The following is a 72,089-nucleotide window of genomic DNA, read 5'->3' as shown; positions in this document are numbered from 1 at the left end:
TATTAACTGAATTTTTTGAACACTGTTAACTAAATTTTAACACTGTTAACTGAATTTCTGTTGCCACCAATGAGACCTCTTAACAATAATTTTAATGTTGTTAAATGAATTACTTAACAGCAAAATTAAATGCATTTTATCTGAATTTGTAGCTTGGATGATGAAGAATGGGAAGTGAGGTTCCATTTCCTAGATAGAGATAACTTGGAAAGAACAATCTGTTTATCAGACATAACCTTCTGGAATCTCATTGCCCTAATAGAGGTAGAAGGCTATAGTTCAAGGGATTTTATGTGTTATGTTAGAGATCCAGGAGTTGGGGTGTTAGGAATGGAAGAATTAACTGATGATGACAAGGTGGAAGAAATGTTGGATCACATAGCTAGTAAAGGAAAGAATGTTGTTAACATTACAGTTATGAGAAGTGATGCACCTAGACCAGTTGATTTGAACATTGGTCATTCTTATGAAGAGCAGGTTCCTTTGTCAGAAATAGGTATACCAGTTGTCTATGAGGTAGACAATTCAAGAGTTCTTTTCCCTAGTCCAGTGAAACCCCAACCATAGCCAGTCCAAGTAATGAACACACAGGAGAGCTCTTGTTTGTTGAAGCAAAAGGGACCAAGTGAACCTGAGTTTGCTTTGGACAGTGGTAATGAGAGGCATGAGTATTTCATGGAGACAGACCAAGAGCAAGAGCACATTGAGCAGATGATGGAGCAGAAAAGAAATGAAGAAATTCAGAGGTACAGGAGTAATAAGATACAAAGAGAGAGTGCAAGGCAGCAAAAATAAAACTCCCACAGCTGCCTGCTAAGGAATTCACTGATAGTGAAAGTGAGGATGAAGATCTAGAGGATGAGGACATATTGGCTAGGTCATAGGCAATGAAGAGGCATAGGGATGAACCACTACATCACTTTGAAGGAGACACTGATGTAGAAGAGCTATATGGACCAGATGAGGAGGAGGAGGAGGAGAATGAAGGAAGAGATGACACTACTAGAAATACCACTACTAATGGTGCACCTAATATGGCCATTAATGGCGCATCACTGGTGCGCCATTGATAGCACGCCATTAGTAATTTTTACTAATGGCGCACCACCTGGTGCGGCATTAGTATCTGGTATACTAATGGCGCACCACCTGGTGCGCCATTAGTATATGCGAGGGTGCGCCATTAGTATGCCTCCCAGGGGGCATGTATACCCAGGTGCTTTGGCATACTAATGGCGCACCACCTCTGGATGCGCCATTAGTAACCGCAGCATACTAATGGCGCACTACCCAGTGATGCGCCATTAGTATGCACTGTCATACTAATGGCGCACTGTCATGTGATGCGCCATTAGTATGAATATTAGGTTTTTTTTATTTTTTTATTTTCTGTTTTTTGCACAGGTTACAAAATGTATAATTTGACAAAATATAGACAGCACACATCAACAATAGATTCATCAAATACAATAGAAGATTAGTCTTTGAATACAATTCATCATATTAGTCTCTGAATACAATTCATCATATTAGTCTCCGAATTGAAAAGACCAAACAAAGATAGAACATTATATTACAAGTCTCGAGACCGCGAGTAGCGAGTTTATCTTCGCATTACAAGTCGATATCGATCATCTAAACTACCATCACATAGAAGAGAGCTGCGGTCATCACGATGAGCATCATCACGATGAAACTCGTCTTCATCCGGTTCCTCCAACGCTCCCTCCCCTCTCCCGCTAGATAGCGGGCGTATCTAGATTCGGCCTCGGCCCTAGTGGTGTACCCTTTGTAACTGTTACCGCTGAATTGGTGAACCTGTCTCCGACACTCCTCCCAGTCATCGTAGACTCCGGGAACCTTACCCTTGTACACGACATACGTCGGCATCGCTATGCACTAGCCAAACGAAACGTTAGTACCAATTCACAGACAATACATAAGCAATATATAAGTATGCAACAGAACGATCGGAAGAGAAAAGCAAGACATTAATAGCATCGATTACATCTAAGTTGAACGACTCTCGAAACCAAAGAGACATACTACAAGTTCATTAAAGTTTAATTACAACATGAGCCAATCGATGTTTCAGAACTAGACAACTCGACTCAAGGGACCGGAGCGTGGATGAAGCCGCCGTCTATCGTGGGAGTCATGAAAGAATGGGCGTTGTCATCCTGCATTTGTAGCATTGTGTCGATGTCACTGTTGGACGGTTGATTTCTGAGGTAGAACTGCCCCGAGGTACGAAGGACATCTTGATGGATAATTTCCGCAAACTCCGACTGGATGCGAAAGAATTCTTGTCGGAGGTCCGCGTCCTGGATTGCCGACACGCTCGCGGCCCAATCTTGGAGTTTACTCGGTAGCAGAAGTTGATGATGGTCCCGTACGATCGCCCACATGTGATGGATGGCGTAGTAGGCACCCTTCTGACCGCCAGGCGGCTGCTTGACGCAGCAGAATGTCGTATTGTGTGAGAACACGTCCTTGCCGTACTTACGAATAGGCCTGGTGAAGGTGCCTCCAGATTTGGCGTAGCCGGGGAGAACATCATCAAGAACCTTCTTGACATTTGTGTAGTCTACGTTCGACTGACGGTCCGGGTCGAAATACGTGGCCATGGAATATTTGGGGCTTAGGAGGATGAGCGTGCAACGTGTGTCACTGCAGAAAACACGGAATGTTAAAAGAAAAACGATCGAAATGTAAGAATTCATATGTTACGGGCCGGTTGAGGGGAGGACTTACTCGGGAAAGTAAGGCACGAGGAAGTTATCCTTATCTTGGTTTGCCAGAATGACGCCTTCGAGGTAAGAACTCGCGACTTGCCGGTCCCCAGCGCTGCCCAAGATCTTGGCACGCATGTAGAAGGGGTCGACTATCACGATGTCCGGGGTCTTGTCGCGAATGATCCGCATCTCCATACTCAGCGAAAATAGCCGAACGAAGGTGTAGTGCAGCGGATGAAGGTTAAACATAGCAAAGATGTCATCAAACCGCAGGACGATCGTACCCCCGATGTCGCCATCCACAAAGCCCTTGCCCTGTGGCACCTTGGCCACGAAAACCGGGTATGCCACATCCTTCTCTCTGAGACGCCGCTTCTCCAAAGAAAGAACACTGTCGTGCAGACTCCGCATAGCACCGGTTGCAGCATTGAGCATATTTGGTGGTAGCATCACCCTACCCGCCACATGCACCCTCCTCGAGATATCCTTAGGTGAAGGTGGCCCGTCCTGAGCACGGATCGTACTCGGTGCCGGCTGGCTCGCACCCTTCTTAGTCTTTCTTTTGCGTGCCTTCTTCTTCTCCTGTAATGGGACCGAGTTTTGCTCACAGACCGCCTTCTTGAGTGTGTTGGGGCTGATAATATTTCGCACCTCGCCTATCTGAGGCTCGGTGAAGTCGGCAGCTGGAGGCGTCTCCTGAGAGCTGAACGCCAGACGGCGCCTGTTGCAACTTGGCTTCTCCGCGGTACGAGCTAGATCGCACACGTCTTTTGTTGGGTTTGGTTCTTGAGAAGGAGGCCCCATGAAGTCGCCATCGTACCCATGCTCGGCAAAGTACTGATCGACGTTGCCAAATGTATCATAGTCGTCGTCCTCGTCATTCTGATCCTGTGCCATATGCATGTTTGGATCCAGTGGCATAGGGATGTCCGGCACCGTTACGGTGGTCTTGCCATGGGGCCGACTTGGCGCCGGCACAACTGGCAGTGTTGTCTTTGGGGTGGTGTCCCCCGCCCCCAAACGAATCTGGCTCTTCGGCCAAAGCAGGGGCCAGCTCAGGCAGGCGCTGAGGGTCATCACGTCATCATCGTCGGCCCCGACGGGTCGATTCGGAGGTAACAAGTCGTCGCAGCCTGGCAGCACCCGAACCAGTTGAACCCTAAACAAGTTGGGTGGCATCTGGGTACCGTGGAACAAGGGGTTGCCCGGTTGAACGATTTTGCCCTTGGCGACATCGACCAACTCGTTGTTCACGAAGTGCAGGAGAGTGCACGGAACGTCGGCGGCGCCCTGCGAAAACATGTAGGGCGTCAGGGATGCCCAGTCAAAGGCAAGGAGATGAAGTCCTCGGCCGAGAGAGGCTTAATTAGTTACCGTGATGATGGCGTCGAGCTCGGCTAATGTAGAGGCACCGCCAACGGCGGGCGTGCAGTTGACGGAGGGGCCACTTGCTGCAGAGGTGCCGGCCGGCGTACACCCGGGTGCATTAAGCTCCCGTGCCGGCGTCGGAGACACCAATGCCGCCTCCGCCGGAGGCACCAATGGCCCCGCCATCGCATTATGTGAGTTGCTGGCCGTGAAGCTAGGAATCGGGGGCGGCCCCTGTTGGCCGCCCGCAATCCACGCACTCAACCCCGAGATCAAGGTAGGCACAAGGGCGGTGATCGTCGCTCCGAGTCGTTGTTCCACTTGCTCTTGGACAATCTCCGGAATCCGCGCCACCTGTGCCTTGAGTTCTTGAACCTCTCGCGCCTGGCTTTCCGAGCTGGTCTTTTTCTCCTTCCGCACACCAGCGGTATAGTATGACCCCCATTTTGTCGACAAGCCTTTGCCGGCCACACGACCAGCTGACGTCGGCTTACTGAGCTTATCCTTGTTCTTCATTATATTCAACCCCCTATTTAGAGTGGTGTCCCAAGGGTTGCTCTGAGTCGACCCCGCGCTACTGCTTTCAGTCGCCTGCGGAAGGAATGTGAACCATTTAGAAATTCGGCTTCATTAATTAGAATGCAACCATATGGAGCTAATTACGCGGGGGTGTATTCCTTACCAGAACAAGCTCAAGCCGCCTGGTCTTCGGATCCGTGGTAAGCTCCTTTGTTTTCGGGTCCTTCTTGTACCGGGCCCTGACAAAGTTCCTGGTCTGCTTGTCACCGTATTTATCGAAGAGGGGCGGTAGGCCTTGCTCGGCACGGTCCGCCTCCTCCTTGTCCCATATAGGCTCCGCCACTCTGTAACCGCCGGGACCGAGTGTGTGTTCCCCTATGTTCAGCTCCCGCATTTGTTTCCCCCACTCACTTGATTGGGAGCTTGCGGTGCTCGAGCAATTGATCTTGAAGTCGTTGTAGTCATCTTCGGTGATCGAAGGATTTTTCTCCTTGATCTTCTCATAACTCTCACCTTTCTCGATCATTCTCTTCACATTGCTTTTCCAAGTAGACAGGGCCTTGCTCATCTTCGTGAGGGCAGCATTGTTCACTTTATTCCCTTTGAGGCTTGTGTTTTCGAATTCAGCGGGGAACTTGTATCGTTCGTGCAGCTTCGTGAAGAGGAGGTGGCGCAAATTCCCTCGGTCAGGATGCCTCAGGTTCTCGGTGTGGATCGAGATGGTGCTCCGGACAATGCACCCGAGCTGAAGCGAGTACCCCTTGACTATTCGTTCGGGCGCCGTTGGATTCCCGTTGGAGTCCACTTCAGTAACTTCCTCCTTGAGGGTGCGGAGCACGATCGGGCGCCGGTCCTTCCGTTGCCTCTTCGGCTGGCTGCTATCTGTGCGTGCGCCGCCATCATCAGTGGTGGCATCCTCGGCGGCACCATCAGTGGTGGCATCAGTGTGGTCATCCTCGGCGGCACCATCCGTGGTCTCAAGATCGGTGGGGAAGGCGGCGGCCTCATACAAGTGAGGTTGTTCCTCCATCTCCTGGGACAGCTCCCAGAATGCCTTGCCGCCCGAACCCCCGGCCTCATCGTTGTGGGCCATGTTTCTCTCTAAATAGAAACAAAGTTTGGTCAAAAAGTTGGTTATTGTCAAGGAACAAGATCATGGTCTCATCATTTAGGGTTTGTCGACACCGAGGCATCCTAAAATCTAAGCTTTTATCATTGAGGGTTTTTCGACGCCAAGGCACCCTAAAAGCCTAACTTTTCATCATTTCGGTTTTTATCGACACCGAGGCACCCTAAAAGCCATGCATTAGTCACAAGTACGCCGGGGCACTTGATCCTACTTAATTAACTACTAAGATACCCCGGCCTATGCATTAGTCACAAGTACCCCATATGTCCTATTTTTAGCAAAGTCATGCTAAAATTCACGGAAAATTTCAGCATGACCTTTGCTGAAAATAGGACATATGGAGTACCCGAATTTGCTGGAACGGAAGTTAATCGACATTCCAGCAAACTCAAGGGCCTCTCGGGTGGACAAGGCAAAAAAGGCCTCCATCACAACATCAAACTAAGCATGGCAGCAAGACGCTGATGCATCTTCTGTGTCGCCAACTTTCAAAACAGAACCGGAATTCTGTTGATAAATGGAAGCATTTTTATAGTCCCTTGAAACAAAATAATCACAATACAGAAGCACCTAGGTAAGAAGCTGGAAAATAATCACATATCACAGTGCCTATCAATAGTCAGTCCTACTGACAGCATTTGCAATCCTATCTGTATATCCAAATATCAATCCCGAATTCCAAGAAAACTAAAACCCCATATCACAGCAGCCACCCAACTGAAGCTCCAATAGTACAAAAGCATGATGAACAAATAAAATCAGTTCAGAGGCAGGTTTGCAAAGATCCCCAAATCACCCACTACGCCATTAGAACAACTATTGTGTCGATAGGCATAACTTAGGAAACAACCTACACCATTTCCTAAGGATATGACTAAAATGGCAATATTCTGTTTCACACCATTTCCTAAGGATATGAGTTCAATTCCCATGTATGGCATTGTGTGCCTGTCCAGTATGCTCATGTTACTAATTTTACCTTGCATGTGTGGTGCTGTTTTCGACTCTAGTTCTCTTTCCAGATATGAACATGTGCCACTAGGCATGTGGTAGATAGGCGCCTTTAGGATACGTTGATTACTACTGTTCATGTCATGATATAAACTAATGTAGATTCTAGAAGCTGTGCGCAACCAATTCTGCTATACAACTACGGTACCATTCAAAATAGGCATGCACCCCATGGCAATGAAACTCTACTAGACATAGTAAATCTATCTGAATCTTCAGCCCAATTTAAGCAAAGCAGAACACATTGACATGATCCAAATCATCACTATGAGAAATAACAGCGAATTGACAACTAGGCAGTAGCCTAGTGCCAAGGTTCACAGTGGTGCACCCTGCGTCCAGAGTCCGAATCCCGTCCAGAACGAATTTCTGACGCCTCACTCGGGTGGGCTTCTTCTATAAAAATATGTCCAGGGTGCTAGTGCCCATGGATCTCTTTTTTTGGAAATAACAGCCATCAAGAAACTCATTACTGTATGGTAATGCTATCCCTTTTTTTGGAAATAACATCCATCAAGAAACTCATCAAGAAAATATGTCCAGGGTGCTAGCATTACTGTATGGTAATGCTAGTGCCCATGGATCTCTTTTTTTTGGATATGTTGTGTTTCTGACTTCCGTTGAGGATCATGGAAATTGGATATGTGAGTGGTCGGTGGACCAACTTTTCACTAAAAATAACAGAAGAGTCCTTTGTTTTCCACTAAAATTATCAGTGTCATCTGGTTTCAAAATTGGAGGTTAAGATAGCTTGAATTTTTCGCTGGGATTAGACTTACGTTTTATTCAAAAATTCCAGCTAACTCTCTCTCAAACAAAAGAAAAATGACCAATAAAAGCTTGCTGATGGGATGCAAAGACTAAGGTAAAGAATTGTCAACTGTTTAAGTGAGGTAGAAGGTTATGCCTACTGTACTGCCAGCTTAAATATAATGCCTATTTCATCAAAAAGAAAAATGTAATGCCTAAGATCCACTATCCTGAACCATCTTAGAACAATTACTGCTGTCGATATTTTTTAGTTTCAAACTTCAAAATGATAGCTATACTGTTCTGAATTTTTAGGATATCAGCAGTTGTTCAAGAGATTTTTCCAAAAATTCAAGCAATTGTACCAAATTTTGAAAGAGATTTTTCCAATTTATATTTAAATAGAATTGGGGTATATACCTTGGAATCCTCCTAATGGAAACAGCACTAACTGGCGTCTCTATTTCAGCTGTGGCCCCGGGCAAGAATTGTACCAATTGTTTCCCTGTAAATACAAGTAAAGAAGGTTCACTATAAATAACAGTATGTGATGAGCATGTCAAAGGTTGCATAGTGGAGTCCTCTCGATATATACTATTCACAACAATGTGCGTGCTAGAACACCATTACCGCACGGTTCATGGCAAGCTGCTTACGTGAGTCTGAACCCCGTTCCCCTGAATCTGTCGGGATTTGTGGGGTTAATGGAACCAATGTTTGTCATTATAAGTTATGAAAGGCTATTATTGTACCCAACTTGTTTAATGCAGAAATGTGCGATGCTAGAACACCATTATCATCAGTGGTGAGATGTTATTCTCTACCAGTTGGTAGAAGATCGAACTCATAGGCAGAAACGTTGATGACCAAGAGAGCAATAAGACGGAATTGTTTCGATCAAGCGGTGTAAATACTGATCATGCACTCAATCAAACCTACTCAGTTCATCTTAAACTGGGAAATAAAGATAATCTTTTCATGCACCACATTTTACCCAAGGCCTTCAGATAATCAAAACATGAGAACAATGATTGGAGACTCAAGCTAATACTGTCACAGTGGCCACCACCACCCTGAATTTTCACAGGAACTCGTGTGTAAATTGCAGCTGGATGATCGTCAGTGGCGAGATATTATTCTGTAATCCTTCTCTCTACCAATTGATAGAACATCTAACTGACAGGCTGAAAAATTAATGACCAAGAGAGCAATAAGAGGGCATTGCTTCGATTAAGCATGTACATATTGATCATGCGCTCACCCTACCAGGCTCATTTAAGTTTTAACTGGTAAAGATATATATCATGTTCATGCACAGCACTTTACCCAAGCCTTGAAGACTGTCACATTGGCCACTACGCCTAATTTTCACTGGAATTCATGTGTGAATTGCAGCTGAATAATCCTAGTTAACTAAGCAGTGATACAAGACATACAATGCCACATTATCTTCTACACTAAAATACATTCTCGAAGGAATCCGCGTGTGAATTGCAGTGAGGAGATGATCGAATCCGTTGGAGAAGAGGAAATGAGATAACATAAACAGTCTGTTGTGGGGCGGCGCGGGTGGGGTTAGGGTTACCTCCTCGTAGAGAGGCAGGGGTCGAGGCGGCGTCGGGGCGGCGGGGCAGCGTCTGGGCGGCGGGGTCGGGGCGGCGTCCGGGGCGGCGTCCGGGCGGCGGGGTCGGGGCGGCGTCCGGGCGGCGGGGTCGGGGCGGCGTCCGGGCGGCGGGGTCGGGGTGGGGTCGAGGCGGCGTCGGCGCGGCGTCCGGGCGGCGTCCGGGCGGCGAGGAGAGGGCGAGGGAGGGAGAGGGCAAGGGCAAGGGCGAGGGCAGCGGCGGCGGCGGCCGGTGGACTTGGGGGTGCTCGGCGGCGAGGGGGGCCGGATCTGGCGAGGTGGGATAGCGATCGAGATGGAGGGGGATCGAGATCGAGCGTCCATGAAATTTAAAAATATTCATGATAGTTCAAAAAGTACCCATGAAATACAATCGAGAAATGAAGGCTACGATTTAAATACAATCGATCTTAGCTAGCTATCTGTTCACAATCTTCTTGCCCTTCTTTTTCGCAAATGGAGTTCTTCTGTGGAACGGACGTCCTTTAGGTAGAGTGGTCCTGCTTCTTCTTGTGGTGTATGCTGCTACTTCATCATCGTCGTCATGTTCGATCCTCGGGTCGCCGTACTTGTCGAAGTCTTGCTCATTGGCTACTCCATCCATTCCGATGATCTTCCTTTTGCCTCTCCTCACGACAACACGACTGGGCTTTGGCGGGTCGGTAATGAAGAAGCATTGGTCCACTTGGGAAGCCAGTACCCATGGCTCATTTTTCGCGGTGACGTTTGCGCCCGCGGTCTTGGATTTGGCTTCGGATATAACCATGGTGGTGAAATACCGGTCTTCTTTTATGACGTTCTTGGCCCATCTGACACGGAACATCGGGACCTTCTCTCCAGCGTAGCTCAGCTCCCAGATCTCCTCGATCCTTCCGTAGTATCTGTCCTTGTCGTTGCCGGTGTAGGATTCCATCGTTACCCCGGAGTTCTGATAACCATCGCTCTTCATGTCCTTGGCCTCGGTGTAGAATGTGTAGCCGTTGATATTGTACGCCTCATAGGTCATCAGGTTGTGCTCGGCGCCCTGTGACAAGGCGAATATGAGTTGTTCTTCCGCGGAAGAATCCTCATGTAAAGGGTACGACAGAAGCTTATGCTTGAACCAACGCGTGAAACATGAGTTGTGCTCTTTGAGTGTATCTCCATCCGTCATCTGTTGGCCTCGGTCATTGTACGTCTTTTTAATAAAGGTTTTGTGCTCTACCACCCAAGGATCGACCACGTCTATGTGTTGTAGCGCGACTAGGTTTGCTCTTTCAAAGTCGGCGAGTCGACCCTCGAAGTCGACATGCATTTCACGGCGACCCTCAAGGTGACCCCATCCAGCGAGCCTGCCGAGGTGCCTGTTGACGGGCAGACCAACGGGGTTCTCGATGCCTAGATAATTCGTGCAGTAGGAGATGCACTCTTCGGTCAGAAAGCCCCTGGCTATGCTTCCTTCTGGACGTGACATGTTGCGAACGTATCCTTTGATGACACCATTCATCCTTTCGAACGGCATCATGCTGTGCAGGAACGTCGGCCTGAGTTGGATGATATCCTCCACTATATGGACCAGCAGATGCACCATAACGTCGAAGAATGCGGGCGGGAAGTACATCTCAAGCTCGCATAGTATCACCACGATCTCTTCCTGTAGCCTTCTGAGTTGCCTCACGCCAATCGACTTCCGAGAGATGACGTCGAAGAAGTTGCATAGGCCAAATAGCATTTCACAGACGTGCGCGTCCATGATCCCACGGATTGCAACTGGAAGTATCTGCGTCATCAGCACGTGACAGTCGTGAGACTTCATCCCGCTGAACTTCTGCTTCGCTGGGTCTAGGTATCTGCTTATCTTCCCCGCGTAACCGTAAGGAAGTTTTACTCCTAGGAGGCAGGTGAAAAACTGCTCGATCTCCTCCTGACTTAGAGTGAAGCACGCGGGAGGGTAGTCATTTCCGGTCTTCTTGGCCTTTTTGCCTTTGCGACGACTTTCTGTGTCCTGCTTCGCCTCATCATCATCATCATCATCATCATCATCACCATCATCATCATATATAGCGTGAAGCTCCTGCCTGATGCCCATTGATTTCAAGTCTGCCCTTGCTTTCGGCCCATCTTTGGTCCTCTCTAGCATGTTGAGCAGGGTACCAAGCAGACTCTCACACACGTTCTTCGTGATATGCATGACATCAAGGCTGTGAGGCACACGGTGGATCTTCCAGTACGGCAAGTCCCAGAAAACAGACCTCGTTTTCCATACCTTCAGCAGCGGCTCTGGCGCCTTTCGCTTCTTTCCCGGCTCTGGCGCCTTTTGCTTCTTTCCCGGCAGTGGGCAGTCTTTCCAATTTTTCAACAGCTTGTCTATTTCCTCGCCGCTCCTCGTACACGGGCGTTTTCGGGGTTCGGTTTCACCATCGAACAGATCCTTGCGTTTCCTCCACGGGTCATCGTCGCGAAGCCACCTTCGATGTCCCATGAACACGGTTTTCGAAGACCCGGGATCTCTATCTAGCTGGCGATACGTTGTGTCATCCATGCACCTTACGCATCCAGAAAATCCATGGACTACCTGCCCCGCGACATATCCGTAACGGAGATAGTCGTGCACCGTCGTGAGCAGTGCGGCTCTCATAGGGAAATATTCTTTCTCTGCGGCGTCCCACGTATTGGCTGGCGTTTTCCACAGCGTGTCAAGCTCCTCTTTCAGCAGCCCCAGATACAGATTGATGTCGTTCCCTGGTTGTTTCGGCCCTTCAATTAGCATACTCATGTGAATGTACTTCCTCTTCATGCACAACCAGGGGGGAAGGTTGTACATCCACACAAACACAGGCCAGGTGCTATGTGTGCTTCTCTGGCTGCCAAACGGATTGACTCCATCGGTGCTCGCACCCAGCACGATGTTCCTTGGATCGTTCCCAAATTCCGAGTCTTCGAAGTTCAACGCTTGCCACTGGCTCGCATCCTTAGGGTGACTCAGCATCTTGTCTTTTTTATCTATCTCCGGATCATTTGCGTCATCTTCCCGCTTCTTCTCCTCCCTATCCGCGTGCCAACGCAAGAGCTTTGCTACCTTAGGGTCCGCGAAATAGCGCTGCAGACGAGGAGTTATCGGAAAGTACCACACCACTTTTCGAGGAGCTTTCTTCCTCTTCTTGTATCGAGTGACGCCGCACACCGGACATATGGTAGACTCCGCGTGCTTGTCCCGATAAATGATGCAATTGTTCATGCACACATGGTATTTCACGTGCGGTAAATCCAGAGGACACACGATTTTCTTCGCCTCCTCCAAACTGGTCGGGCACTTGTTCCCCTTGGGAAGACGTTCGTGCCAGAATGACATGTTCTCGTCGAAGCATGCGTCGGTCATTTTGTGTTTTACCTTCATCTCCAGGGCCATGAGCGTTACTTTCAGGCGGGTATCCTCGGGCCTGCATCCTTCATACAATGGAGTAACCGCGTCTAACTCAAGTTGATCCATCTTGACTTTCTCTCGGGCGGCAGCTCTTGCGTTATCCGTCTGCTTGAGAAGCAGCTCTTGAATATGAGGGTCCTGCACCCAGCCCACCGATGGTCCAGCGTCGTCTGCTCCGCCGGCATCATCATCTTCATGATCATGCCCGTCGCCTGCTCCGGCATCTTCCTCATCATCATGTCCTGCATCTTCTACATGATGACTGTGTACAGCATCACAGTCGTGATCATCTCCTGGGGATTCTTCGTCTTCTCGCCCGCCCGAGCCGCAGTGGTTGTCTTGCTGCCCTTCCTCATTTCTTGCCCGGCCCGCATGGACGACTTCGTAGTCATCTTCATCACCTTGCCACCGATAGCCATCCATGAAACCACGCAACAGCAGGTGGTCCCGCACCTGCCCGGAATCCGGGTCCGCAATAAGGCTCTTTAGCTTGCATCTTCGACACGGACATCTTATCTCCGTCTCGTTCTTTTGAAGCATCTCGGCCTTCGCGGACCTCAAAAACCTATTCACGATGCCTTCGGTCATCGTGCGTACCATGGTCGCCTGCGGGGTAGAGCAAAACGATATTTTAGAACCAAACAAAAATTTGGCATGACTTTCCCTAAAAATAGGACCAAAAAGAATGCTTAATGCCAAAATTCTCACCGAAACGGAAATGAATCAACATTCCGGCAAAATATTGGCAACTATCGCATATCAAATACCGGTACACCTCCAAACACAAACACATATGCAACACCACAAACATATGCAACACCACGAACATACATAGATCTAGCTAGGCCGTAAAAAGTGCATGTGCACATTGTTGTAAGGAGAACAACCTAAATATAGCTTCCCCCCTTACTTACCTATTAAAACAAGGTAATTTAACCACTTAATTTGAATGAATCTATGGTGGAAATGAGGTGAAAAAGAGGAGGCACCCGAGACAAAGAGGAGGTGGAGAGAATGAAGTGGGGAGAAAGTGAGTGTGTGGGTAGGAGAGGCTGTCCCAAATATCTTGTTGCTGCCCACTTACTAATGGCGCACCTCTTGCATGGTGCGCCATTAGTAGTTACAACTACTAATGGCGCACTTAAGCAGGATGCGCCATTAGTATGTTTGGATAGGCGCACTAGTTCAAAAAAAATTCTATACTAATGGCGCACCCACTGCCTGGTGCGCCATTAGTAGTTACAACTACTAATGGCGCACTTTGCCCGGATGCGCCATTAGTATGTTTGGACAGGCGCACTAGTTAAAAAAAATTGATACTAATGGCGCACCCTTAGCATGGTGCGCCATTAGTAGTTTAAACTCTAATGGCGCATCAGATTGTGGTGCGCCATTAGTATATACTAATGGCGCACCATCCTTCTGGTGCGCCATTAGTATCAATCCCATCTATAGCCCTTTTCCTAGTAGTGTGAAGAGGAAGGACAGGAGGAGCCACTAGATGAGGGCTTGAGAGGAGGAAGCAGTGTAGGAGGAAGTAGTGCAGGAGGTAGTTCTATGTCTTGAGCTTGCGTTGGTTTTCCTTGAAGAGGAAAGGGTGATGCAGCAATAGTAGCATAAGTATTTCCCTCAGTTTTTGAGAACCAAGGTATCAATCCAGTACGAGGCTCCTCAAAAGTCCCATGCACCTACACAAACAAACAAAGAACTCGCAACCAACGCAATAAAGGGGTTGTCAATCCCTTCACGCCCACTTGCGAAAGTGAGATCTGATAGCGATAATATGATAAGATAAATATATTTTTGGTATTTTAAGATATAGATTGGAAAAGTAAAGATGCAAATAAAAGTAGATTGAAAGCTTATATGATAAAAGATAGACCCAGAGCCATAGGTTTCACTAGTGGCTTCTCTCAAGATAGCATAAGTATTACGGTGGGTGAACAAATTACTATTGAGCAATTGATAGAAAAGCGAGCAATTATGAGATTATCTAGGCATGATCATGTATATAGGCATCACGTCCGTGACAAGCAGACCGACTCCTGCCTGCATCTAATACTATTACTCCACACATTGACCGCTATCCAGCATGCATCTAGAGTATTAAGTTCATAAAGAACGGAGTAACGCATTAAGAAAGATGACATGATGTAGAGGGATAAACTCATGCAATATGATATAACCCCATCTTTTTATCCTCGATGGCAACAATACAATACGTGCCTTGCTGCCCCTGTTGTCACTGGGAAAGGACGCCGCAAGATTGAACCCAAAGCTAAGCACTTCTCCCATTGCAAGAAAGATCAATCTAGTAGGCCAAACCAAACTGATAATTCGACGAGACTTGCAAAGATAACTTAATCACACATAAAAGAATTCAGAGGAGATTCAAATATTTCTCATAGATAAACTTGATCATAAACCCACAATTCATCGGATCTCGACAAACACACCGCAAAAAGAGTTACATCGAATAGATCTCCAAGAAGATCGAGGAGAACATGGTAATGAGATCCAAAAAGAGAGAAGAAGCCATCTAGCTAATAACTCATCGAAGGTCTGTGGTAAACATCTCACAACTCATCGGAGGGGCTATGGTGTTGATGTAGAAGCCCTCCGTGGTCGATTCCCTCTCCGGCGGAGCGCCGGCGAAGGCTCCAAGATGGGATCTCGTGGATACAGAAGGTTATGGTGGTGAAAATAGTTTTTCGTGGTTGCCTTTGATGTTCTCGGGGTACGTGGGTATATATAGGAGGAAGAAGTAAGTCGGTGGCCGCCCAGGGGCCCACGAGATAGGGGGCGCGCCCTCCACCCTCGTGGCCGCCTCGGCTGCTTCTTGACTTGCACTCCAAGTCCTCTGGGTCACGTTCGTTCCAATAATCACGCTCCCGAAGGTTTCATTTCGTTTGGACTCCGTTTGATATTCCTTTTCTTCGAAACACTGAAATAGGCAAAAAATAGCAATACGGGCTGGGCCTCCGGTTAGTAGGTTAGTCCCAAAAATGATACAAATGTGTAAAGTAAAGCCCATGAACATCCAAAACGGGTAATATAATAGCATGGAGCAATAAAAAATTATAGATACGTTGGAGACGTATCAAGCATCCCCAAGCTTAATTCCTGCTCGTCCTCGAGTAGGTAAACGATAAAAAGAGAATTTTTGATGTGGAATGCTACCTAGCATAATTCTCAATGTAATTTTCTTTATTGTGGCATGAATGTTCAGATCCAAATGATTCAAAATAAAAGTTCATATTGACATAAGAAATAGTAATACTTGAAGCATACTAATCAAAGCAATCATGTCTTCTCAAAATAACATGGCTAAAGAAAGTTATCCCTACAAAATCATATAGTCTGGCTGTTGCTCTATCTTCATCACACAAAGTATTTAATCATGCACAACCCCGATGACAAGCCAAGCAATTGTTTCATACTTTAGCAATCTCAAACTTTTTCAACTTTCAAGCAATACATGAGCGTGAGCCATGGACATAGCACTATATGTGGAATAGAATGGTGGTTGTGGAGAAGACAAAAAGGAGAAGATAGTCTCACATCAACTAGATGTATCAACGGGCTATCGAGATATCCATTAATAGATTCAATGTGAGTGAGTAGGGATTGCCATGCAACGATGCACTAGAGCTATAAATGTATGAAAGCTCTACAAAAGAAACTAAGTGGGTGTGCATCCAACTCGCTTGCTCACGAAGACCTAGGGCATTTTGAGGAAGCCCGTCATTGGAATATACAAGACAAGTTCTATAATGTAAAATTCCCACTAGTATATGAAAGTGACAACATAGGAGACTCTCTATCATGAAGATCATGGTGCTACTTTGAAGCACAAGTGTGGTAAAAAGGATAGTAGCATTGTCCCTTCTCTCATTTTTATTTTTTTTATTTTTCTCTTTTTTTTCTCTTTTTTCTTCTTTTTCTGGGCCTTTTTTTTCTTTTGGCCTTTTTTTCATAAAGTCCGAAGTCTCATCCCGACTTGTGGGGGAATCATAGTCTCCATCATCCTTTCCTCATTGGGACAATGCTCTAATAATGAAGATCATCACACTTTTATTTACTTACAACTCAACACTTAGAACAAGATATGACTCTATATGAATGCCTCCGGCGGTGTACCAGGATATGCGATGAATCAAGAGTGACATGTATGAAAATTATGAAGGTGTCCTTGCCACAAATACGATGTCAACTACATGATCATGCAAAGAGCAATATGACAATGATGATGTGTGTCATATAAACGGAATGGTGTAAAGTTCCATGGCAATATATCTCGGAATGGCTATGAAAATGCCATAATAGGTAGGTATGGTGGCTGTTTTGAGGAAGGTATATGGCGGGTGTATGGTACCAGCGAAAGTTGCGTGGCACAAGAGAGGCTAGCAATGGTGGAAGGGTGAGAGCGCGTATAATCCATGGACTCAACATTAGTCATAAGAACTCATGTACTTATTGCAAAAATCTACAAGTCATCAAAAATAAAGTACTATGTGCATGCTCCTAGGGGGATAGATTTTTAGGAAAAGACCATCGCTCGTCCCCGACCGCCACTCATAAGGAAGATAATCAATAAATGAAATTGTGCTCCTACTTCATCACAAAGCGGTTCACCATACGTGCATGCTACGGGAATCACAAGATTCGACACAAGTATTCTTTAAATTAATAATCACCCAACTAGCATGACTCTAATATTACCACCTCTAATATCTCAATACAATTATCAAGTATCAAATTGATCATAGCATCCAATTCACTTTCTATTTATACCCAACTTGGATGCCTACCATTCTAGGACCAATTTTATAACCATAGAAAATACCATGTTGTTCTAAAAGACTCTCAAAATAAAATAAGTGAAGCATGAGAGACTAGCAATTTCTACAAAATTAAGCTACCGTCGTGCTCTAAAAGATATAAGTGAAGCACTAGAGCAAAAACTATCAAGCTCAAAAGATATAAGTGAAGCACATAGAGTATTCTAATAAATTCCAATCAAGTGGGCTTCTACCAAAAGGTGTGTACAGCAAGGATGATTGTGGTAAACTAAAAAGCAAATACTAATATCATACAAGATGCTCCAAGAAAAACACATATCATGAGGCAAACAAAAATATAGCTCCAAGTAAGGTTACCAATGAACGAAGACGAAAGAGGGGATGCCTTCCGGGGGTATCCTCAAGCTTAGGATTTTTGCTATTCTTGAATATTTTGGGGTGCCATGGGCATCCCCAAGCTTAGGATCTTGCCATTCCTTATTCCATAGTCCATCAAATCTTTACGCAAAACTTGAAAACTGTACAACACAAAACTCAACAGGAAATCTCATAAGCTCCGTTACTAAAAGAAAGAAAAACCACCACATAATGTATTGTAATGAACTCATTATTTATTTATATTGGTGTTAAACCTACTTTATTTCAAGTTCTCTATGGTTCATAGCACTTAGTACTAGCCATAGATGCATCAAAATAAGCAAACAATACACGAAAAACAGAATCTGTCAAAAACAGAACAGTCTGTAGCAATCTGTAACCCTCGCATACTTCTGGAACTCTAAATATCCTACAAAACTAGGAAGTCCTGGGAAATTTGTCTATTGATCTACAGAAAAAATAATCAATGCAAAAGCATGTTTCTGTGAATTAATAAAACTAATTCCGTGCATGCAAAGTTTCTGTTTTTCAGCACAATCAAATTAACTATCACCATAGGTTATCCTATAGGTTCTACTTGGCACAAACACTAATTAAAACATAAAAACACATCTAAACAGAAGGTAGATGCAAAATTTATTACTAAACAGAAACAAAAACAAAAAACACAAATAAAATTGGATTGCCTCCCAACTAGCGCTATCGTTTAACGCCCCTAGCTAGGCATAAAAGCGAGGATAGATCTAAGTAGTGCCATCTTTGGAACTCAACTCCTCAATAGAGCACTTATAATCTTTAGGGGTTTCTCCCTTTTTAGCAATGATTAAACCCTTAGGCAAGAATTCATGAAATTCATTTGTAGCAAAAGGTTCCTTAATGATAGAGAGACAATTGGGATGAACACTTATTGATTTGAGATCCACATTTCCCTTACTAGAAGATTCACCCTTATTTTTAGGAACATAGATAAATTTGGCAGTTTTGGTAGTAGAGTTTGGAGTGTTTTTCGCGAAAGAAAATGCCGACCCTAAGTTGGTAATGATATCCTCAAGTTTTCCAATTCTCATGGAATCTAGATCTATTCTTTCATTAACTATAGGTTCTTTCTCTTTAAAAAATTTCAAAGTAACTCCAACCCTAGATCCATATTGGGTAATTTGATTATGAATATTTTTATCCAAATTTTCAATCAACTCAACAGTGGCAACTTTATTTTCAATAATTTCAAGCCTTTGCATAACATGTTCGAAAGTTAAAACAGTTCCATTAAGCAAAAGAGGTGGTGAGCCAAACAAATCTAACATAGCATTATAAGCATCAAACGTATGGCTACTCAAGAAATCCCCTCCGGTAATGGTATCAAGAATGCATCTATTCCAAGGAGTAATGCCTACATAAAAATTGCGAAGAAGAACGGAAGTAGAAAGCTTCCTAGTAGATTTATTTTGAGCATTGCAAATTCTATGCCAAGCATCTTTTAAAATTTCTCCCTCCCTTTGCTTAAAGTTAAGAATTTCATGTTCGAGAGTTATAACGAGGATAGGAGGACTAGCCATGACAACGAGCAAACAAAAGACAAGCAAAAGAGAGAGGAGATTGGGAAAGAGAGGGTGAATAAAACGACAAGAGTGAAGTGGGGGAGAGGAAAACGAGAGGCAAATGGAAAATAATGTAAATGCGAGGGAGATGAGTTGGTGATGGGTACTTGATATGTCTTGACTTGAGCGAAGACCTCCCCGACAACGGCGCCATAAATCCTTCTTGCTACGTCTTGAGCTTGCGTTGGTTTTCCTTGAAGAGGAAAGGGTGATGCAGCAATAGTAGCGTAAGTATTGCCCTTGGTTTTTTAGAACCAAGGTATCAATCTAGTAGGAGGCTCCTCAAAAGTCCCACGCACCTACACAAATAAACAAAGAACTCACAACCAACGCAATAAAGGGGTTGTCAATCCCTTCACGGCCACTTGCAAAAGTGAGATCTGATAGAGAGTATGATAAGATAAATATATTTTTGGTATTTTATGACATAGATTGGAAAAGTAAAGATGCAAAAAAAAGTAGATTGAAAGCTTATATTATAAAGGAAAAACCCAGGGGCCATAGGTTTCACTAGTGGCTTCTCTCAAGATAACATAAGTATTATGATGGTTGAACAAATTACTGTTGAGCAATTGATAGAAAAGCGAATAATTATGAGATTATCTAGGCATGATCATGTATATAGGCATCACGTCTGTGACAGGTAGACCGACTCCTGCCTGCATCTACTACTATTACTCCACACATCAACCGCTATCCAGCATGCATCTAGAGTATTAAGTTCATAAAGAATGGAGTAACGCATTAAGAAAGATGACATGATTTAGAGGGATAAACTCATGCAATATGATATAAACCCCATCTTTTTATCCTCGATGGCAACAATACAATACGTGCCTTGTTGCCCCTGCTGTCACTGGGAAAGGACACCGCAAGATTGAACCCAAAGCTAAGCACTTCTCCCATTGCAAGAAAGATCAATCTCGTAGGCCAAACCAAACTGATAATCCGAAGAGACTTGCAAAGATAACTTAATCACACATAAAAGAATTCAGAGGAGATTCAAATATTTCTCATAGATAAACTTGATCATAAACCCACAATTTATCGGATCTCGACAAGCACACCGTAAAAAGAGTTACATCGAATAGATCTCCAAGAAGATCGAGGAGAACATGGTATTGAGATCCAAAAAGAGAGAAGAAGCCATCTAGCTAATAACTATGGACCTGAAGGTCTGTGGTAAACTACTCACAACTCGAGGAGGGGCAATGGTGTTGATGTAGAAGCCCTCCATGGTTGATTCCTGCTCCGGCGGAGCACCGACGAAGGCTCCAAGATGGGATCTCACGGATACAGAAGGTTATGGTGGTGGAAATAGTTTTTCGTGGTCGCCTTTGATGTTCTCTGGGTAGGTGGGTATATATAGGAGGAAGAAGTAGGTCGGTGGCCGCCCGAGGGGCCCACGAGATAGGGGGCGCGCCCAGTAGGGGTGGGCGCGCCCTCTACCTTCATGGCAGCCTTGGGTGCTTCTTGACTTGCACTCCAAGTCCTCTAGATAACGTTTGTTCCAAAAATCACGCTCCTGAAGGTTTCATTCCGTTTGGACTTCGTTTGATATTCCTTTTCTTCGAAATACTGAAATAGGCAAAAAAACAGGAATACGGGCTGGGCCTCCGGTTAGTAGGTTTGTCCCAAAAATGATATAAATGTGTAAAGAAAGCCCATAAAGATCCAAAACGGGTAATATAATAGCATGGAACAATCAAAAATTATAGATACGTTGGAGACGTATTAGGTAGCAGTAGCACAGGAGGAAGTAAGAGGAGGGGGAAGGTGCCAACAACAAGATCCCATGCTAGATTGGATCAAATCATAGAGCAAGACTGGGAACCTTCATCTCACTAGTGCAGAACCGGCCTTTAGTGCCGGTTCGTGACGGCCTTTAGTGTCGGTTCGCCAACCGGCACTAAAGAGTGGGGACTAAAGGCCCCCCCCTTTAGTACCGGTTCGTCACGAACCGGTGCTAAAGTGCCACCACGTGGCACGAGCCAGGCCTGGGTGCGCGTAGGGCTTTAGTACTGGTTGGTAACACCAACCGGTACTAAATGTTTGGTTTTTTTTAAAAAAAATGCCTTTAATTTTGTGTTTTCAATTTAATTTAGTGATTGTTTTACATTATAATGAGTTGTTAAATCATTAGGTGAAAGTACCGTGGATTAGTTTCGACTGGATGCATTGGATCTAGCTACTAGCTAAGTGATCAAGTATATGCCATATCCATATTATACTTGATCACCTAATTAGGTGATCAAGTATAATATATATGGATATGGCATATATATACTTGATCACTTAGGTAGGATCCATCTAGCTGAAACTAATCTACGGTTTCTTTCATTAAATGATATAATAACTCATCATCATCATCATATTAATATAAAAAATCTTGCATCATATCATCAACATGTGTATATATATACTCTAGCTAAAAATCATCATAGTTGTCATTATCACTATTTAATCATCATAGTCATTACCGCTATCTAATCACCACCAACACTAGCTTAAAGAAGAAACATTCACTTGTACCAGAAGCAAAAATATCATCGAGTTCAACATGATTGTCATGATATTATAAGCTTTCATATATAACACCACAAAAGCAAATCACTCTTTGAGATTAAGTTCAGATCGAAGAACACGGACATGAAAGGACAAGTACTAAGAGCATGAACTAGCTAAATCACTCCTACTGCTCTCTCTCAGGTAAAATAGCATAGAACATGTATAGCCCTCTTGATTCATCATACTGGAGCATGCAGATGAACCTGTCTCCTAATCGTGGGTTGCGCTTCTCATTGCTGCCCCCTAGTACTTCTCTGCGATCGTTAACAATTTCCTCCAATCTTTCACTATTAAGCATTCATCGCTTCTAGAAATCCTGAATGCACTCATGTGCAATGCAGGATATCTTGACCGTAAGCTAACAATTGACATGCAACCTTTAGTCTCGATCCCCTGAGGCACAACTATCATCGGGAGTCCCTGTTGAAGAACATCGTATAGTAGTTAATTAATATACTTAGCAATGAAAGTTTAGCGAAAAAATTATGTATGCAAAAGATGAACTGAGGACAAATAGTAAAAATCTTACCATCATTCCTAAATAGATGTGACCGTAGTTCAATACGATCACTATTGGTCGCACGTTTTGAGTACTAACATTTCTAAGTGCAGGAAGAAAATTTGTCTTGACAGTATGAAGATCCTCAAGCCATGAAACATAATGACTTATCTCCTTGCAGTTTAGTGCAGCTCCGGGTCAGTAGTAGGTCCTGTCTACCAAGCGCCGGACATGTTTGCTTGAATGGAAATAAGATATCAATAGAAATTAGTTGTCAATTATTTTTGAATAAGCAATATCAAAGACAAAAATATAGTTGAGAAGAACTCACATAATGGTAGAACTGGAGGCGTCTGCACATCGACCCATATGTCTCTATTACCTTCAATATCATCTTCTGGACGAATATCAAAGGTGATAACCATATTAGCTCAAATGCATAAGTCTTGCATAGTGCTTGCCAAGTTTTGCAGTCAAAATAGGTGTACGTGTTTGCATTGTATACTTTGATGTTGAAAGTATAACCATGCTTAGTTTTCTGGTAAACTCTCTTTACCTCCATAGTTTCCATAGCATTGAAACCTATCTTATCCAAGACAAAAATTCTTGCATGGCAGGGGATGAGCTAGTAGAATAGTGAAAATTAAAAATTATAAGTTAGGCAAATGAAGCATATATAAGTCATGCTTAATTACGAAAATAGACTTGTCGTTGTGACTTACTGTATCGAATTCGAAGGTCTCATCCAGCTTGATGCTGAATCGCCTTCATCAACAAGGAAATTTCTGTCGCACAGGCCGAGCTGGTCTTCACAGTATTCGCACATAATAAAAAAATTTCCATCTCAGACGACATTTCCTATATATGTTCATATAGGAGAAACATTACACTAGTAGAAAAGGGGGCATTTGTCCCGGTTCGTAAGGGCCTTTAGTCCCGGTTCATGAACCGGGACTAATGGGTCATTACTAATACCTCCCCCCTTTAGTCCCGGTTCTTACACGAACCGGGACAGATGGGCATCCACGTGGCCGCTGCGGGCAGCCCAGCCAGGGGGGCCTTTGGTCCCGGTTGGTGACGTAAACCGGGACCAAAAGGCTTCCACGCGTCAGCAGCTGGCTGGAGCTGATGTTTTTCTTTTTTTAGAAAAAGTGGCTGCTTTAGGGGTTTGGGGGGTTATTTTTAGGTTGTTATTAGCTAGCTAATAGAGAGAAGTGTCCTCTCTTATATCTTCGTCCTTGGTTTACCAACGCTACTTCTATGTTCATTTCACCCGCTGATATAATAACTCATGCATGCTCGCATCATACATCATCATATATATAATAACAAGTCCTACTAATCATGCATCATCATACAACTTCTACTCATTATTAATAATAAGTCATACGATCATCATCCTCATAGTCATCGAACCCAACCCTACATAATTGTTCTTAGCACATGATCATCAGTATCAGGTAGGACCTAAACACCCTTAAGGTAAAATAGCATAAAACAATATAGACCCTGACTCTCCATTATGAAGAATGGAGATCATCCTGTCTCCAATTCTTGCCCTTCGCTGCCTTTTGCTTCCAAGAAGCTCCTTACGATTGTCCATACATTTTTTCCATTCTTTGATTGTCATGTCTCCACTTCTTTTAGAGACCCGGTATGGACAGTTGAGATTCGTAGGAAGACCTGGTTGTATGTTCAAAACATGAAGGCTACTGTGCGTATCCATCAGATGAGGCACACAATCATTCAGGATTATCTATTGAAAAACATAGTAATAACTTTGTAGTTAGCAATGATGTACTAGTTTTAGAAGTGTGCAAAAAGATGCACGGATGTCGTAATAGTAAAAAATCTTACCAGGGTATCTCCATGGTAGTTACCGTAGTTCAACACATGCACTAGTGGCACGTATTGACCATAATGTTGAGGAGTTCGATTGTAAACATTGTAATTCTCAAGATTAGTACAAAATGCAATCAGATGATTTTTCTCCTTATAAGTTAATTCGGAGCCATCGGTGTAGTGGGTTTTGTCTACCATCTTCCGCACATTCTTTGAAGAATGAAAATAAGCTGTCAATGGAAATAAGCTGTCAATGGAAATAAGTTGTCAACTATTTTGAAATAAACAATATAAATTACTTAATAACTATGTTAAGCTCACATGGGGGAAGAATTGGAGGTGTATCCACAAGGACCCAAATCGAAGGTCTGTCTTGCTCGACTGTAGGATCACCAAGATCCATGGTGACAAGCATACCCTCATCAAAACCATACATCTTGCAAAGTGCTTCCCAATTTTTGCAACCAAAATGGGTTACACTCTCAGCATTGTACAACTTTACTTGAAAATCCACACCATGATGGGTCCTTAGGAGAATTTTTTTGGTTTCCATACTTTCATGGTCTTCAAAACCCATCGTCTCCAAGACATAGCGTCTTGCATAGCATGGGATAAGCTAGTAGAATTGGAAAATATGAAAAATACATGTTAAAATAGTTGAAGTTGTGCTTAATTACGAAAAAAATTATTGTCGTCATTGCGTACCATATGAACATCGAAGGTCTCCTCGAGCTTAATGCTGAAGCGCCGATCTTCGTCCAGCTCAATGAACCTGTCGCACATACCTCGGTCGTCATGGCACCAGTCGCTCTCCCCCGGACGGTTTTCATCGTCCGAGTACGACATTTCCGGCCTATGTTCATAATTCAAATATTAAACTTGTACAATTAAATATATGTACTAAAAAACCTAAATTAGATCATTATTATTAATCATGGGTTAGACTATCGGTGATGGTACGTAGCTCCTCCTTTCATTCTCGAGTGCATTATTACACCAAATTGTCTAGCACACGGGAATGAAGGAGAAGCTACCCCCACAACGGCGTGGATGATGGAGGGGGCTCCTAGATTTCTGCATAGTGCTCTCCAATTTTAGCATTCAAAGTAGGATCAGTACTTTTCCAATATGAGCGTTCAATAAGCAAAACCAAATCATAAAATAAAGTAGTATTCAAATTAGCATGCATTCAATTATAAGCAAAAGTACATCATCTCTTGTGTCCGTACATCGTCAAATATTATCACTAATACTCCTCGAATACTATCATACATATAGCATCACTAATACAGCTAGAATCGTAGCGCTCGACGGGTATCATCGCGAGCGGTGGACACCCAAAGATAAAGAACCATCATAGGATCATAGCTCCAGTGAGATCCCTGAAGAACCTGCCAGGTATTGTCGAACCCGCCCTCCAATGCAACCATGTAGCGACGGACGTGCTCGTCCTCCTCGCTGACACGGTGATGTATCACCTCCGCAGTGTCCGGAAGCCTCGGCACCATCACTGGCCCACGCGACCGCCACCAAACAAGAATTGGGTCAACAACGGGCTGCCTCCTCACCAACCTACATCCCCCGGAAGGTAGCACCTCCCAATACCAGCCCGGCGGAGCCCAGTCCTGAACATGGCCCTGATCAAACATGCCTCCACCGCTGAGTCGACGACGACGAGGATGCGGGAACTACTTTTATATATAGTTAAATAACGTAGTTTATTAACTAGCTAGTTCAACTATATATGAAGCACTTAATATAAATAAAATGAAGTAGTACTTACTAAAAATAAACTAGTTTAACTATAATTCTATTATTTTTCTAACTAATTATATTAAATACTTTCTCTTCTTATTTTTTTCCTTTTTCCTCTATTCTAAATATGAACATATTCACAAATGACTTATATCATTCACAATTTTCCTATACATACACAATAAATTGACACAGAAAATACTATGAACAAAAAAATCATTAAAATTCCATGAACAAAATTACAACAGAAAAAAATCATAAAAAATCTATGAACAGAAAAAAATCATAAAAATTTGACATCTAAATTACTTACACAATATGAAAAAAATTTGACATCTAAATTACAACAGAAAAAAATCATAAAAATTTGACATCTAAATTACAACAGAAAAAAATCATTAAAAAATCTAACACAATATGAACAAATTAATTACACAATATGAAAAAAGATCTAACAGAAAAATCTATGAACTACACATCTAAATTACTACACATCTAACTAAATAATCTATGAACTACAAACAAATCTAACAAAATCTAACTCAATTAACTACTACTAACATCAAATTAAAGTAGTTGCTCACGGCGACGGTGTCGGGGACGCCGACGGCGAGGTGCGGCGCGGGGCGGGGCGCGGCGGCGCGGGGCGGCACGGCGACGGGCAGGGGCGGGGCGGCGTCACGGGGCGGGGGGGGCGAGGACGGCGTAGATCGGGGCGGCGCGAGACGACGCGGGGCGACGACGACGATGACGGGCAGCCTGGCGGCGTCAGGAGGGCGGGGAAGAACAAACTGAACCAAAATTTCACGAGTGCTGCTTATATAGGCAGAGCATTGGTCCCGGTTCGTGAGACCAACCGGGAGCAATGCACCCATTTAGTCCTGGTTGGTGCCACTAACCGGAACCAAAGGCCTCTTTTCAGCAGCCCAAAGGGCGGGAAGCAGAGGCCTTTAGTCCCGGTTGGTGGCACAAACCGGGACTAAAGGGGGGTCATTGGTTCCGGTTGGTGCCACCAACCAGTACCAAACCCGTCCGTTAGTCCCGGTTGGTGCCACCTGTTGGGGAACGTTGCAGAAAATTAAAATTTTTCCTATGGTTTCACCAAGATCAATCTATGAGTTCATCTAAGCAACGAGTCAAGGGAGTGAGTTTGCATCTACATACCACTTGTAGATCACGTGCGGAAGCGTTCGAGGGAATGGTGATGATGGAGTCGTACTCGACGTGATTCAGATCACCGATGACCAAGTGCCGAACGGACAGCACCTCCATGTTCAATACACGTACGGAACGGACAACGTCTCCTCCGTCTTGATCCAGCAAGGAGGAAGGAGAGGTTGAGGAAGACAGCTCCAACGGCAGCACGACGGCGTGGTGTTGGTGGAGAAGCAGTACTTCGGCAGGGCTTCGCCAAGCTCGTGACGGAGGAGGAGAGGTGTTGGGGAGGGGAGGGGCTACGCCTTGGTTGTGTGTTGCAGCCCTCCCTTCACCCCTCTATTTATAGGGGAAGGGGGAAGGGGGCCGGCCCCTCTAGATGAGATCTAGAGGGGGGGGGGGCGGCGGCCAGGGAGGGGGGCTTGCCCCCAAGCAAGGGGGGCGCCCCCTCTAGGGTTCCCCCCCCAACCCTTGGCGCATGGGCCCAGAGGGGGGGGCGCCCAGCCCTCCAGGGGCTGGCTCCTGCCCCATGCGGCCCATGTGGCCCCCCCAGGAGGGGTGGCCCCTCCCGGTGGACCCCCGGAACCCCTCCGGTGGCCCCGGTACAATACCGATATGCCCCCGAAACTTTCCGGTGTCCGCATGACAACTTCCCATATATAAATCTTTACCTCCGGACCATTCCGGAACTCCTCGTGACGTCCGGGATCTCATTTGGGACTCCTAACAACATTCGGTAATCACATACAAGTCTTCCTAATAACCCTAGCGTCGCGGAACCTTAAGTGTGTAGACCCTACGGGTTCGGGAGACACGTAGACATGACCGAGACGGCTCTCTGGTCAATAACCAACAGCGGGATCTGGATACCCATGTTGGCTCCCACATGCTCCTCGATGATGTCATCAGATGAACCACTATGTCAAGGATTCAATCAACCCCGTATACAATTCCCTTTGTCAATCAGTATGTTACTTGCCCGAGACTCGATCATCGGTATCCCAATACCTCGCTCAGTCTCGTTACCGGCAAGTCACTTTACTCGTACCGTAATGCATGATCCCGTGACCAAACACTTGGTCACTTTGAGCTCATTATGATGATGCACTACCGAGTGGGCCCAGTGATACCTCTCCATCATACGGAGTGACAAATCCCAGTCTTGATCCGTGTCAACCCAACAGACACTTTCGGAGATACCTGTAGTGCACCTTTATAGTCACCCAGTTACGTTGTGATGTTTGGTACACCCAAAGCACTCCTACGGTAACCGGGAGTTACACGATGTCATGGTCTAAGGAAGAGATACTTGACGTTGGAAAAGCTCTAGCAAAACGAACTACACTATCTTGTGCTATGCTTAGGATTGGGTCTTGTCCATCACGTCATTCTCCTAATGACGTGATCCCGTTGTCAATGACATCTAATGCCCATAGTCAGGAAACCATGACTATCTGTTGACTAACGAGCTAGTCAACTAGAGGCTTACTAGGGACGTATTTTGGTCTATGTATTCACACGTGTATTACGATTTCCAGATAATACAATTATAGCATGAATAAAAGACAATTATCATGAACAAGGAAATATAATAATAATGCTTTTATTATTGCCTCTAGGGCATATTTCCAATAGTCTCCCACTTGCACTAGAGTCAATAATCTAGTTACATTGTGATGAATCGAACACCCATAGAGTTCTGGTGTTGATCATGTTTTGCTCGCGAGAGAGGTTTAGTCAATGGATCTGCGACATTTAGATCCGTATGTACTTTGCAAATATCTATATCTCCATCTTGAACATTTTCACGGATGGAGTTGAAACGACGCTTGATGTGCCTGGTCTTCTTGTGAAACCTGGGCTCCTTGGCAAGGGCAATAGCTCCAGTGTTGTCACAGAAGAGTTTGATCAGCCCCGACGCATTGGGTATGACTCCTAGGTCGGTGATGAACTCCTTCACCCAAATTGCTTCATGCGCTGCCTCCGAGGCTGCCATGTACTCCGCTTCACATGTAGATCCCGCCATGACGCTCTGCTTGCAGCTGCACCAGCTTACTGCTCCACCATTCAACATATACACATATCCGGTTTGTGACTTAGAGTCATCCAGATCTGTGTCGAAGCTAGCATCGACGTAACCCTTTACGATGAGCTCTTCGTCACCTCCATAAATGAAAAACAAGTCCTTTGTCCTTTTTAGGTACTTTAGGATATTCTTGACCGTTGTCCAGTGTTCCTTGCCAGGATTACTTTGGTACCTTCCTACCAAACTTACGGCAAGGTTTACATCAGGTCTGGTACACAGCATGGCATACATAATAGATCCTATGGCGGAGGCATAGGGGATGACGCTCATCTCTTCTTTATCTTTTGCCGTGGTCGGGCATTGAGCCGAGCTCAATCTCACACCTTGCAATACAGGCAAGAACCCCTTCTTAGACTGATCCATTTTGAACTTCTTCAAAATCTTATCAAGGTATGTGCTTTGTGAAAGACCTACGAGGCGTCTCGATCTATCTCTATAGATCTTGATGCCTAATATATAAGCAGCTTCTCCAAGGTCCTTCATTGAAAAACACTTATTCAAGTAGGCCTTAATGCTGTCCAAAAGTTCTATATCATTTCCCATCAAAAGTATGTCATCTACATATAAAATGAGAAATGCTACAGAGCTCCCACTCACTTTCTTGTAAACGCAGGCTTCTCCATAAGTCTGCATAAACCCAAACACTTTGATCATCTCATCAAAACGAATGTTCCAACTCCGAGATGCTTGCACCAGCCCATAAATGGATCGCTGGAGCTTGCATACTTTGATAGCATTCTTAGGATCGACAAAACCCTCCGGCTGCATCATATACAGTTCTTCCTTAAGATGCCCGTTAAGGAATGCCGTTTTGACGTCCATCTGCCATATCTCATAATCATAGTATGCGACAATTGCTAACATGATTCGGACGGACTTAAGCTTCGCTACGGGAGAGAAAGTCTCATCATAGTCAATCCCTTGAACTTGCCAATAACCCTTAGCGACAAGTCGAGCTTTATAGATGGTGACATTACCATCTATGTCTGTCTTCTTCTTAAAGATCCATTTGTTTTCTATCGCTCGCCGATCATCGGGCAAGTCAGTCAAAGTCCATACTTTGTTTTCATACATGGATTCTATCTCAGATTTCATGGCTTCTAGCCATTTGTTGGAATCTGGGCCCGCCATTGCTTCTTCATAGTTCAAAGGTTCACCGTTGTCCAACAACATGATTTCCAGGACAGGGTTGTCGTACCACTCTTGTGCGGAACGTGTCCTTGTGGACCTACGAAGTTCAGTAGCAACTTGATCCGAAGTACCTTGATCATCATCATTATTTTCCTCTTCAGTTGGTGTAGGCATCACAGGAACATTTTCCTGAGCTGCACTACTATCCTGTTCAAGAGGTAGTACTTCATCGAGTTCTACTTTCCTCCCACTTAGTTCTTTCGAGAGAAACTCTTTTTCCAGAAAGGATCCGTTCTTGGCAACAAAGATCTTGCCCTCGGATCTTAAGTAGAAGGTATACCCAATGGTTTCTTTAGGGTATCCTATGAAGACGCATTTTTCCGACTTGGGTTCGAGCTTTTCAGGTTGAAGTTTCTTGACATAAGCATCGCATCCCCAAACTTTTAGAAACGACAGCTTAGGTTTCTTCCGAAACCATAATTCATACGGTGTCGTCTCAACGGATTTAGACGGTGCCCTATTTAAAGTGAATGTAGCTGTCTCTAGAGCGTATCCCCAAAATGATAGCGGTAAATCGGTAAGAGACATCATAGACCGCACCATATCCAATAGAGTGCGATTACGATGTTCGGACACACCGTTTCGCTGAGGTGTTCCAGGCGGCATGAGTTGTGAAACGATTCCACATTTTCTTAAGTGTGTACCAAATTCGTGACTTAAATATTCTCCTCCACGATCCGATCGTAAGAATTTTATCTTTCGGTCACGTTGATTCTCTACTTCATTCTGAAATTCCTTGAACTTTTCGAAGGTCTCAGACTTGTGTTTCATCAAGTAGACATACCCATATCTACTCAAGTCATCAGTGAGAGTGAGAACATAACGATATCCTCCGCGAGCCTCAACACTCATTGGACCGCACACATCGGTATGTATGATTTCCAACAAGTTGGTTGCTCGCTCCATTGTTCCGGAGAACGGAGTCTTGGTCATTTTGCCCATGAGGCATGGTTCGCATGTGTCAAATGATTCATAATCGAGAGACTCTAAAAGTCCATCAGCATGGAGCTTCTTCATGCGCTTGACACCAATGTGACCAAGGCGGCAGTGCCACAAGTATGTGGGACTATCGTTATCAACTTTACATCTTTTGGTATTCACGCTATGAATATGTGTAACATTACGTTCGAGATTCATCAAGAATAAACCATTGACCATCGGGGCATGACCATAAAACATATCTCTCATATAAATAGAACAACCATTATTCTCGGATTTAAATTAGTAGCCATCTCGTATTAAACGAGATCCAGATACAATGTTCATGCTCAAACTTGGCACTAAATAACAATTATTGAGGTTTAAAACTAATCCCGTAGGTAAATGTAGAGGTAGCGTACCGACGGCGATCACATCGACCTTGGAACCATTCCCGACGCGCATCGTCACCTCGTCCTTCGCCAGTCTCTGCTTATTCCGCAGCTCCTGCTGTGAGTTACAAATGTGAGCAACGGCACCGGTATCAAATACCCAGGAGTTGCGATGAGTACTGGTAAGGTACACATCAATTACATGTATATCAAATATACCTTTAGTGTTGCCGGCCTTCTTGTCCGCTAAGTATTTGGGGCAGTTCCGCTTCCAGTGACCCTTCCCCTTGCAATAATAGCACTCAGTTTCAGGATTGGGTCCATTCTTTGACTTCTTCCCAACAACTGGCTTACCGGGCGCGGCAACATCTTTGCCGTCCTTCTTGAAGTTCTTCTTACCCTTGCCCTTCTTGAACTTAGTGGTCTTATTGACCATCAACACTTGATGTTCTTTCTTGATTTCAACCTCTGCTGACTTCAGCATTGAAAATACTTCAGGAATGGTCTTCACCATCCCCTGCATATTGTAGTTCATCACAAAGCTCTTGTAGCTTGGTGGGAGCGACTGAAGGATTCTGTCAATGACCGCCTCGTCCGGGAGGTTAATGTCCAGCTGGGACAAGTGGTTGTGCAACCCAGACATTTTGAGTATATGCTCACTGACAGAACTATTTTCCTCCATCTTACAACCATAGAACTTGTCGGAGACTTCATATCTCTCGACCCGGGCATGAGCTTGGAAAACTACTTTCAGCTCCTCGAACATCTCATATGCTCCGTGTTGCTCAAAACGCTTTTGGAGCCCCGGTTCTAAGCTGTAAAGCATGCCGCACTGAACGAGGGAGTAATCATCAGCACGTGTCTGCCAAACGTTCAAATCATCTTGCAGTGCTGGGAGAGCAGGTGGGTCACCTAACGGTGCTTCAAGGACATACGCTTTCTTGGCAGCTATGAGGATGATCCTCAGGTTCCGGACCCAGTCCGTATAGTTGCTACCATCATCTTTCAGCTTGGTTTTCTCTAGGAACGCGTTGAAGTTCATGTTGACATGAGCGTTGGCCATTTGATCTACAAGACATATTTTGCAAAAAAAATTAGACTAAGTTCATGATAATTAAGTTCATCTAATCAAATTATTTTAATGAACTCCCACTCAGATTAGACATCCCTCTAGTCATCTAAGTGTTACACGATCCGAGTCGACTAGGCCGTGTCCGATCATCACGTGAGACGGACTAGTCATCATCGGTGAACATCTCCATGTTGATCGTATCTTGCATACGACTCATGTTCGACCTTTCGGTCTCTTGTGTTCCGAGGCCATGTCTGTACATGCTAGGCTCGTCAAGTTAACCCTAAGTGTTCTGCATGTGTAAATCTGCCATACACCCGTTATATGTGAACGTAAGGATCTATCACACCCGATCATCACGTGGTGCTTCGAAACGATGAACTTTAGCAACGGTGCACAGTTAGGGGGAACACTTTCTTGAAATTATTATAAGGGATCATCTTATTTACTACCGTCGTTCTAAGTAAACAAGATGCATAAAACATAATAAACATCACATGCAATTATATAAAGTAGTGACATGATATGGCCAATATCATATAGCTCCTTTGATCTTCATCTTCGGGGCTCCATGATCATCTTGTCACCGGCATGACACCATGATCTCCATCATCATGATATCCATCATTGTGTCTTCATGAAGTTGTCACACCAACGACTACTTCTACTTCTATGGCTAACGCGTTTAGCAACAAAGTAAAGTAATTTACATGGCGTTCTTCAATGACACGCAGTTCATACAAAAAATAAAGACAACTCCCATGGCTCCTGCCGGTTGTCATACTCATCGACATGCAAGTCGTGATTCCTATTACAAGAACATGATCTCATACATCACAATATATCATTCATCATTCATCACAACTTCTGGCCATATCACATCACATGACAATTGCTGCAAAAACAAGTTAGACGTCCTCTAATTGTTGTTGCATCTTTTACGTGGCTGCAATTGGGTTCTAGCAAGAACGTTTTCTTACCTACGAATAACCACAACGTGATTTTGTCAACTTCTATTTACCCTTCATAAGGACCCTTTTCATCGAATTTGCTTCAACTAAAGTGGGAGAGACAGACACCCGCCAGCCACCTTATGCAACTAGTGCATGTCAGTCGGTGGAACCGGTCTCATGTAAGCGTACGTGTAAGGTTGATCCGGGCCACTTCATCCCACAATACTGCTGAAGCAAGATAAGACTAGTAGCGGCAACCAAGTTGACAAGATCTACGCCCACAACAAAATTGTGTTCTACTCGTGCAATAGAGAACTACGCATAACCTGGCTCTGATACCACTGTTGGGGAACGTTGCAGAAAATTAAAATTTTTCCTACGGTTTCACCAAGATCCATCTATGAGTTCATCTAAGCAATGAGTCAAGGGAGTGAGTTTGCATCTACATACCACTTGTAGATCGCGTGCGGAAGCGTTCGAGGGAATGGTGATGATGGAGTCGTACTCGACGTGATTCAGATCACCGATGACCAAGTGCCGAACGGACAGCACCTCCACATTCAACACACGTACGGAACGGACGACGTCTCCTCCATCTTGATCCAGCAAGGAGGAAGGAGAGGTTGAGGAAGACAGCTCCAATGGCAGCACGACGGTGTGGTATTGGTGGAGAAGCAGTACTCCGGCAGGGCTTCGCCAAGCTCGTGACGGAGGAGGAGAGGTGTTGGGGAGGGGAGGGGCTATGCCTTCGTTGTGTGTTGCAGCCCTCCCCTCACCCCTCTATTTATAGGGGAAGGGGGGAAGGGGACGGCCCCTCTAGATGAGATCTAGAGGGGGGCGGCGGCCAGGGAGGGGGGCTTGCCCCCCAAGCAAGGGGGGCGCCCCCTCTAGTGTTCCCCCCCCCAACTCTAGGCGCATGGGCCCAAGGGGGGGGGCGCCCAGCCCTCCAGGGGCTGGCTCCTGCCCCATGCGGCCAATGTGGCCCCCCCCCGGGAGGGGTGGCCCCTCCCGGTGGACCCCCGGAACCCCTCCGGTGGCCCCGGTACAATACCGGTATCCCCCCGAAACTTTCCGGTGTCCGCATGACAACTTCCCATATATAAATCTTTACCTCCGGACCATTCCGTAACTCCTCGTGACATCCGGGATCTCATCCGGGACTCCGAACAACATTCAGTAATCACATACAAGTCTTCCTAATAACCCTAGCGTCGCCGAACCTTAAGTGTGTAGACCCTACGGGTTCAGGAGACACGCAGACATGACCGAGACGGCTCTCTGGTCAATAACCAACAGCAGGATCTAGATACCCATGTTGGCTCCCACATGCTCCTCGATGATGTCATCGGATGAACCACTATGTCGAGGATTCAATCAACCCCGTATACAATTCCCTTTGTCAATCGGTATGTTACTTGCCCGAGACTCGATCGTCGGTATCCCAATACCTCGTTCAGTCTCGTTACCGGCAAGTCACTTTACTCGTACCGTAATGCATGATCCCGTGACCAAACACTTGGTCACTTTGAGCTCATTATGATGATGCACTACCGAGTGGGCCCAGTGATACCTCTCCGTCATACGGAGTGACAAATCCCAGTCTTGATCCGTGTCAACCCAACAGACACTTTCGGAGATACCTATAGTGCACCTTTATAGTCACCCAGTTACGTTGTGACGTTTGGTACACCCAAAGCACTCCTACGGTAACCGGGAGTTACACGATCTCATGGTCTAAGGAAGAGATACTTGACATTGGAAAAGCTCTAGCAAAACGAACTACACGATCTTGTGCTATGCTTAGGATTGGGCCTTGTCCATCACGTCATTCTCCTAATGACGTGATCCCGTTGTCAATGACATCTAATGTCCATAGTCAGGAAACCATGACTATCTATTGACCAACGAGCTAGTCAACTAGAGGCTTACTAGGGACGTATTTTGGTCTATGTATTCACACGTGTATTACGATTTCCAGATAATACAATTATAGCATGAATAAAAGACAATTATCATGAACAAGGAAATATAATAATAATGCTTTTATTATTGCCTCTAGGGCATATTTCCAACAGTCTCCCACTAAAGGCCTTGTGCTGCCCGTATCGCGGAACGAAAGTTTAGTCCCACCTCGCTAGCTGAGGGAGCTCGAGAGTGGTTTATAAGCCCCAGTCCCGCTGCCCTCTCGAGCTCCTCTCTACTGCAGCCTTATGGGCCTAAAATCACTCTCTGTGCTTGTGGGCCTATTGGGCCTACTGTGGGCTTGCATCCTGGCCGTAGTAATGGGTTTCTAGTCGTATGCAGGCCGTGGTGGCCATGTAGGTGGCACTTTTTTTTAATTTTTTCCCAGTTTTTTTGCTTTCCTTTTTGTTTCTCATTACTTATTTATTTTCTTTTATGATAATTCTTTTTGCTATTAAAGTTTGTAACAAAATTCTAATTACTTATTTATTTTCTTTTATGATAATTCTTTTTGCTTTTAATGTTTTGAACATAATTCTAATTACTTGTTTATTTTCTTTTATGATAATTCTTTTTGCTATTAAAGTTTGTAACAAAATTCTAATTACTTATTTATTTTCTTTTATGATAATTCTTTTTGCTTTTATAGTTTTGAACATAATTCTAATTACTTATTTATTTTCTTTTATGATAATTATTTTTGCTATTAAAGTTTGTAACAAAATTCTATATAATTTTAGGTTCAATAATACTAGAGGTTTATAAAAGCCTTTTCGTTGATTCCTTTAGTACCAGTTCTAAGGCTGTTACAAAGGCATTTTATTTGGTACAGGTTTTAAGGCTGGTGCCCCACGAGCACCTTTTAGTACCTGTTTGTGGCATGAACCGGTAAAAGAGTTTTTTAGTTGATTCTTTCTGCAGCTGTTTTTTAGTCCCACCTCGCCAAGCGAGAGACACTCGCAGCGGTTTATAAGCCCTGAGTGTAGAGACGATGAAGGGAGAAGCGCAGTGCTCACCTGCACGTTGGCCTGAAGCTAAGCAACGTGGAGGTGAGCATTGCGCCTCTCTTTCATTTTAGCATGGTATATATAGGCATATCATTGGTCCCGGTTGGTGGCATGAACCGGTTGGTGGCATGAATAGTTAAAATTTGAATTCTTTGAAATTTGTGTGAATCATAAGTTTGTGATTAACTTTACTAAAAAAATGAGCATAGGTGCGTCTATAGAGAGAATTCAACCTAAATTCATAATAAATTTCTATTAATTTCAGAGAAATTCAGTATGAATTTAGGTCAAATTCCCTGTATAAGGGCATCTATTTTCACTTTGAGAGGAGCTCAACAAGGAAGAGAGGGAGGGACTTATAAACCGGTGTGAGCGCCCTTCGGTTGGCGAGGTGGGACTAAACTCTGATCGCAATGAGGACCAACCCTTTAGTCCCGGTTGGTGACACAAACCGGGACTAAAGGGCAGCCTTTGGTCCCGGTTCAAGCCACCAACCGGGACCAATGGTGGTGGGCCAGGAGCGAGGCCCATTGGTCCCGGTTCGTCCCACCAACCGGGACCAAAAGGTCCAGACGAACCGGGACCAATGGCCCACGTGGCCCGGACGGCCCCCGAGGCTCACGAACCGGGTCCAATGCCCCCATGGGTCCTGGTTCTGGACTGACCTGGACCATTGCCCCCTTTTCTACTAGTGTTAAACACTTACTAATTCAATTAATTCAACTAATTCAACTAAGCATTTACTAAAAATAAACTAGTTATATTAATTCAAATAATCTCATATACCTAAATTTTAATTAGTTCAAATAATCTCATATACCTAAATTTTCTTACTAAAAATAAACTAGTTCTATTAATTCAACTAGTTCAACTAAGCATTTACTAAAAATAAACTAGTTATATTAATTCAACTAGTTCAAATAATCTCATATACCTAAATTTTCTTACTAAAAATAAACTAGTTATATTAATTCAACTAGTTCAAATAATCTCATATACCTAAATTTTCTTACTAAAAATAAACTAGTTCTATTAATTCAACTAGTTTAACTAAGCATTTACTAAAAATAAACTAGTTATATTAATTCAACTAGTTCAAATAATCTCATATACCTAAATTTTGATTAGTTCAAATAATCTCATATACCTAAATTTTCTTTCTAAAAATAAACTAGTTCTATTAATTCAACTAGTTCAAATAATCTCATATACCTAAATTTTCTTACTAAAAATAAACTAGTTCTAATTCATCTAACATTAACATTCTAACATTCTAAAAATAAACTAGTTATATTAATTAATTCATCTAAACAATAGAAAACAAAAAATAAGTAAAAAAATATGTGTGTGTGTGTAGTATAGTGTGTGTGTGTGTACGTACATGTGTGTGTAGTATGTGTGTACGTGTGTGTATGTGTGTGTGTGTGTGTGTACGATCGAGCGGGCGTACGGGCGGCGGGGGCGGCGAAGACGGGTGGCGAGGGCGGCGAGGGCGGCGGGGACGGCGACGACGGGTGGCGGGGGCGGCGACGACGACGGGCGGGGGGGCGCGCGGCGACGACAGGGACGGCGAGGCCGGCGAGGGCGGCGGGGACGACGATCGAGGGCGGCTAGGGCGGCGGGGGCGGCGATCGAGGGCGGCGGGGGCGACGGCGTGGCAGCGTGGCGGCGTCGGCGTCGGTGATAGATTGAGTGTCGCGCGAGAAGTGAAGAAGTGGTCGATGATGGAACTATTTTTTCGTAAGTGTAGTATATATAGGAGGGGCCTTTAGTACCGGTTGGAGGCTTCAACCGGTACTAAAGGCCAATTTTGGCCAGCTCAAGCGGCAGGAAACAAGGGCCTTTAGCACCGGTTGGTGGCTCCAACCGGTACTAAAGCGCGACACATTAGTATCGGTTGGAGCCACCAACCAGTACTAATGATCGTGCGCTGCCACCCGCAGTGTGCTATTTTTAGTCCCACCTCACCGAGCGAAGGGCAGCCACACTAGTTTATAAACCCAGCCGCGGCTGCCCTTTCGAACTTCTCTATATAGCAACCTTCTAGGCCTAACTAGGGTGCGCTGCCATGTCAGCCTGCTGGCCCTTCTAGGCCTGAATTTGCACACCCTAGGTCTGGCAGGCCCACTGGACAGCACCCCAACAATTTTTTATGTATTTTTTTTCTTTTCTGCATTATTTATTTTCTTCTATTTATTTTTGAGTAATTTTTTTATATAGTTTTTTCTTTTCTGCTTTATTTGTTTTCTTTTATTTATTTCTGAGTAGTTTTTTGCTGTATTTAGTTTCTTTGTGAATATTTTTGCTTCATATAATTTTTTTCTTTTCTGCATTATTTATTTTCTTCTGTTTATTTTTGAGTAATTTTTTATATAGTTTTTTCTTTTCTGCTTTATTTTTTTTCTTCTATTTATTTCTGAGTACCTTTTTTTGCTGTATTTAGTTTCTTTGTGAATATTTTTGTTTTATATAGTTTTTTTCTTTTCTGCATTATTTATTTTCTTCTATTTATTTTTGAGTAATTTTTTATATAGTTTTTTCTTTTCTGCTTTATTTTTTTCTTCTATTTATTTCTGAGTACTTTTTTTGCTGTATTTAGTTTCTTTGTGAATATTTTTGCTTTATATAGTTTTTTCTTTTCTGCATTATTTATTTTCTTCTATTTATTTTTGAGTAATTTTTTTATATAGATTTTTCTTTTCTGCTTTTTCAGAGTTCGTTTTGTTGTGATTTACTGTTTCACGGTCATTTAGATCTCGAAACAAATTGGTAAATGACTGAAAAACAGAGGTGCCCGTGTAACTGATGAGTTCTCGTCCGAAACCCTAATACTCCGAAAGAGATTGTCCAGTTTGTACACGAAGTTCGTCTAGTTTTTACCATGACCCTCTCTACTCCTTCGCACATGCTATGTGGGTGAAATGATGATACCTTCAACATTTTTAGAGTTTGTTTTGTAGTGATTTTCATTTTCACAGTCATTTGGCTCTGATGTAAACAAATCGGTGACTGAAAAATAGCAAATGATGTCAGAACGTGTTGGAAATTGATGACTTCGCTTCGAATGCTGCATAATGCCGGCTCAAAAAAGTCTGGAGTTCAAATAAGTTAAAAAAATGAAGTGCCCGTGTAACTGATGAGTTCTCATCCGAAACCCTGATACTCCGAAAGAGATTCTCTAGTTTGTACACGAAGTACGTCCAGTTTTTGCCGTGACCCTCTCTACTCTTTCGCACATGCTATGTGGGTGAAATGATGATACCTTCAACATTTTCAGAGTTTGTTTTGTAGTGATTTTCATTTTCACGGTCATTTAGCTCTGATCTAAACAAATCGGTGACTCAAAAACAGCAAATGATGTCAGAACGTGTTGGAAATTGATGACGTCGCTTCGAATGCTGCATAATGCCGGCTAAAAAAAGTCTGGAGTTCAAATAAGTTAAAAGAAATGAAGTGCCCGTGTAACTGATGAGTTCTCGTCCGAAACCGATGAAGACTCATATTGAGTCCACAAATTATACACATAGAGTTTAATGAAGACCAAATGCTTGTGATAATTTGAGAAGTAACATATTTAAATTGTGCATCTGAACACAGAAAAAATACATCAGTACCGCCTTTCAGCCAAAACGCGCTACTGCTACACAGAAGTACATAAAAAATACATTGATCATCAATGACCTTTTTGTATAGAATATAAATTGTCAATAGGAATCTACCACCGATTTAAGAACCGACGAAGACTCGTATTGCAACCACAGATCCTACACATAGAGTTCAATGAAGACCAAATGCTTGTGATAGTTTGAGAAGTAACATATTTAAGGTGGTCAAAATCTTGCTAGGGGAGCAAGGTGGGACTAAAAATAGCCCTGCCACAACCTCTTTAGTACCGGTTCGTGCCACGAACCGGTACTAAAGATGATGGTGCCCGGCCAGCACCTTTAGTACCGGTTCGTGGCATGAACCGGTACTAAAGATTCGCAATGAACCGGTACTAAATCTCTCCTCCCGCCTAGTCATTTGAACCGGCACTAATGGATACATTAGTGCCGGCTCATATGCAAACCAGTACTAATGTTTCTCAGATTTGACCCTTTTTCTACTAGTGTGTGATGAGGAGAGCAACCCAGGTGACTTAAGTTAGGAAGAGAATGATTGGGCTCAGCTTCCACCATTTAAGCTACCAAATGGTAGGAAGAGCAGGGCCAAAAAGAATAAAGTTAGGGTTTGGTATGATGAGGAGAGGGAAAACCCACAAGAACAATTTGTCAAGCAACTTTGTTTCCTAGATGTCCAGCAGTTCAGGAGGGCACTCCTTACATTTGACATCTCACAAAATAGGAACTACTCATTTCATAGGAATTGCTCAGATAGAGTTATTGTAGTTTGCAGTACAGATGACTGTCCTTTTTTATTACTGCTTCCAAATTGCACATGAGAAGACATTTTGCATGAAGAAAATGAATTTGTACCACAACTGTCCTGCTGTTGGAGAGAGCACCAAAGTGACTGCAAGATGGTTGGCACATGAGTGTGAGCAACAGTTAAGGTCTGACATAAACACACCAGTCCAGGCAATAATTGACAATTTGAAGAAGAAACATGGAATTTAAGTGTCCATTCACATGGCCTACATGGCAAGGAAAGCAGCTAAGGAAGTTGTCCAAGGAGATTAGAGGGCACAATACACTAGGATAAGGGATTACCTCCAAGCTGTGTTGGATACCAATCCTGGAAGTAGATGCATTGTCACAACAAAGCATTTAAAGCTTCATCCTAGCAAAAACCCTAGATTTCATGGCTTGTTCATGTTCCTCAATGCTTGCAAAGAGGGCTTCCTAAATGGTTGCAGACCCTTCATAGGTACTTGCATAATTATTTTCCCAACACATTTGCCATTGCATTTGTTTATGTTTGGTGCTATTGTGTTATGTTTGGTTGTAGGTGTTGATGGTTGCTTTGTTAAGTTGACAACAGGGCAACAAATATTGGCTGCAACTGGAATAGATGGTAATAACAACATCTTTCCCATTGCATTTGCTATTGTTGACAAGGTAGACACTAGTTATTTAAACAGGGCCTTTTTAAAGCCATAAACAATGTCTTCCCAAATTGCCCTCAAAGATACTGCCTTAGACATATTTATCAGAACTTTCAAACAGCTGGCTTTAGAGGTGAAGAGTTAAAGAAGTATATGGATCAGGCTAGTTATTCATATACTGGGCATGGTTTTGATCAAGCAATGGAAGGCATGAAAAGAGAGTGTGAGGCAGCTTGGAAATGGCTTAGAAAGATACCCAAGCATACATGGGCTAGACATGCCATGGACAAGAATTGTAAAACTGATTTGGTTGTTAACAATATTAGTGAAGTGTTCAACAAAATGATACTTGATGTGAGAGTGAAACCAATTAAAACCATGGTTGATGGCATCAGAACTAAATTGCTAGTTAAGTTCAATGCCAATAGGACCAAGACTGAGACAGCCAAGTGGCAGATATGCCCAACATATGCTGAGAAGCTAGAAGAAGCAAAACACCATGCTAGATATTGTCAGTCAATCAAAGCAGGACCTGATCTATACCATGTTAGCAGTGGAGAAAGAACATATGCAGTAAATCTGCAAGTGCACACATGTGGGTGTAGCAAATGGGACATGACTGGTGTTCCTTGCAAGCATGGTGTTTCTACAATTAAGAAGGCAAAACTTCATCCAGAAGATTTTGTTAGTGATTTCTTCAAGAAACCAATGTACCAAGCAGCCTACAATCCAATTGTGTATCCTGTGCCTGGGCCTGATCTATGGCCAAATACTGGGACTCCTGACATAGAGCCACCAGTTTTCAGAGACAAGCTAGGAAAGAAGCAGACTAAGAGGAGAAAGAATCAGTTTGAGAAGCCAGCTCCCAAAGATACTTCAAGGATGGCAACAATAACCTGCAGCAATTGCAACTTGACAGGGCATAGGTACACTAGCTACCACAAAAATCTAAAGCCAGCCCTAGCAATGAGAAGGAACCAACACCAGGTTAAATCTTGTGTATATATGTTGTCACTGCAGGTTAAGTCTTGTGTATATTTAATACTATGTTCTAATCTGTCTATATGTTGTCACTGCAGGAAAACAGGAGAGTTGATGCACCAATGGCAGCTCCATCTGCTCCGCCAGCAGCAAGGGCAAGAGCTCCTGCTGCAACCAGTGCAACACCAAGGACAGTCCATCAGCTCCAGCTGCAACTAGGGCCGCACCTAGGGCAGCTCCTTCTGCTCCTTCTCCAACAAGGCCAAGTTCATCTTCTGCTGCTGTTGATAGGCCTAGTTCATCTTCTACTACTGCTGCTAGGTCAAGGGCAAAGAAAACATTCATACCATCAAGACTGTCAGGTATTAGAAGAGTGAGAAAGCCATCATACAAGATGTCTGAATGGTTCAATTGTTCTCAAGGTAGCAAGAAGTGATGTCATGTTGAAACATGTTTAATTCAGCCTGTTGGCTAGTTTGTGATGAAGAATATTAAGAATTTCATGTTGAAACCAGTTAGTTCAAGTCCTAGTGGTGGACTATGTAATGTACCTAATGGTTGTGATGCACTATAGTACTCTGGTTATGATGATATGATGATGAACTTACTAGTTATGATGTTTTCAAGAAGTTTTCATTCTGTTGTGATGATGATCATAGTTTCATAGTTGATATGATGATGATCTTAGTTTTCATGGTGTTGATATGTTGGTGATCATAGTTTTCATAGTTGATATGATGTTGCTCATAGTCGACAAAACCCAAAATGGGTCCACTTGGGCATTTTGGGTGGCTCGGCGTCGACAAAACCAAAAATGGCTCCACTTGGGCATTTAGGGTGCGTCGGCGTCGACAAAACCCAAAATGGGTCCACTTGGCATTTTGAGTGCCTCGGCGTGGACAAAACCCAAAATTTCTCCACTTGGGCATTTAGGGTGGCTCGGCGTCGACAAAACCCAAAATGGCTGCACTTGGGCATTTAGGGTGCCTCGGCGTCGACAAAACCCAAAATGGCTCAACTTGGCCATTTAGGGTGCCTCTGCGTCGACAAAACCCAAAATGGGTCCACTTGGGCATTTAGGGTGCCTCGGCGTTGACAAAACCCTAAATGGATCCACTTGGGTATTTAGGGTGCCTCGGCGTCGACAAAACCCAAAATGTTAATATGAAGCAGAAGTTACTGACATATTAATTTTAGAAATCCAAAAAAAATGCACAAAAAGAGTTTGGCCTTGGGCTCGAACCCATGACCAGTGGGTAGTAACCAGGGGTTCAATACCAATGGGATAGTGTTAGTGATGTTGTTTGAGTAGCATCCGCAATTTTACTTATATTTAGTTAGGCACGCACTATGTTGAGAGTGCGTTGAGGCCGGCAGCGTGGTGAACGTCCGTTTAGTATAACTCGTCGTTTCGGTTTCTGCCTTTAATATGTGTCCACCTCCGCTCTCTCCGATCACTCGCCCACTCGCCGCCCGCACCGCCCACTCCTCTTCCCCCTCTCTCTTGTCGAAACCACTGCCCAATTAATGTGGATAAGCTGTCGGAGGTCGCCGACAACCAAGAGCTCGTCATCATCAACCAAGAGCTCGCCGACAACCAGGAGGGCGGCGGTGAAGATGTGGTGGAGCTAGCGCCGGCCAAGAAGAAGAGGGCGACAGTGAACAACAATGACGTGCGGCGCTCCCAACGCCTGAAGATGCTGAAGAAGGAGGAGTGACATGTTGTCTTCAGTTTCGTCAGTAGAAGAAAAAGTTTAGTTTCGTCAATATGTTAGTATGTCAGTTCTATCTATGTCAGTTCTATCTATGTCAGGCTATCTATGCAGATACTATCTATGTATGCTAGCAGTATGAACTTGCTATCTATGCCAGGCTATCTATGCAGGTACCATTTATGTATGACAGCAGTATGCTCTATGCCAGCAGTACTATCTATGTATCCAAGCTGATAATTCATCACAAACTGAACTTAATCCAAGCTAATAATTCATCACAAACAGAGTACTCTCACAAACAACATAGAATCCAAGGTTCATTGCTACAGAAATAATAGAGTTCACCACAATAAAGCTTAACACATTACAAGCTTTCCTCCATAGCTACTACAAAAGACAACATTGACACACATGGTCAGACAACAACACAACTTAGTCCTCATCACAAATAGCCTTGATCTGATGAAGCTTCCTCTTGTTGCTATCACCTGCTGTCTTGAGCTCAACAATGCAGGAAGCAAGAGTACTCTTCTCCATGGTCAACTTCTCCTTCACTTTCATCAGCTCAGCAATGCAACAATCCAGCTTATCCTTCTCTTTCTTCATGTCATCCTTCTCTTTCTTCAGGTCAGCATAGCAAATCTCCAAAGTCCTCTTATCAGAGCTCAACTTTTCCTTCTCTTTAAGATGGTTGAACTTCAAATTCCTAATGACAGTGGCTTGAGCTACATGAATTTGCTTTAACTGGTCAACAACAGCCTTCAATTTTTTGATCTCAACATCCTTTGTCATGCTGCTTTCCACACTCACTGAAATGTTTTCAGCATCATTCTTCTGGTTTACCTCAGGCTGGCTATCCTTATAATCCAAGAGGTTGTTCACATCTTCAACAAGCTTCTCATATGTCTCCTGCAACTCTTTTTTCTGTTGTGTGAGATTGTGTACAGTGCTTGAATGCTCCAGGCATGCCATCTTGTTATCATGGTGGCTATGCTCATACATAAGCCACAGCTTATGAATAGCATTCTGCAGATGCTCTGGCCAATGCTCATCTACCCACTGCACTAATCCACAATTTGCAACACCCTACAATAGAAAAAATCAGTTCAAAATTACAGACATTACTTACAGATTCAGTTAAATAGCTGATTCAGTTAATGTACCAGAATCAGATTCATTTAATGATGAATAATTATGAAAACTACAACTAAGAACAGTACCTATGAACCCTAGAACTAAGTTCAGTAACTATGAACCCTAGAACATCAGCACTAACTATGAACCCTAGAACATGAACAGTATCTATGAACCCTAGAACATGAACAATATCTATGAACCCTAGAACATGAATAGTAACTGCAAACCCTAGAACAAGAATTGGAATGCTGCAAACACAACTTGAAACTTACTTCAGTGGCACAGGCAATGAACCTCCTACTAGTGCTTATCCCCTCAAATGCAACATATTTCCTCCCTGGATTCCCATGCTCACAAGTCACATTCAAGTCGTCAGCAAGACCCTCGAATGATGGCTCATCAATTGTAGCCTAGAAACCCTAGAACACAAATGAGCAATAGAAGGTTCTGACCTTGAGAGGGGAGTCGTCGGAGGAGATGTACTGCGCGGCGGATCCCTCAGTGCTCTCACTGTCGCTCCAGGACACCATGGCGGACGGCGGACGGCGGCGACCGGAGAGGAGAAGAGCAAATGGGAGGGGAGCAAGCGAGCGTGGGGAGCATAGAGAGCAAGCGTGAGAGCAGAGAGAGCGAGCGATATGTGGGCCGGTGCGGGCGGTCTGTCTCTGGCGACCCGAGCGCGTCTGTCTTAAGCAAACGGCGCCGTCCGCGCGTCCGTTAGGCCACGTCATAGATTTTGGGCCCCACCTGTCTGAAACGCCCTCAACCGTGCCAATTGACATGTTCAGTGCACTCTGCAAAATGTTTACTGAATCCGCGGTGGCTTTTGCAAATAATTAGTGACCAGGTTGTTTTCTGCAAGAGAAGCCCCAAATGTGGTGGTTTCTTGCAATTCACTTGAATCAAGCGGTTCGTCAGGCAAGGCAATTTGCATTCTTGCTCTTCATTCTATGTCCCACACGCAATAAATCCTGCCGAAGAAGAAGTACTAAACTTTGAAATTGATTTCGAAGAACTTGATGAAATTTGAATATTCTCTGGCGGGCCCCACCGTAAAGGATTTACTTAACACGACGCATGTATATCCCTTTTTTAAGGGAGGGGGTGTTGGTGTGAAAGTTAATAGGACAATGGGAATTTTTCCATACTTGCAAAGGCATATTCAGGGTAATTCGATCCCTGTCCCCGTTGCTTTTTACTCCCTCCGTCCCATAATGTAAGACGTTTTTGACACTAATGTAGTGTAGTGTCAAAAACGTCTTACATTATGGGACGGAGGGAGTAACATACTGGCAGATACGATGGTAATACTTTGTCGAGAGAGCTAAATTGGATTACCACATTTATAGGCTTTGTTCATCTCCTAATTGGGGTAGGGGTGTGGCTTATGTTCTTTAGTTGACGATACAATGCTCTTTTTGATGCATGACATGGCGTACCCGAAAAGAGTAAATGATGCATTGCATATTTTAGCAGCGTGTCAGGACTAAATAACCGATTTTATGAAAGTAAACAGTTTTGCTAAAGCACATCTAGACGTGCCATAAGTATTGCACATCTAACTCCTATGTCATTGATCTTACGTCGAGATTCGCTTGGATATTTTTTTCCTTTTTTTTTCTTCTTTATGCTTGATTCACTCATTTAGATGTGCAATAGTTAGAGCACATCTAGATGTGCCCTAGACACACCCAAAAGTAAAATACAGTGTACTAAGGAGGAGATGGAGGAGCAACACACTTAATAGGCAGATGAGAGCACTGCTTTTTGTCATTCTGGATGCTAGCACCCGCCAATTTACACTCATGTTAGTTTATTTCATTGATCATCTCCGTAGTTTCCTTCATGTTACATGCATAGTATGAATTTAATAAGATGATTGTATGCATCGCTTGATGTAGAGGCCGAGGATAATCATCTTTTCCACGAAAAATATTGCATGCATAGTATGGATTTAGGTACCGGGTATGAGGTACACAACCTTGGAGGTGGCAATTTGAGGATTAACCGGTCATGTCCACGAATGCGCCTGACATATAGGATGCCAGATTTGGTGTGCCTTGGTGTAGATGCTCTTAGATTGGATATAGATGACATAGATGTAAGTTACAAAACTTGCATCAACAATTTTTAAACTTACACCTATAAGTTTTGAAACTTACACCATAAGTTCTAAATAAATCTTAAAAACCAATTTGAGCCGTGTATCTCCCGTCTGACGGTTCAAGTTGATGTTTTCTATTCTTTCACCTCAAGTTGTGGATTTGCTCGGATTTGGTCGTAGTTTGTCTATATTCATGTGTTTTCACATTAGATCCTCAGGGGTGGTTGCTGTTCTGCTGCGCTGGTCCTATGAGGTCTTAGCACGACGACTTTCAGACTGTCTGCTACAACAAGTTTTGCTCTGCTCCGATGAGGGAGGTGCAATTGCGGACGTGCCTTCGGCTCGCTTCAGTTCTTATAATCGTCGCTAGATGGTCTATCAATTTGTATGTAATTTTTATTATTTCTGGTATTTGTTGTGCTATCATGATTGAAGATAAATGGATCGGAAGCTTTCTCGCCAAAAAATGGTTGTTTGTTTCTATTGTCTACATAAAACTGTGTTCAATCTAATGTCAACAGTTAGCAGTAACAAACAACCTGAAATTCTCTCTGTCAGTTTTTGTCTCCTCTCTCACTTTGACGAGTTGATCCTTCCGGCAAATTGCCCTTGCCCCATGCGCCAGGCCTCCTCCACATACCGACGGACGCCTAGCCCCCCGCCCTCTCTCCTCCATGGCGCCGCCCCCGCTCCTCCCCTTCCCCGCCCTTGACCGACGGTCACCGAGCTCCCCGCAGCCCCCATGGCGCCGCCGCTTCCTGCTGGATCTCCTAAACAGTCGCGGGCTGGGCGGCGGCGGCATTCCCGGATCTGGAACGGGCTGGGCGGCGGTGAAGAGGAGCAGCGACGGCCGTCGGCTGCCTCTAGTCGGTTCGCCGGGGGCGCGACGTCCTCCGGTGGTTGACCAGCGCAGGGAAGTTGGCGGTTGGTAGGAAGCGATAGCTTATCAGCTGGACCAGGTACCCATTACTCTTGTTAGAAAAGGGAGGAAGGCGGAACGAGGCAGAAATAGCATCAGCTCCATGTCGTCATTATGTGTGCGTGCATGGAAACAATGAGAGAAATCTGCAACATGTGCCTGCCTACCTTACTACACCATGTCGTCACTATGTGAAGATCCACCGCTTGTCCGCAGTAACCATGTTCGCCGGTTCAGACTTGCTCCGCCTGCATATGCAATGTTGTCATGGTGGCAACAGGATGTGATGGCTGTCAAGCAGGACTTCAGCCTTCATTAGCAAGCCGCTTAGCCGGCATATCTGCGATCGCTATACTGAGAGAGGGCCGACATCTTTTCCCCATGGAGTGTCTCCGCCTGACGTCCGTTTCGGGCGCCGCATGCGGCAGGCTGCAGGCTGCGGCGGCGGCGGCCGTCGCTCTCAGGACGGCGCCCAACTCTGACGAGCTCCTCGCCCACCCACTCCTTCATGGCAGAAACCTGGTAAAACTCGTACACATACACTTTTGGCTTTTACTGTTAATTCCCTGTATCACTCAACTCACACTAATAATTGGTGTGTATACATCTTTAACTTAATTAAGGTGTTGGACAACACTGACATTCAGCAACCAGATGATGATGATGCTGAAGCTCATTTCTTCCTTCCCAATGCCAATTTGAAAGAACTTGCTGAGAAAAATGTCAATGTACACCGACCTCTTTCTGATCTTCACCATGAAATGGATGATTCCTATCCAGGTTGCTCTGTGATGCCCAGCCAGAGTATTATTGACAAGGTTAGTCTATATTGTACAGTATAATTTATTAGCCGCAAGGTTCAATTTTATGAACCTATCTAGGTCTTGGTATTAAAAATTATCTCCACACTCTATTCTTCCAGTTCTGTAATGCCGATGAGTCTGAATGTTTACCTCCAGTTTATGTAGAAGCTAGGTTTGTCAGTTTCATTTTCCATTCCACTTGAGATCTAATTTTTTTCCTGTTGCGCAGAATCACAATGTCATAGTTACTCTGGATCACTCTCACCAATCAAATGCTAATCCCTCCGGTAAAAAATGTGTGATAATTACGAGCAGACGTTTCACTTCCCCTGTTTCTGCTGCTGACACAACTGCGGAAGCTCAACTTGTAAGTCATTTTATTTGCTTAAAAAAATCTCTGAGCTGTGTTGCTCTCCCTCTGCTGATCATGACATGACACCATCATATTAATATTTTTCTGTTGCAGTCCAATGATTCTCCAGATGTGCAGATTACAGATGAAAGGAAGATCAACGTGAGTTGCAGTCAATTGTGTAAAAATATCGATGGTGCTTCTAATAGCATTATCAGTTCTGCAAAGCCTCGTGACAATCGCTCTTCCGATTATATCCCCGCATCCAAAGTTCAGTATGTAATCAAGGTTAGCACTAGTTCTTCTAGAAGAAAGAAAACACCTCATGATCCGAGAAGAGTTCTTCTCCCGTCCAATCCTCCTTCTGTCCCTGAAACAAATCGATTTCCAGTCTCTGCTCTTGAGAGGAGATATTATGCGGCGTTTTGCAGACTTGCACGGAGTGAAAGATATCAGTGGTATATATGCTCTTTCCTGTTCCATTTCTGTAGCTCAATTATTTTTCTTCTGATTCTGCATTATGCCAAAGACATACTTCGCTGCGTCATATTGACATTTATATTCTATCTTTATTTGAGCAGCATGACTGCCATTATATATCGCAAAGTCCGCTGCTCCTACCTCTCTCTTGGTCAGTCATTGATGCCAGGGGGTCATGTCAATAACTTTCTGATTTCTGTTTTCTGCCGGAAATTGTTTGATGATTGCCATCCATCGGTTTCTAAAAAACATTACTTCTTTTCTTATATTGGGGTAATTATTCTCTTCATTTGAAGCTCCATCTGTTTCCACATATATACATGCCAAAATATGTTTTGTCATGGTTTGGCTGCTGATTCTTATATATTTTGCAGGAAAACATTCTAAAATACAATAATAAAGATCAATTTAAACTCATACAAAATACTTTTAAAGGTGCAAGTCTAGTAAAGAAAATTGATGCATGTGAACTGGTATGATATTTTCTTATTGCTTTCCTAGTTCTCGTCTCTTATATTTGTGTAATATATGAACTTGTTCTTACAAATATTCTTCTCTGTTGCAGCTATTCTTTCCTATATGCCATTGCAAGCACTGGTTTTTATTTGTTGTCGACCTGCAAAACCATCAATTTGTATTTATGGATTCCTTGTTCCGTAAGAAGTCTCGTTACCAAGTTGTCGTCAGTGAGATGCTTGTAAGTAATTCTATTTGCAAATCTTCCTCTATTTTTCACGTACTCCCTAATTAATTGACTATCTAATTCGGATGGAGGGAGTAGGTTTTTTAGTATGTTCACCTTCAACGATTAGTTATGTTAATGCTGATGTGTTGTAATTTAGGTTGGTAATTTTAAACATTTGTGGAAGGAGATAGTTGATCCAGAGTATAGCTTCGATAATTTCAGAATTGTCTATCCTGCTATGCCAAGACAAGGAAACGGGTAATGCTATCTACAACCATGTGTTTCTTGATGTTCATTGCTGACATTTGTGAAATAAATTTTCTTGTTGATTTTTGTGCTTTATTTGATTATTAGGAATGATTGCGGTGTCTTTGTCATGAAATGTATGGAAATCTGGACTCCTAGAGTTGTTCTTCATGATTACTTCTCAAGAGTCAACATTCCAAATATAAGGATACAATATGCGAATCAGCTGTTCTTCAGTTCAAAGAATACCGCTGATAAGTCTCTGGTAACACATCTCCTTCGAGAGGTAATCCTCTTGTTATTTTTTTGACCACTTCGGTTTCTCTTGCCAAGTATGTCTGGCTGATGTTTAGTGGTGATCTGTTCTGTCCTTTTCTGCAGGGCAAATTTCATCTTGTCAGAAAGAGTGTAACTTCAGAGTCCAACGCGTCTCAGTAACCAGGACAGGAGAAATAGATACTGTTTCATAGACGAATGTGTCTCAGTAAACAGGACATAGGAGAAATAGATACTGTACTAGGACCATGCCCGCTTCATGCCGCAGAAAATTGTGATTAGGTTTTCATTGATGGTTTTAGCCAAATTAGTTGTATGTCATCTATTGCTATGGTGCAGTAAACATTGGCGAGAAACAAAGAATGGCATGCACTTAGATCGAAGATTGAAGACAACAAAGTAGTGCAGCAAAGTACATTCTCAATCACCACATGAAGAATCTGTGGACGTCTGAGTGTGGTTTCCCAGCTCCTTAATTTCCATTAAGCATGCATCTGATCATTCGTGCATCGCATTATTTCACTTACTCTTGCGCCAATGTTTGGCGATGCAACTGCATGATCCGTTGATGCCCTAAGTTATCAATGGAAGCTAGAAAATGGGAGTTCATGGAGATGATGCTGCATTTTAGACAGTGTTACTGGCACATGTATTATCCATTCTCCTGCCATTAAAATAGGCGTTTTGTGGGCTCTAAATCGGTGCCATGCACTTACCAATCATGTTCTCTAAGTGATTTAAATCTAGCTAATATGACTTTACATATAGTGAATGCGACCATTGAAATGAATTTGTGACAAGTATGCCTTGTCTTTCCCCAAATTTTTTGGGGAGGCACATGCACAAACGTTTGGATATTTATGGTTCCAGATTTTTTCCGAGAGAGTGACGATAAATTATATACTTGTAAAGTTGGGCATATTGTATGCAAAAAATGAAGGCTACGTTGCATAATCATAGATAAATCAGATTGGGCGTTTTTAGGAGAATCCAACTAAATGGTGGGTTTTGTTGTAAATGGTTACTGAGTGATTTGGTCATTTAGGGATCGTATAGTTTCCAGTTTCTACACTTTTCGGTACACAACTCGTAAGATGCTGCAAAATGCAATCATGCAACAGTTTTTGATTTAAAGAGAATGGGAATCCTCCGATCAACCATGTCCTTCATTTAATAATAGGCATGACATGGACCACTAGAAAGTGATTTCATCTACTTTGTCCTACAGTCCCAGGACTTTGTTCGGTGCAAAGCCATAGCTACCATCCTTAGAGCATTACTAGTAGTACCCCTAAATCCTCAAATTCTCAAAAATAACTGCTTTTTTACGGGTTGCAACAAAAAAAAAAAACGCAAAGACTAGAACCCCTAAACCCTCAAACCCGCAAGAAAAAGTAAGGGTCCAACCCTCAAACCCAATTTCAAACCGTAGAAGTGAGGGTTGGAGGGGGGCGCTCGACCCCAGCCCGCACTCCCTTCCCCCGTCGCGCGGGAGGGAAGTTTCCCCTCCCCAACCTCCCGCTTCCTCCCTCCCACGCCGCCGGCCGTCGCCCACCCCAAATCCGGCCGGCCCCCCGCCTCCCCTCGACGCCGCCGCCGTTCCCCGCCGCCTCCCGCCCCGCGGCCCGGCCCCCGGCCGCCCGCCTCCCGGGCCGGCGTCCCGCCTCCCGGCCTCCTTCCCCGCCGCCTGCCGCCCCCCGGTCGCGCCCCGGCCCCCGCCCCCCAGTCGCCTCCCGCCCCCAGCCGCCTCCCGCCCCCCGGCCTCCCCCCCCCCCGCCCGTCCGCCTCAGCCGTCGGGCCCCGGCCCCCGCCCCCCAGTCGCCTCCCGCCCCCAGCCGCCTCCCGCCTCAGGCCTCCTCGAGCCGCCGCGCCAGAGGCCAGGCAGGCCAGAGGCAGCCGTGCCGCCGCCCCGAGCTCCCCGTAGGTATGCTTTCCTTTCTTTCTTTTTGTTTTATTTTTTTCCTTTTTGATTCATTGTTGGCACTCACAATTTATTGTTTGTTGTATTGTGTAGATGGAGGTGAACAACAACGACATGGACTCGTTGGATGGGCGGCGCATTGGCCCATGATGGGCAGTTGGATGGGCGGCGCATTGGCCCATGATGTATCTTTGCTTTACTTTTCTATGTCCTATTTGATTCGAACAATTAGTGTAATTTGCTCAAACATTGTTGTAATAATTTGAATGATTATTGTTTTATTTGGTGTTGTAATAATAACTAGAATGATTATTGTTTTATGTCAAATGTGATGGAATTTGGGATATGTCATATGATGAAATGTGATGAAATGTGTGATATATGAAATGACAGTTTTAAAGGTTGGGGTTGAGGCAAAGACTAGAACCCTCAAATCCAACCCTTAAAGCAGTTTAAGGGTTGGGTTTCAGGGTTCTAGTCTTTGCCCCTGTTTTTCAACCCTTAAAAGTGTCAAAAAGTGGCACTTCTCAACCCTTAAAACTGCTATAAGGGTTTGAGGGTTTAGGGGTTCTACTAGTAATGCTCTTATAAGTTGGGGGAGAGAAGTTAGGGTACGTACTCCTTCATAACACAACAAATACCCAACTTCTTGTGAGTAGAAAGTGAAGGAACATGTATATGGATGATTCTTATCTTGGTGTGTTTCCATTGGTGCCAAGCTAATATATTCACACAATGCGGCGGTACAAGTTGCAAGATTAGGAGTAGGAGGCATCAGGGATCGCAAGACTACAACTCACATCCTTGCGGGGTCCACGGTACCCAGTAGATGTTGTGGTGCAGCTTCAACGCCTTTCAAGCTAACTGCTCGTCCTACAATTCGGCATCCTCTGGATCCACAGGGACACTATGCTCTTTGCCGTTAGTGGAAGTGTGGAACGAGTAGATGCTGTACGACGACTTCAAGATGCACCACCTTGTCGCGTCAAACCACTGGATGAACACGTCAAGCATTAATCACCAACCGGTATCTTCACGTTAGGCCTCTGGCACCACTTATTTACATTTTAGTAGCTAGTTTTACTTCCTGGACTGGTCTCTGATGTATGCTTTGGCTTCACTCTAGTAATGGAGCCCGGGAGAGCAGCGATGTTATTCTAAAAAAATATCTATCTAGGAGTGTTTGCCTACATATTTTCCAAAACTGGCACCTCCGAAACCCCATGATGTACTTACTAGCTACAACTCGTGGAGTGTGTGTTCAGTGCCATTTTATTTAATCACAAATACTAGTTCATGGAAAATGTGAAGAGCATGCCAGATTTGTGCTACTGCTGTAATGGTCTGCGATCTAATCTAGATGGTTGCGGTGTTTAACTTCTAAACCACAACGAGGATAATTGCCGTATTTTTGAGTTGCATAACTGCAAGGGCCAGCCTCTCTTTGGTTCAAAGGATTTCCATAGGAAATTTTGATGATTCGTTTCTTAGGAACTTTTTCTAATGTTTGTTTGGTTCGTAGAACCATGAACCATTATTACTAAATATACCTTCTCTTTAATGTGTAACCATGCCACCTTTAATATGCCGCCATGCATGTGAAAAATGCGTACTTCAAAATGCAACCATGCATGCTACTTATATTGAATATATTTATTACAACTATGTAGTTCTCCCCAATTAGTAATCCAACAATATATTCATATTCCATATGACCAAATCTCATTCAAATATATTACATGCCTACCTTCCTTACAACATCATGCCGTCACTATATGTTAAGATACACAACTTATCCGCGGTAAGCATGTTTGTTTGTTCAATCTTGATCCGCTTGCATATGCATCAAGGTGGACCGGACCGCACCCAGCCGCTTCATAGTTCCTGTCCTGACCTGTAGCATCAAACCTCGGGCCAGACCGAGAGGACCGGCCACATCTAGGACATAGTGACCATGGCGTCGGCAATGATGGCAAGTCACAACTACGGGTCGTAATCTGAGGGGGAAACGAAGGGAAAAGATATGATGACTCACGGAGAACTCTATGGCGTGGTCGAGGAGTCCGGGGAAGCAGCGACGGCGAGGTAATCGACGACGAACGACGGTGCCTAGACTGGGAGTTGGAGGATGATGGTGATGGCTTGTTGGAGTATAATGTCCAACCCTCTCTCATAGATTGGTCTTTTGGTCGCTTGGAAAGAGCCTGCCTTTCTACATGGTATCCGAGTCAAGAGGTCTTGATTTCAAGACCCGGCTAACGCAATTAAATTGTAGCCTACTTTCGGTCCATGTTTAGGTCGGAGAGAGCCACACGTGAGGGAGAGTGTTGATGTATAAATGTATTGCCTAGTCTCTTCCATCAGCTCGGTCTGATGGGTGAACTGGTGAGGTGCATATAAGCTTGTAATCAAGAGGTTCATGGTTCAAAACCCAATAAATGCAATGATTAATTGTGGCATGTCTCCGGTTCCGCTCCCCACGTCATAGACTCCAAAGGAGCACATGAGGGGGGTGTTGGAGTATAATGTCCATGTTGGGGAACATTGCATGGGAAACAAAAAATTTCCTACGCACACCCAAGATCCAATCTAGGAGATGAACATCTACGAGAGGAGAGATTGCATCTACATACCATTGTAGATCGCTAAACGGAAGCGTTAATAAACGCGGTTGATGTAGTGGAACGTCTTCGCGATCCAATCACGATCCGTCCCGCGAACTCCGATCCAAGTGCCGAACTGATGGCACCTCCGCGTTCAACACACGCACGACTTGTTGACGCCTTCACCTCCTCGATCCAGCGAGCGATGGTGAAGTAGTAGCTCGGGTCCTCCGGCAGAACGACGACGTGGTGGCGGCGGTGGTGGAGAAATCTCAACAGAGCTTCACTAAGCACTACAGAGAAGAAGATAGCTATGAGGGAGAGGAGGAGCAGCCCTGTGGCACGGATAGATCTGTATGGGTGTGGCTGCCCTCTCTCCCCTCCTCTATATATAGGGGGAATGGTGGAGGGAGGGGCACCCCTAGATCCAATCTAGGACTGGCCGCCAAGAAAGGGGAAAAACCCTACATGGGTTTGGGCGCCTCCCCCCCTAGGTGCCTTGGCCCCCAAGGCAAGTGGAGGAAACCCTAGGAAGCGCCCCACCTCCTCAAGCAACATGTAAAAAGGGGCTTGGGGCGCACAACCCCTTAGTGGGCTAGTGTGCTCCCTCCCCTTTGGCCCATGAGGCCCCCAACACTTGTCGGGGCCTCACGAAACCCCTTTCGGTCATGCTGGTCATCACCCGGTACCCCCGGAACACTTCCGGACTCCAATACCCTTCGTCCAATATATCAATCTTCACCTCCGGACCCTTCTGGAGTTCCTCTCCATGTCCGGGATCTCATCCGGAACTTCGAATAACCTTCAGTAACCACCATAATGACTCAACTATACTTATATCATCACCAATTGTTAAGTGTGTAGACCTTGTGGGTTCGAGAACTATGCAGACTTGACCGAAACACCTCTACGGTCAATAACCAATAGCGGGACCTGGATTCCCATAATGGTTCCCACATATTCTACGAAGATCTTATCGGCCGAACCTTGATGTCAAGGATTCAGCTAATCCCGTATGTAGTTTCCTTTGTCTATCGGTATGTTACTTGCCTAAGATTCGATCGTCGGTATCTCCATACCTAGTTCAATCTCGTTACCGGCAAGTCTCTTTACTCATTCCATAATACAAGATCACATGGTTAACCCATTAGTTACATTGCTTGCAAGCTTACTATGATGTTATATTATCGAGTGGGCCCTGAGATAATGCCAAATCCCAGTCTTGATCCATGCCAACTCAACAGACACCCTCAGAGATACCTGTAGAGCACATTTATAGTCACCCAGTTATGTTGGGATGTTTGGTACACACAAGGCATTCCTCGAATGTCAGTGAGTTGCATGATCTAAGGGTCATAGGAACATATACTTGACATGCAGAAAACGATAGCAATAAACTTGACACGATCATATGCTACATTTATAGTTTGGGTCTTGTTCATCACATCATTCTCCCAATGATGTGATCTCGTTATCAAATGACAACTCATGTCCATGACTAGGAAACGGTAGCCATCTTTGATCAACAAGTTAGTCCGGCAGAGGGTTACTAGGGACATGTTGTTGTCTATGTATCCACACATGTATTTGAGTTCCGGTCAATACAATTATAGCATGGATTATAAATGATTATCATGAACAAGGAAATATGATAGTAACCAATTTATTACTGCCTCTAGGGCATATTTCCAACAATCCAGCCCTCTCCCATAGATCGGTCTTTGGATTGCATTGGTTAGAGCATACACTTCTACACGGCTTTGAGGCGAATCTAGTCGAATTCTTGCGTGGGGAAGGAGACATGAAGGTTGAGGACCTCCTAGACAAGGTTGTTCGTTGCGGGGAGGCCGATGGTCGTACGTGTTGTGCGTTGGTGGCCGTGCGTGCTCTGCGGGTGGCCTGCTTGCACCCAGCTGTGCGTGTGCTGGTGCTCCAACTCGAGCTCAAGGCGTCACCAGGAGGGAGGGGAAGAAGATGGCCGATGGCGGTGACAAGATGGGAGGCAGGGAAGGGGAGGAAGTGGCCAGCAGCGGCGCCGAGATGGGATGAGGAAGGGCCTGAGGATTGAGCGAGCGAACGGACAGAGTGTGCTTGTGCCGTCATGCGTGCGTTGGGGCCTTTTCTCGATCCGACCGAACGGACTGGTCATAGCCCGGATCGGACCGACGTTTTCTCGGGCCTAATTTGATGCCTCAGACCGGTCGATGTTTTTAGCGGGCTAGGACCATGCGGTTCAGTCCATAATGGGCCGCGAGCCTGGCGAAAAGCATGCTCGACACGTCCAGCCTGACATATGCATGTTGTCATGGTGGTAGCAGGACCGTGCAGTTCGGTGGTTTTGTTCTGGTATTTTTTGGTTCCTTTCTCCTTTTAGTGTTTCTCTTTTTCGTTATTTTTCTTTTATGTTTTTTCCTCTTTTTTTGTGTGATACATAAAAAGTTCAGGGTCTATTACATAAATGTTTATCATATATTATATTATGAAAAACTTCAACATGCATTACAAAAATGATCATCATGTATAAAAGATGTTCAACATATATCACAAAAGTGTTCAATTTGTATTAAAAATTTGTTCACCGTATATTACAAAAAAATTCACTGTATTTAATAAATATTCATGGTATATTACAAAAACGTCCGGTATGCATTATTAAATTGTTCATTGTATATGAAGAAAGTGTTCAATGTATATTATAAATGTTCAATGTGCATTTTAAAATGTTCGAAAGAGAACTCCCTCCGTTGTCAAATATAAGTCTTTGTAGAGATTCTAATATAGACTACATACGGATGTATATAGACTATTTTTAGAGTGTAGACTTACTCATTTTTCTTCGTATGTAGTCTATATTGAAACTTCTAGATAGACTTATATCTAGGAACTGGGGAGTAGTAAAGCTAATGCTACCGTACCGACAGCTACAGTAAACCGCATCCTACGGAATATCTTCCACTCGTTACAGTGTCATCCTGTTGTCTTTTCTGTTTGTTGCGTTCAAATGGTCCGGCCCAGCTCGCATGCTCTTTCCGAAGCCACCTCAACTTGACGCCCGGAAGCGTCCTATAGGAGGTCTCATCAAGCAGTGTCAACCTTTAGCAAATATCCTGAAATTTAGGAATGGCATGCATTTAGATCGAAGATTGAAGACAACAAAGTAGTGCAGCAAAGTACCTGTGGACGTCTGAGTGTCCTTTCCCAGCTCCTTAAAGTAGTATATTCATTAAGCATTCTTCTGATCATTCGTGCATTGCATTCTTTCACTTACTCTGTGCACCAATATTTGGTGTTGCAACTGAATGATCCGTTGATGCCCAAGTTATTACCGGGAACTAGAAAAATGGCAGTTCATGGAGAAGATGCTGTAGGGATTTTGGACGTGTCACTGGACATGTATTATCCATTCTCCTGCCATTAAAATGGGCGTTCTGTTTTGTGGGATACACTTACCAATCATGTGCTCTGAGTGATTTAAATCTAGCGAATATGGCTTTACATATAATGAATCCAACCATTGAGATCAATTTGTGACCAGTATGGCTTGTTTTTCCCCAAATTTTGGGGTGGCCTGCACTAGCGTTTGGATATTTACGGGTCCAGAATTTTTCGGGAGAGTGATGATAAATTATAAACTTGTAAAGTTTGGCATATTATATGCAAACAAGGAAGGCTACCTTGCATAATCATAGATAAATCAGATTGGGCATTTTTAGGATAATCCAGCTAAATGGTGGGTTTTGTTGTAAATGGTTACTTAGTGAATCCTTTTTTTTTAAAGGACTTAGTGAATCCTTTGGCTATTTAGGGATAGTATAGTTTCCAGTTTCTACATTTTCCGGCCACAGCTCATAAGATGCTGCAATAATGTAAAAGTTCTTGACTTATAGAGAATCAGAATCCTCTGACCAACCATGTCCTTCATTTATTTGATAATAGTTGTGACATGGACCTATATATATCTGCAGTCTCTCAAGATACTACTACTAGCTAGTAAGGTTGGTTGACCACTAGAGAGTGATTTCGGCTACTTTGTCCCACAGTCCCAGGACTTTGCTCAGTGCAAGCCATACCTACACCCCTTATAAGTTGGAGGAGAGAAGCTAGGATACATATTTCTTCGTATCAAAACAAATACACAACTCACCTGTGAGTAGGAAGTGAAGGAAGATGTGTATGGACCATGCTTATCTTGGTGTGTTCACCTTGGTGCCTAGCTAATATGTTCACGCAATGCGGCGGTACAAGTTGCAAGATTAGGAGTAGGAGGCATCAGGGATGGCAAGGCTACGGTAAAGCACTTTGGGGCATGATCATCATGTTGCGAGCAATCAAGACCGTCAATTTGACTTGTCGTGGTGCGAGCGGATAAGTCGATAAGGGATGAATTGTCAACAAGCCAAGACCGGAGAAGCACGAAGACAAGAGTCAAGATTAGGGACAGAATGTTAGAGTAATCTTGATTAGTAACCAGCTGGGTGCGTGTAGTACTAGAGTCCGGTCCATATTCTAGTTGCATGTAACGTGTCTAGTTGAGGCAGAGTCTTAGTCGTAATCAGGTTAGGAATTTGAAGTGTCTACGTGGGTCCTCTAGGAGTCCTACGAATAGGTTTAGGCAGTGTGTCGGTTGATCTGCATATATATATATATATATATATATATATATATATATATATATATATATATATATATATATATATATATATATATATAGCCCGTGCGTGGAGTTTGTAACACGTCGAGAAAAATAGAAAAAGAAATAAAGAGAGAAAAAGAGAGGCACGACATGTGCCTTTGGCTATCAGTTTTCGTGTGCATGTGTTCATTGTGATTTGATGTGATCGATCCTGTGGGCAGAATTCCAACATTTGATATCTAGAGCAAGGTTCAGGAGTTGAGCGCTTGCCTCGGGGTCGCGAGCCGACTAGCGCCTCGGGGCGGTCGATATGGTCGCTGGGTGGTGTAGCGACGAGGAGGTGCGGGCGATGGAGTCGCTGGGTGTGCAGGGGCGAGGAAGAACAAGCAATCGTTGTTCGGCGGAGCGACAGGGAGGGAGACGACAGGCTGTCGTCGGCAAGGTGGCGGATGGAGATCGTTGATGGGAGCGGTGGTGCCGAGGTGCGGTGCCGGGAAGTAATTAAGATAGTCATCCGGGGAGTCTGGAGAGTCAAGGAGTCGTGCCGGTTAGCACGGTCGGTCAGTCGTCGTCGTCATCCAGTTGAGACGAGAACAATAATAATCGCCATATCTAGGTGAGTTGCATAGCTAGCCTTGGGTCAATGGATTTTTCGTAGGAATTTTGAAAAAATCTTTTTCTTAGAAATATAATTTTATTGCTCGTTGGCTTGTACTTACTCCGTTCAAAATTACTTATCAGAAAAATGGATGTATTTATAACTAAAATACATCTAAATACATTTATTTATTGACGAGTAATTTCAAACGGAGAGTACAACTGTGAACCATATGAATTATTCCTTCAAATGTCAACCGGGCCTGTCAAATATCTTGGAGTGCTAGTCCCGTGGCAAAAAAATTACATGCGTCTAACAGGTCGCACTAGAAGAGAAACATAAAGTAAGGCTAGATGGTTGGAAAGAACGAACTTTGTCACTATGTAGCAGGATAACGGATAACTGTTAGAATTAATCTGAGGCGTATAACCGATCTGTTGACAATCAAGCAATCACATAAGGCACGACATCAAAATTTGTTAACGAGGTTCATCATCGATATGGCTACATCCAGGGCCTGACTAGAGGTGCTCCTTCCCATGACACCTTTACAATACCGCACCTCGGCCGCCGGCACACGCCGCCAGCTCTCCCGTGGGCCCATGCTATTATGTTGATGTAGGTTACATTGTATGTCTACCCCTCATATATAAGAGCTCTAGGATATAAGTGTCATGTTAGGACGCGACTGCATAATCCTATCTACACACGATACGACTCAGAGTCAAACTGTAACCTACCATGTATAATAATATTCGACACAACTCTAAAAAACTCCACCTTGGGAAATATTCTTCATCATTTTGGATTCATCCATGCATCGAACCTCCATATACATTAGACTTGAGATACGCTATGAGCACCATGCTACCCCAAGACTCCATGTGACTCCACCTGCAACCGTAGTCCCTTTTCGTCTTCTTCACAGTCAACACTCGAGTAAGATTAAGTTTCTCATTATATACTCTACTTTGTGCTCCCAACTTCTGGAGTATCCGTTCAATGATATCACACACCGACCACTGTCTGCGTGGAAATGAACAACTCACATATTAACCACATACAAGAGTTACCCAAACCCAATGCCATCGCTCTCTTCGGCTGCTTGTCTAAAACTTGAAGGAATTTCACCGTCGTCTTGTTGCTTGAGTAAAATTCGCAGTTGTCTCACCATTTTTCCGGATAGTCTCTTACATGTCCCACCGCTATAGCACTCCGCTTCCTTCTATCTTGTCATCCGCACTTTGGCATGTGCACTGGACACCACAAAATATACGACCAGTTACTCTCTCTGCTTTTAATAATTTCAGACTTTCCATCACTTTCTCAGATTCCCTATGGTCCACTCTCATCCATTTGACATATCAACTCAGTAGATCTAGTCATCAACTTGAATCTGGCAGTCGCCAACACTACTTTAGCATCCTTTCCTCACTTTGTCTGACTACATGTCTGACCACCAGTGCCTTGGCCTGTCGCCGTGTCCCGTTCTTACCGCACGCCTTGCCGTTGTCACCGTGTCGAGCCTCTATTGTCCTGGTCAAGTCTCACAAGGTCGTGAACCCACGCCACTCAACTCCTAGTGCAGAGAACCACCTCATCATCGACCGATGTCGAGTATCACATCTTTATCAGACCATTGGTACCCAGTCTGAACCACGTGTCCCTTGCTTTCTCACTGAAATAGGTTGCGATTCTCTGTGCACTTACGTCGTAGCCCCTCCATTACCTCAGAGTGAAATATTTTGTTAGACTCTAGCTTCACCTTCAACATGAGTCTATGGTGGTTGTACGTGCCACCTCCTGCGCTCCATCGACTCCAAGATCTCATGTGCATCATCTAGAATCAACCCCGCGCCATAGTCTGTCGAAGATGCACAAGCCCTCAGGCCCGCACCATATGTTTCCATGCCCCAAAAATAGGCCACCATCAGCATCACGCTCCTATGTCGTCGTCCCTGGAATCATCGCCATCTTCTGGTTTGACCGACATCCATGTCAATCTTCCAGACTGTCCAGGGCGACCGCCTTATATGTTTGACCCCAGTCGAACTCGTCCAACTGCAACCATGCTCCACCATGCGTCATGTCCGCCCCCGTACATCTCAGTGCATTGCTTGACGCCCTATGTATGATGATCCTTAGCGACACGCTCTAGGCTCCTTCTAACCTTACGCAGACATTGCCCGCATGCCTCTGCACGCTCCAAGTCCCCTTCAAACTTGTGCCTGCCGCTTTGACAGCTCCACAGTTACTTCTAACCTCGCTTAGAGTTAAGAAAAATGTTTGCGTCCAATAAACCAATCTACCATCGATTCTCCATGGAGCACCTTATTCTCGGATGTCGAGTAGACCGTAATCAAGTTTTAGCCAGTGCACAATATTCCTGCAACCTTCCGTGTACCCTTAGAACATATATGGATCCATTCCTATTTTTTAATCAACCTCAATGCCCCTTGACACTGGCGCGCCTTGTGTCTTGCACCTTTTGTTTGCTCTAACAAATCACGCGATCCATTGCTCTTGTCAGACAAATTAGCTTGTAGCCTGCTTCCCACACATCGGTGACGCAGCATTTTTTTTACTAACACATCGGTGACACAGCTTTTTTTTTCTTTTGAGCCAATCGGTGACGCAGTTTTTTTAGGCAACCCTACGAAAATTTATTCATCCGTCACAATATTTATAAGGACGAAGGGATTATCCTCAGGCTGGCCTAACCATACATGGCGACCTGGCCCAAGATCCAACGCATATTTCGCAAGGTTGTGAGCATCAAAGTTTGAGCTCCTAAATTCGTGAACTATCTTACAGGAAATAAAAGAACCTGAATGCATTTTAATCTCCTGAATTACTGCACCATAGTTCGATGCACCACCATTCTTGATTTCCTCCACAACTCCTTTGTAGTCCGAAGCAACATAAACCCGTTGAAGGTATAGATCATCGGCAAGAGCCAAAGCTTCTCTTATAGCCAGGGCCTCCAACGTAGCTGGATCTCCAATCGTTCCGTAGGAGGCCTGCTCCGGTGCTCCCCCCTAACCTAATTTCGGAGGGGTATTTTTGTCCCCGCGAGTTTGTTTTTTCCTGGCCCGCCGTAGCCCAGATCCAAGCCCTGTCTAGCCCTGCCAAGCCCTATATAGCCCAGACCGTATACGTACAGTACCTGGTCCAGAAAAAAAACATCACACGACCCCACGACCACGTAGGACCTGCCGGATCCAATCATTCACGCAGCTCCATCAATCTCGCGAGCATTCACGCAGCTCCATAATTCACGCGGTAGATCTCCACACTACAGGAATCAGCTACTTTGCCGTCTGCCACGGCGGACGGCAAAGGCATGAACGACGGACGGCAAAGGCCTTTGCCGTCAGCCGCGGACGGCAAAAGGCTCCGGCAAAGTAGGCTACGGTAAACAGCTACTTTGCCGTCTGCTTCCTGGCGGCTGACGGCAAAGGCCCTTTGCCGTCTGCGGCGGACGGCAACGAGAGCGGACGGCAATAATTGCGCTGTCAGTCCGTTAAGTGGCTAACGGCAGGCCTTTGCCGTCTGCCGCTGACGGCAAAATTTCTAGTGTCTTTGCCGTCCGCCGTATGATGTCATCTACACGTCACTACATGGCAGGTTCTTTGCCGTCTGCCACTGACGGCAAAGTCTTTGCCGTCTGCCACTGTAGGCAAACTGACCAAATGGGTCAGCTCCCAGGAAGCACAGCTAGATGCCACGTGTCTTCTTTGCCGTCCGCGGCAGACGGCAAAGAGCCCGTTGCCGTCGGTGGCAGACGGCAAAGAGCCTGCATATTGGCTCTTTTATCTGTTTTTTATTAAATCCAACAATTTTCATCACAAATATATATGACATATATAGATATATTTCAAAAGGCCATTACAGAGCAAACATATAAGATATCCAACACATAACTTCATCATCCAACCATATATATTACATGCATAGTTCCATCATACATAACAAGTTCAACATAGAGGCATCCAACCATATATATTACAACAGTTTCATCCAACGATACATGCATAGTTCAACGATACAAAAGAAACAGAGAAAGGGATAAGGAGCACTCCATCTATGCAAGCTTTCGTCAAGTGAATGAAATCTGCAAAATGAAAAATAAGAAAGTTAGAACAAGAAGAGTAGAACAAGAAGAAGAGTAGAACAAGAAGAAGACTAGAACAAGAAGAGTAGAACAAGAAGAAGACTAGAACAAGAAGAGTATATCATTTATGAGCTAACTTACGTGAAATGGATCATATATGAGCTAACTAAGTTGAAATGGGTCGTTTATGAGCTAGCTAAGGTGAAATGGATCATTTATGAGCTAACTTAGTTGAAATGGGTCGTTTATGAGCTAACTAAGGTCAAATGGATCGTTTTTGAGGTAACTAAGGTGAAATGGATCGTTTTTTAGCTAACTTAGGTGAAATGGATCATTTATGAGCTAACTTAGTTGAAATGGATCGTTTTTGAGCTAACTTAGGTGAAATGGATCATTTATGAGCTAATTTAGTTGAAATGGATCTTTTTGAGCTAACTTAGGTGAAATGGATCATTTAAGAGCTAATTTAGGTGAAATGGATCGTTTTTTAGCTAACTTGGTGAAATGGATCGTTTATGAGCTAAATTAGTTGAAATGGATCGTTTATGAGATAACCTAGGTAAGATGGGTCATTTTGGAGTTAACCTAGGTGAAATGGGTCATTTTAAAGCTAACGTAGGTAAAATGGATCATTTAGGAGCTAATCTAGGTAAAATGGGTCATTTTTGAGCTAACTTGGATGAACTGGATCATTTATAAGCTAACCTAGGTAAAATGGGTCATTTTAGAGCTAACTTAGGTAAAATGGATCGTCTATGAGCTAACTAAGCTAATTATGCAATTTTTGACATAAGTAAGCTAAGTACAGATCGTTTTAGAGCTAACTTAGGTAAAATGGATGGTTTTGGAGGTCAGTAAGCTTATTAAGTCATTTTGGAGGAGAAGAAGCTAAGTCTAGGTCATTATGGTAAGCATTGGAGGAAATAAAGCTAAGTCTAGGTCTTTATGCATGTGTTAAGCAAAACACTAGATAAACTTACCAAGATCCAGGAGGTGTAGGAGCGGGGTGGCTCGTGTCGGTAGCTGGAGAAGGATCGTGCGATGCTTGTCTGGAGTTACGCTGCACCAAAGATCATTTCCAATGTCTTGTTAGCATGATGACACTCAAATGTTAAGACTAGCAAGTAATGTCCATTCAAATAAAACTCACCGTGGTCCCAGGAGCAATCACTGGCATCGGCGGAGCGGTCTGACCTGTCTTCTCGCACACAGACTGCACATTTGGTTTTGACGACTCAGTCATACTAGTTAGTAATGAGACAAACACTACATGAATGTTTTGGCTAATCTGCAGAAGAAACTTACCACAAGGAGCTCGTACATGGCCCTTGCCTGCATGTCATTCCGTGCCCTCTCCTCCTCCATCATCTTTGTCGTCCTCTCCTCCAACTCCCGCTGCCTCTCCGCCGCCTCCGCCAGAAGTTTCTCCGTTCTATCTCTCTCACTCTGTATAGCAGCCTGCAACACCACTCACATGACCATTTGTAATCATTGATGGAAGCGCACACAATGTAATGGAGAAAGATAACTGAGTACGTATCACTAACCTTGATGGCGAGTTGCACTGGCCGTTCACGAGGCCTTATCTCAGGAGCGGAGCTCGACTGGCGCGCCTTGATCTCCGGGAGAGTGCTAGGACAACGGATAAGTCCATCTCCAATGGCTATGGAGCCATGGGACCTCCCGCCACCAGATATCATCAACAGCTCTGGATCAATGGGACCCTGGCTCGGGTTAAAGTCCTCCCCTTTCCTCGCCTTCCCCTCATCTCTATATCTCACGAGCTTGTTGTGGGAGGAGATGTTGGTGAAGTTGTTTGCATCATCGAGGTCAGACTGAGAGAAAGCCTTGACTTTCTTGAAAGAGGCAGTGTGGGCCATGGCATACAGGTCGTACACCTCTGGCACCTTATCCGCCTTATTGTAGCGTGCCTGAAAGAGAGAAACAATGAAAATTAGTAATTAAAGGGCTCAAGCTAGCATGATGAATGAATTGCATGAATCATGAAGCAAACCACATACCCAGTTGCGCCCGAACTGATATAAGTTGGAGCTGCCTTGATGGTGTGGCACACCTTCCATTTGGGCACGTTTGTCCTTGGCCTCGTTGTGGAGGGCTAGCCATTGTTTTGAGCACCACTCATCGACCAACACCTCCCAACAATCCATCCGATCCGCACACCATCTCGGAGGCGCCTAAGTTAGCAAATAGAAACTTGAGCGCTACGGCTAAGAATTACTAAATGAAGGAACTTAAGTAGAGAAGGCCTTAAGAATTACCTTCATGTACTGCTCCTTACTCAGGAACTTATCGCGGCACGCCGGCTTGGTCTTCTTGATACCACGCAAGGCGTAGTAGTCTCGAACAGCCTGCACCCGAGCCTCGTGCCGTAAGTTCTGGAGTAGGCGCTTGCAGACGTTCTCGATAACATGTGCCGCGTCCTCCTCGTATCCCTCCTCACACCTGTAGAATGTCTGCAATCAAATGAGACAATATTGATTAGTACAATTAATAACTAGCTAGTTGAAGATTTTTAAATGTGTAAAGGAGAAATTACCCAGAACTTTCTGATCACCATGTCTGCCCTCGTGTCGCACACGACACCGTCGATAATCTCATCCGGCGGGGCCGGGGCAGCCACGTAGTGCTCCCAGCTCAATCCAAGCTCTGGAAGCCGACCCTCACCAGGCAACGTGACAAACCCCGGGAAGTTTTGCCGGCAAAGAACTCCAAGGACGGAGTTGGGCCGGCGGACACTATGATGGTGGTCCCAACCCCTGCAGCATGACAAGGCCAACGCATTAGTTATTTGAAAAAACATGAATGCACAAGGTACAAAAATATTAAATGCACTTACGTACCTCTCCCCATCAGGGAAAATCAACCACCTCTGCTCGCGGGTCACCGGCACGGACGGGAGCCGTGTAGCACCACGCTGGTAGACGGTGCCCCCCTCCTCCTCAAGATCAGTCGGCTCCCCGCCATCATCAGCATGGCCACTCGGCTCCTCGGGCTGATCCGGCCAGGTACCCCATCCGGACGTGTGCTCCTCCGGGGTCACGTGGGCCGAACTCTCGTGGGCCGAAGGCCAGTCGACCCGAGGCTCGTGGGCCCAAGACCCGTGGACCGGAGGCTCGTGGACCGGAGTCCGTGTAGCCTCCTCCTCGGACGAGTCCACCCTAGCAGTCACGTGCTCGGGTGAAACAGCTGGGGGTGGCGGCGAGGAAGGCGCCGTAGCAGTCACCCTACCTCCTCTCCCACGACCACGTGCCCCACCTCCTCTCTTCCTACCTCGTCCCCTGCTGGGCACCGCGGTCGACGAAGAAGGGCCCGGCGGTGTGGCCATACTGTCCAGCAACGCTCGGCGGAGAGGTGCGTCTGGAATGGAAGACCTCAGACCACGCTCCCGACCAGCGCCCACCATCTTTCAACACCTGCCATGACAAACAGTAAACGAAATTAGTACAACATAAAAAAAGACCGACATGAATAATAATATGTGTATCACTTAAGTGTATCATCATCAAGTACAACATAAAAATATATGACCTAACTAATATTTCACAAATATATGACCCCGTCGACCTCTGGAAGGCCAAAGAACACCTTTTCGGGAGGTGTCGGTGGTCGGGGTGTCCTGTCGGTGTCGGTGTGCCGTGTCGGGGTCGGGGTGTCGTGTCGATATCGGGGTAGTGCCGTGTCGGTGTCGGGGTGTTGTTTCGCGGTCGGGGTGTGGTGTTGGGGTCAGGGTGTCGGGTCAGGCTCGGGGTCGGGGTGTCGGGTCAGGCTCGGGGGGTCGGGGTGTCGGGGTCGGGGTCGGGGTGTCGGGGTCGGGGTCGGGGTCGGGGTCGGGGTGTCGGGGTCGGGGTGTCGGGGTCGAGGTCGGGGTCTCGGGGTCGGGGTGTCGTGTCGGGGTACCGGGTCGGGGTCTGGGTACCTTGTTGGGTCGGGGTCGGGGTGTCGGGGTCGGGGTCGGGGTGTCGGGTCAGGCTTGGGCGGTCGGGGTGTCGGAGTCGGGGTCGGGGTGTCGGGATCGGGGTGTCGGGGTCGGGGTCGGGGTCGGGGTGTCGGGGTCGGGGTCTCGGGGTCGGGGTCGGGGTCTCGGGGTCGGGGTCTCGGGGTCGGGGTGTCGTGTCGGGGTGCCGGGTACCGTGTCGGGTCGGGGTTTTTTTTCCTTTTCTTCTTCTTCCTCCTTTTCCTTTTTTTCCTTCTTCTTCTTCTTCTTCTTCTTCTTCTTCTTCTTCTTCTTCTTCTTCTTCTTCTTCTTCTTCTTCCTCCTTTCCTTTTTCCTCTTCTTCTTCTCCTCCTCTCCTCTTTTTTCTTCTTCTTCTTCCTCTTCTTCTTTTTTCTTCTCCTCCTCCTCTTCTTCTTCTTCTCCTGATCTCCTCTTTTTCTCTTTTTCTTCTTTCCTAAAACTAAACTAAACCTAAACCTAAAACTAAAAAAACAGAAAAAGAAAAAAACTAAATCTAAACCTAAAACTAAACTAAAACTAAACCTATAAACCTAAAACTAAACATAAACCTAAAACTAAAAAAACAGAAAAAAGGAAAAAAAGGAAGAAGAGACTCACCTGCAGGGTGGAGGAGGGGGGCGGTGCGGCCTGGGGCGGCGGAGGAGCGGGGCGGGGCGGCCTGGGGCGGCGGAGGAGGGGGCGGGGCGGCCTGGGGCGGCGGCGCCGGGCCCGGCCGGGCGGCGGGGCGCGGAGGTGCCGGGGCGCCGGGGCGTGGCGGCGCCCAGACGGCAGGGCGGCGGGGGCGGCGGGGCGGGGGGGGGGCGCCGGGGCGGCGGCGGGGTGGTGGGGCGACGGGGCGGGGGGCGCTGGGGCGGCGGCGGCGGGGTGGTGCGACGGGGCTGGCGAGAGGTGGGAGAGAAAGAGAGAGAGAGGGGGGGTGGGGCGCGGCCCCGTTAACGTTACGTGGGGCCCTCCCTCTTTGCCGTCCGCCACCCTTTGCCGTCCGCCTTCTTGCTCTTTGCCGTCCGCTAGCGGACGGCAAAGAGGGGGCCCGTTAGGTTTTTTTTTTTGCAGCTCGTCAGTGGGGCCCCTCCCTCTTTGCCGTCCGCTAGCCGACGGCAAAGAATCTTTGCCGTCCGCTAGCAGACGGCAAAGAACTGGCTGATGGCAAACTTGGTCTTTGCCATCAGCCAGTTCTTTGCCGTCCGCTTTTTGGAAGCTGATGGCAAAGAGCTTCTTTGCCATCCGCTAGCGGACGGCAAAGAACTGGCAGATGGCAAAGTAGCTGATTCCAGTAGTGCCAGTGTCGCGTGGCTATCTCGTCGCCGACGATCTCGTCGGACAGCGGGCGCGGCAACATCGTGAATCTCCAGCGCTCACAGGTACCGCATCCTGCATCCCCCCGCACCCCTCTAGTCTCGCTCGCGGCAACATCGAACGAACTGCCGCCGTCAGATATAGTGGTTAGCCTAGAGGGGAGGGTAACCTACCTACCCGGCGGCACATGCAATCATGGATCTTGTTCCGGTAGTGCTGCTCCTCGTGATCTGGGTTTCTTCAGTGTAGGTTTCACGTAGCGTCGGTTGCCGTCGGCTGTGTCCACCAGGACTATCATTATTTGATGTGGCGGCTAACCTAGGTATCCGGCGGCAGAGGTAATCACAGATCTAGCTAGGTTTTGTAGTGCTGCTCCTCGCGATTGAAAGTGATCACGACGGGTGCCGTGGCCATCTTCCTGGCTTGGTTTGGCAGATCTGAACGGCCTCGGTTGGGGTTGTTTACAGAACATCCGTGATCGTTAGCTATGTGTTGATATTTCATCATTGATAATGTTTTCATCATTTGTTGTAGGAAATGGCGGACGAGGAGTTAACTGATATGATGGTAGACATGGAGTTTGGAGAACTGATGAAAGGCTGGATAGAAGATTGGTCAGATGATGACAATTCAGATCTTGGAAATCAGTCAGAGAATGGGAACGAATGGGAAGATTTTAATGTGAGTGGCATTACCATGTTGTAATTTTTTGGTGCCATCGTACAACATTACATTTTTGTGTTGAAAATTTGTAGATGGATGAGCATGATGATGGTCAGGAAAACAATTTGGAGCTCTCAAATGAAGAATACATTAGTCAGGTACGTAAGTGAAAAAATTTATTGGCATGCCAATTGAATTCATTCTGGAATATTATATGATAACTAATTATGTATTTGTGTTGTATTTTTCAGTTCATTTCTGAATGTCATAATGCATACGACTATTACGGTGAATCCAATGCGGAGACAGGCCTTAACGACGAATCATCAGATGCACCTGATTCTGGGGATTCGCAGTCGTTGGTCACCATGAGTGAGATATTTGTGTAATCAATATTCTATGAAAGTAATGTTAAACCATACAAAACAATTTTCATGGCTATGTTTTGATTGTGTAGGTGACAGATGATGGTGGGGTAATGAATGTCCAAGATACTGCCAGTGCAGATGATAAGAGGGATATGTTCATGCAGATAATGGACATGACTTTTATGACTTAGGATGCTGCGTATGATTTCTACAACAGCTATGCTCAAGCTAATGGTTTCAGCATTAGGAAGAATAAGGTCAGGTATACCAAAACCGAGGCACATCTTATGCGTTATAGGAGGTTTGTTTGTTCCAGACAAGGGAAACGTGACAGCAAGTTGCTAACCGAGGAAGGGCACAGCCATCGGCTCAGAGCCGAGACACGCTGCTTTTGCGAAGCACACCTGACTGTCAAGCTTGACCAAAAGCGTGGGGTTTGGTATGTTGCAAGTTTTGAGGAC

At 44.9% G+C, this 72,089-nt stretch overlaps 1 protein-coding gene across 2 annotated transcripts; it reads left to right on the top strand.

The window, feature by feature from the left end:
• Positions 1–48,283: 48,283 nt before the first annotated feature.
• Positions 48,284–51,672, top strand: LOC123159564 (putative ubiquitin-like-specific protease 1B). 2 transcript variants are annotated; one of them, XM_044577394.1, is made up of 10 exons: positions 48,284–49,136; positions 49,238–49,432; positions 49,647–49,784; positions 49,908–50,227; positions 50,351–50,522; positions 50,624–50,722; positions 50,815–50,946; positions 51,092–51,192; positions 51,289–51,466; positions 51,562–51,672. In XM_044577394.1, exons 1-10 carry the CDS (start codon positions 48,882–48,884, stop codon positions 51,616–51,618), a joined length of 1,647 nt encoding a protein of 548 aa, XP_044433329.1. In that variant the 5' UTR covers positions 48,284–48,881; the 3' UTR covers positions 51,619–51,672. The 2 variants fall into 2 exon arrangements, with proteins under 2 accessions (XP_044433329.1, XP_044433328.1); XM_044577393.1 differs by having other exon boundaries at positions 49,884–50,227.
• The last annotated feature ends 20,417 nt before the right edge of the window (positions 51,673–72,089 follow it).

The sequence above is a fragment of the Triticum aestivum genome, chromosome 7B (assembly GCF_018294505.1).
Source record: "Triticum aestivum cultivar Chinese Spring chromosome 7B, IWGSC CS RefSeq v2.1, whole genome shotgun sequence".
NCBI classification, from domain to species: Eukaryota; Viridiplantae; Streptophyta; class Magnoliopsida; order Poales; family Poaceae; genus Triticum; species Triticum aestivum.
Note: the sequence above shows the minus strand (reverse complement) of the source record. Positions and strands in the feature narration are given on the sequence as shown.

Bases quoted from the DNA above. Each gene is read 5' to 3' on its own strand.
- LOC123159564 (XM_044577393.1), top strand. From the start codon at position 48,882: ATGGTGGCAACAGGATGTGATGGCTGTCAAGCAGGACTTCAGCCTTCA. The intron at 49,137-49,237 runs GTAAAACTCGTA...AACTTAATTAAG, and splicing joins TCCTTCATGGCAGAAACCTG to GTGTTGGACAACACTGACAT. The intron at 51,467-51,561 runs GTAATCCTCTTG...CCTTTTCTGCAG, and splicing joins TAACACATCTCCTTCGAGAG to GGCAAATTTCATCTTGTCAG.